Source organism: Suncus etruscus, chromosome 10, assembly GCF_024139225.1.
Source record: "Suncus etruscus isolate mSunEtr1 chromosome 10, mSunEtr1.pri.cur, whole genome shotgun sequence".
Lineage (NCBI taxonomy): Eukaryota > Metazoa > Chordata > Mammalia > Eulipotyphla > Soricidae > Suncus > Suncus etruscus.
Genome location: NC_064857.1, coordinates 34,539,446 through 34,600,393, shown reverse-complemented (window position 1 = coordinate 34,600,393; position 60,948 = coordinate 34,539,446). Strand labels below are relative to the sequence as shown.

The 60,948-nt window shown below is 50.1% G+C and overlaps 3 protein-coding genes across 4 annotated transcripts in view; all 3 read right to left on the bottom strand.

Moving 5' to 3' along the window:
* Positions 1-1,052: 1,052 nt before the first annotated feature.
* Positions 1,053-9,803, bottom strand: PIAS3 (protein inhibitor of activated STAT 3). The gene is made up of 14 exons (XM_049782433.1): positions 9,780-9,803; positions 7,554-7,968; positions 7,368-7,452; positions 7,173-7,223; positions 6,961-7,051; positions 6,061-6,195; positions 5,826-5,931; positions 5,227-5,300; positions 4,978-5,138; positions 3,650-3,783; positions 3,402-3,570; positions 3,135-3,268; positions 2,555-2,592; positions 1,053-2,132 (listed from the first exon to the last, which is right to left on the bottom strand). The coding sequence occupies exons 1-14, from the start codon at positions 9,801-9,803 to the stop codon at positions 1,866-1,868; spliced, it is 1,884 nt and encodes a 627-aa protein (XP_049638390.1). The 3' UTR covers positions 1,053-1,865.
* Positions 9,804-12,198: 2,395 nt separating this feature from the next.
* Positions 12,199-40,023, bottom strand: ANKRD35 (ankyrin repeat domain 35). The gene is made up of 14 exons (XM_049782437.1): positions 39,887-40,023; positions 31,479-31,609; positions 28,010-28,098; positions 27,247-27,311; positions 26,578-26,635; positions 26,370-26,440; positions 25,805-25,911; positions 24,315-24,502; positions 23,346-23,383; positions 20,660-22,594; positions 17,241-17,330; positions 16,970-17,035; positions 14,428-14,528; positions 12,199-13,919 (listed from the first exon to the last, which is right to left on the bottom strand). The coding sequence occupies exons 1-13, from the start codon at positions 39,923-39,925 to the stop codon at positions 14,466-14,468; spliced, it is 2,940 nt and encodes a 979-aa protein (XP_049638394.1). The 5' UTR covers positions 39,926-40,023; the 3' UTR covers positions 12,199-13,919; positions 14,428-14,465.
* Positions 40,024-46,923: 6,900 nt separating this feature from the next.
* The window catches only part of ITGA10 (integrin subunit alpha 10), a 19,893-nt gene continuing 5,868 nt past the window's right edge, over positions 46,924-60,948 (bottom strand). For both annotated transcript variants that reach the window (XM_049782181.1, XM_049782183.1), the window contains 24 exons: positions 60,073-60,221; positions 59,087-59,237; positions 58,789-58,954; positions 58,629-58,702; positions 58,293-58,437; positions 58,043-58,191; positions 57,237-57,380; positions 56,905-57,108; positions 56,365-56,495; positions 55,040-55,206; positions 54,807-54,949; positions 53,760-53,873; positions 53,424-53,509; positions 53,174-53,315; positions 52,987-53,085; positions 52,805-52,881; positions 52,572-52,661; positions 51,850-51,934; positions 51,589-51,702; positions 51,230-51,310; positions 50,964-51,077; positions 47,970-48,065; positions 47,271-47,384; positions 46,924-46,980 (listed from right to left, as the gene is read on the bottom strand). In XM_049782181.1, the coding sequence (XP_049638138.1) occupies positions 46,924-46,980; positions 47,271-47,384; positions 47,970-48,065; positions 50,964-51,077; positions 51,230-51,310; positions 51,589-51,702; positions 51,850-51,934; positions 52,572-52,661; positions 52,805-52,881; positions 52,987-53,085; positions 53,174-53,315; positions 53,424-53,509; positions 53,760-53,873; positions 54,807-54,949; positions 55,040-55,206; positions 56,365-56,495; positions 56,905-57,108; positions 57,237-57,380; positions 58,043-58,191; positions 58,293-58,437; positions 58,629-58,702; positions 58,789-58,954; positions 59,087-59,237; positions 60,073-60,221 (2,892 nt within the window). The remainder of the gene's footprint in view (positions 46,981-47,270; positions 47,385-47,969; positions 48,066-50,963; positions 51,078-51,229; positions 51,311-51,588; positions 51,703-51,849; positions 51,935-52,571; positions 52,662-52,804; positions 52,882-52,986; positions 53,086-53,173; positions 53,316-53,423; positions 53,510-53,759; positions 53,874-54,806; positions 54,950-55,039; positions 55,207-56,364; positions 56,496-56,904; positions 57,109-57,236; positions 57,381-58,042; positions 58,192-58,292; positions 58,438-58,628; positions 58,703-58,788; positions 58,955-59,086; positions 59,238-60,072; positions 60,222-60,948) is intronic.

The window sequence follows — 60,948 nt, the reverse complement described above, 5'->3', positions numbered from 1 at the left end:
ACTAATAGGAGAGCAGCACAGCAGGTAGGCCTGGCAGTGGGGAGAGGAGTTTCAGGGGGCCTGAGCAATAACTAAGATGGGTAGAGGGGCTGGAAAAAGGCAGATAAAGCATTTGCCTTGCACGTGGCTTACCTGAGTTCAATTTCTGGCAGCCCATATGGCCCCTTCAGCACCACCAGGAATAATTCCAAAGTACCAAACCAGGTGTAACCCTTGAGCATTGCCGGTGTGACCCAAAATCAAAGAAAAAATAATTGATTTTTCAACAAACAAAAAATTAAGATGGGTCGAGATAGTCAAGAAATCAGTCTCATCCCCACTCCCACTCCTGCGTGGATCTTGTCATTCAACCAGCTGGTAGATCCAGGTGGTGTGAAAACCACAGAAATCAAAAAACAAAGACCAGACTCCCTCAAGGGGCCAGAACTCAGAAATCAATCAGATCATCCAGCTCCAGACCCAGATTCAGGTCACAAGGGAGCAGATTATGGCACCTTTACATAGCACCAGATGCAGCAGCTGCCATGATGGCCAGAGGAAGACAACAGGACTTTTCCCCACGACCTACCAGTCCTGTCATGTGAAAACTTCTCCCTGTCCCTCCACACCAACCATTGCTTCCCTGGAGGAAGAGTCCTTTTTCTGGGATAGATCTAAGAAGTTGGCTACCACTGCCCCTCACCCACAGAGTTTCATCCCACAGGCAAGTTGATAACCTCTTGTAAATGTCTCCTTTGACTGCCAGCTTGATGGTTCTGTACACAGGGGAGTGAACTGAGCCCAGTGGAATGCGGAGATAGTTATCATTCAAGAGAGGGATGCGGCAAGGATGAAGAGCATCACCTGTCCCTGCCCACAGCCACAACTGAAGGCAAGAACAGAGACCAGGTATGCCCCAGGTTCCAGCTCAGCAACTAGGCAGGTGCAGATATATGCAGGGGCTCTAGAGTACTTTTCGAAAGGCTCAGATGAACGAGCTGAGGGACGGGGAAACTGAGAACATAGGATATGGACCAGTCCCACCCCCATGCCTGCAAGCAAGACTCCTCGCCTTTCTATGACACGCACAACATTCACAACTTTTATTGTGGGTGAAGACTGCTACAACTTGAGGAATGAAAAGTAAAAATTACAACATAGATCTGAACTTGAAAACATAGAGGGGGATGGGGATGGGAGTAGGAGGCTGGGATCCTTGCTCCAGTCCCAGAAAGGTGCAGATCGAGCCTGGCCACTGCGGGGCCCCATGCTCCGGAAGCTGGCTGATGTGAAAGTGTCGTGAACTTAAATATATAAATAGAGACCCAGGGAGCGGCCATGCCCTGTTAACTCTCTCCTCAGTCACACTGCGAAGGCAGAGGCGGGGGGGGGGGGGTGGGGGTCATCTTTGGAGTATTTGGTTTCTCTTGTTTATGTACAAAAATTGCAGCCCAAAATAGAGTTCTCTGTCCACGTGCATCCCTGTTCTCACCTCAGGGCCAAGGGAAGGGATGGACACGAAGAGTCCGTGGCACCAAGGCAGTGGGGAAGGGCAGCACCTTGGGTGAGGTCGGGGAGAAGAGCCCTTCCACTGCTCCACACAAGGCTGGGGTTCAGACCTCCTCCCCTCCTGGCTCCACACATGGGCAAGCACTCCTGCCCCCAGGAAAGGGCCACCAGCCAGGAAGTTCCCAAAATTCAGCCCAGTGTTCTTTAGGAAGGTTAAATATTAACCCTTTGTTGCCGGCCTTATTGAGCAAAGACTAGACCCACCCAGGAGCCTGGGAGGGTCCCCCTGGCCCAAGCCAAGACCCTGGGAGGAAGACTGGCCTAGGCCATGCTTGCTCCCTGCCCAGAGGTGGTCTGGGCACCTCGTCTCTGGCCTCTCAGTCCAGGGAGATGATGTCTGGCCTTCGGCCTGTCAGAGAGGGGCCTGAGGGCAGCGGTCCCCCGTGGGTCTCCCTCAGGGCCCCTCCAGGAGCCACAATACTGCTGACTCGTCCAGCAGGGGGTGCTGGCGTAGCTCCACGGTGCGAGCTCCCCAGTGCAGGAGCCAGTGGGCCCAGGAAGTGGGATGGGGTTCCTCGGAACTGGAAGAAGTGTCCAAGGGCATCTTGCTCATCGATGGAGGTGATGACGGAGGGGCCATAGTGCTGGGGATCAAGGCCAGAGCTTAGAATTCTACCCTCACCCCACCCCAGTCACTGAGCCCTCAGATAGGCCCTCTACTCCCTGGCTAGACCCCAGGAGCAGGAGCGCCTCCATCCTGCCCCACACCACCAGGATCTGGGCCTCATGAGCAGCAGAGATGTGGGGAGAATCTGGCGAGCAAGCATGGCCGGTTCAAGAGCTCACAGGGTGAGGAGGGGAAAGGCAGTAAGAAGGGCACTAAAATTCTGCACAAAGAACAGTGACAGCGCCAGAAACATGTACCAGAGAGGCCTTAGAGAGGGAAATCAATGAGCTTCTAGCACCAGAGAAGCAGATGTAGGTGTGGGGAAATGAGGAGCAGGGCCGTGAGTGCTTGGAAAAGCATCTTCAAGAGCTAGGGGCTCCCTGGAGAAGGGGCACTTACCTGACTCTCAGTCTGAAGGAAAGAAAATAAATCTAAGCCTGGTGGGAAAAGAAAACAATCATCAGCCTTTTCCCTGACCCCTTCACCACCCAAATCACCAAGACTTTCCATGCAAGGAAGCCAGAAAGCTTTAAAAGGAGGTAGGGAGGGGGGCCAGAGTGACAGGTCAGGGGTTAAAGCATTTGCCTTGCACACAGCTGATCCTGAGTGAATCTCTGTACTGCAGAGGATCTCCAGGGCATCACCAGGAGTGATCTCTGAGCACAGAGGCAAGAGTAAGCCCTAACCACAGGTGTATCCCCAAAACCAAAATATTTAAGAAATTCAAAGGGGGGCCCAGAGTGATAGCACAGTGGTAGGGTGTTTGCCTTTCACACAGCAGACCCAGGAGACAGACATGAGTTCAATTCTGGCATCCCATATGGTCGGTCCCGAGCCTGCCAGGAGTGATTTCTGGGCACAGAGCCAGAAGTAACCCCCCGAGTGCCACTGGGTGTGGCCCAACCCCCAAAAGGAAGAAAGAAATTAAAAGGGGAAAAAGGCAAGACAGGGCAGCGGGACCCCGTGACTGATTGCCTACCTTGGATCTCAGCCCCCAAAGGGAAGGCCGGCGGGTAATCCTGCAGCGGGAGAGCAGACAGGAAGTCCCCACCCAGCGTGCCCATGGAGGGACTCCGCAGCACAGATGATGGCTGCTGAGCAGAGGTGAGGACTCTGTGGAAAGAAGGACATGCCAGGAACTGTCACTCAGCCAGCCATCAGCCATCTCCCCACCAGGTGACATAAAAGGAATGGAACTCCTCTCCTGGCACTTCTGCTCCTGAGCTGGCCCCACATCTCCTCGTACCCTTTGGTCCCGGAGAGGGCCGGGATGGTGGCTGAGGTGGCAGTACAGTGCTTCTTGGCAGGGGGCAGGTCCTCATCATCCGATGAGCTTTCCACTGTCAGGTCAATTACCTCGATCTTTTTCTTACTCTCTGAGGGGCTGGCTTCTTGCACTGGGCTGTACTGGAGGCCTGTGGGCGGTAGGAAGCACTGGCTCAGAGAAGAGGTCAAGTGAGACAGGGCTCAATTGAGGGCCAGGGTGGCACTCACCATCCAGCCCATACCCTGATGGGGGGCAAACCTCAGACGCCTCTTTCTTGGGTTTCATTGGGCACCAAGATCCATCTTCCATAAATTGAATCTCATCACAGTCGGAGCAAGAGTTAAGAATCTCCATGAATAAACTAGTGGAGGGAAGAAACAGGAATTCAGGGAGTTGAGAGGCTGGAAATATGAATTGAGTTCAGAGCTGACACTGGCTACATCTATAGAGCAGAGGCAGCACCCACCCTGGGTCCTCTGCAGCCAGGTGGCTGGTATCAAGAGGAAAGCCTTGGCAACTTTAGATGCTATCTTTCCAATAAAGAAGCCATTGTAAGCATGGGTTTCATGGAGAGTGGACATAGGACAGGGTGCAGAGGCATAGGACTTGGTAAACTGTCTCAAATGAGATGGAACCACAGCCTGAGCTCTGCAGGTCGGCCTGGCTAAATCAGGGTGTCGAGGCCCCCACAGCTACCTGACTGCTTTGTTAATGCTGCATGATGATGGGGCGATGCATAAATAGCACTCTGCCACTTAGTAATAGCACAATGATGGGTAACAAACTCAGTGTCCGGGGCGCTAGAGGTAAGGTGTCTGCCTTGCAAGCGTTAGCCAAGGAAGGACCGCGGTTCGATCCCCCGGCATCCCATATGGTCCCCCCAAGCCAAGGGCAATTTCTGAGCGCTTAGCCAGGAGTAACCCCTGAATTCAAATGGGTGTGGTCCGAAAACCAACAAACTCAGTGTCCCTACTCACAAGTGTTCTTGCCCATGTCGTGAGAACATAAGAAAGAGCTGAGCAGAGTCAGAGCAATAATACTGCGAGGAGAACATTTGCGGGTAGGGCATTTGCCTCACATGCGGCCTATCCAGGTTTGGTCCCCAGCATCCCGTATGGTCCCTAACCTGCCATGAGTGCTTCCTGAGTGAAGAGCCAGGAGTAACCACTGAGCACAGCCAGGTATGGCCAAAAACAAAACCAAAAAAAAAAAAAGAGCTGGAGAGATAGCATGGAGGTAGGGCATTTGCCTTGCATGCAGAGGGACGGTGGTTCAAATCCCAGCATCCCATATGGCCCCCGAACCTGCCAGGAGTGATTTCTGAATGCATAGCCAGGAGTAACCCCTGAGCGCTGCTGGGTGTGACCCAACTCCCCCCCCCCCCAAAAAAAAAAAAAAAAAAAAAAAACAAAGAAGAGGAAGAGAAAGAAAGCTGAGCAAAAGGCAGAGCAAGGCTTGATGCAGAGCTGGAGGATGTGTCCACCGACAGAGCCAGAGGGAGTGAGGACCGAACCAATGAGCCAGTTAGGAGGAAGAGTGATGCTGGTGGCCCTACCCATCGATGATCAGAGACTCGTAGGGGGCCTTCTTGTCGCACACAGGACATGTCCACGTGGGCTTTTTCTCATTCATCTGAAGGTAGAGGGCAGCATCAAAGCTCTGCAGGTGGGCGCAGGTGAGGGCCCGGCAGGGCACGGTCAGGCGCATCTTCCCCAGCTGAGGAGAGAAGGCCACGTTGGTCACAGTCCCGATGGCAGTCAGCCCAGCCCAGCCCTGCCCTGCCCTGCCCACCCCCGACACCCACCGGGCACATAAGTGACACACGGAGGCTGGTGGTGGCCACCTCACTGTCGGGGTCAGCAGTCAGCTTCTCTTTGACTGAAACAAGAAGGGTGATCAGGGGGTGAGCAAGGCTGTGAGAGAGCATGGCTGGGCCAAGTCTCCGGGAAGGATGGGCTTGTCACCTGGGGCCTAGATGCCCCAAGGAGATAGATATGCCACTGGGTGACAGGCAGAGAAAACGTAGAGCGACTGAAGGGTTTTAGTGCGAGAGCTTAAGAGCATCTTTAGACCATCAGGATCGGAGTCAAAGAGAAGGGACGGGGGCAGGAGTTTGCCTTGCACACGGCTAACACAAATTCAATTCCTATCACTACAAAGTGCCACTCCTGCACCTCTCCAGGAGTGATCCCTGAGCGCAGAGCTAGGAGCCAGCTCTGAGTACAGCTGGGTGTGGTCCAATTCCTTCACCACCACCCCAGAGACAGAGATCACTAAGAAAGATGTCCCATCAAAACGGGACAGGAAGATAAGGGGGAAACTCCACTCATGTAAGGCGAGTCAACTTTCCCATGGTGGCATCACAAACCCGTTCAGTCATGTCAATGGTCGGAGGAGACTCACTCAGTGCCCGGGAGTGGTCCGGGTTCCGAATGCCCTTTGCTCTCAGTTTCTGGAGAAGCGTCCCTGCGGTCAACTGTCTCACCAGGTACACGGACAAGGAGTAACTCTGCATGGATGTAGAGGGCAACCATCAGCTTCTGCTTCCCCTGGCTTCAGGGCCAGCCACAGGCTGAAAAGGGGACAAGGTGACCTCCCTCATCCCACTCCTGTTCAGGCCCCGCCCTGGCCCACTCACTCGTCCAAACTCAGATGACCAGTTGACCACGATGCTGTTGGGGACGGTGGCTGAGAGGCGGGCCAGGGGCGTGAGGTTGATGGGGCGACTAGGCCTCTTAGGTTCGGCCCCATTCTTTGTTGGGGGGAGGTAGCCCTGGGAAGAAGAGAGATCAGTGGTCTGACTTTGGGACGAAGTAGCTCTCAGATCTTGCTTTTGGCTTTCCAAAACAGAGAATTACTCTTTGACCAAGGATTGGAACCATTCACAGTTCCCAGAGGAAGTATGGGGGTGCCCACACTCCCTTCCCTCAGCTCTGGCCTCATCACTTGTGCAGTGTCTTCCCTGAAACTCAGGCAGTATCTTCCTCTGGCCCTAATAGACCTCTCCTGCCCTTCCCTGCAGTCCCCACCTCCTGCTTCCTCCCACCCTCCCATGCTCTCCCAGCCTTCTCTTGCCTTTTCTGCTGTTCTCTCCTTCCTCTCCTGCTCTCTTGCCTTCTACCCTCTCCCACCCTCCTCTGGTCTTCAACTACCTTCTCTTGTGCCCTCCCCTGGCCCCTAGATCCTCTAGACCAGTGGTTCTCGAACTTTTTAAACAGGGGGCCAGTTCACTGTCCCTCAGATGGTTGGAGGGCCGGACTATAGTAAAAAACAAAAATGATGAACTAAATCCTATGCACAGTGCATATCTTATTTTGAAGTGAAGAAACAAAACGGGAACAAATACAATGTGTGGCCTGCAGGCCATAATTTGAGGACTGCTCTAGACCATGGTGATGTGAGGACCAAACGGAGCAGCGCCAGTTCACCCTGTCCCAGAGGTGTCCCTTCCACACGGTAACTGGTGACAGGACATGGTGGTGCCCCTGGACAGTATGTGTGTGGAAGGGGGGGGGTCACCAAGAAATGATGCACTTACCGGTAGAGGGCACAGCTTCCCATTGACCTTGACGAAGAGGTTGGGAGGAAAATAGTCCTCCTGGGGGCAGCTGGTCTCACAGAGACAGAACCTATGGACAAGAGAGGCATTTGAAAGGGGGGTGACACCAGAGGAGCCTGTGGCTCTCAGGACCCAGCAAGCATCCCCTGAGGGGTATAGAGCAGGGGCCCCTAAGATGCATGCCGGCTCACCTCAGCTGCACCTGGATGGTATAGTCACACTTGGCACCCGGCAAAACCTCTCTGTGGCAGGGAGAGAGGGATAGGAGTAAGGGCAGTGGCCCAGCAGGACTCAGCATAGAGGGTGAGGAAAAGAATGGGTCATGGATGGGGGTGTGGGGGAATGTTACCAGTGGGCGAAAGCAGAGGGGGGGAAGAAGGGAGTACCTGGACGTGAGAATCTGTTGCACCTGCTGAGGAGTGAGTGCAAACGTAAAATGTGCCTCCTCAAAGCGCTGGCCGGAGGTGGACGCTGTGGACAAGAGAAAGTTATTCCCCACCTACATCCTGCATGCACCCAAGCCCCACTGCCCTGGGGAAGGGCATATTATTAGGGGACTCCAGGAGCCCTACCGAGTGTGGTAGGCCGGATGAGCTCCCCGTAGACCTCGTAGAAGGGCAGGGGCTTCATGGTGACATCGGGGTGCACAGGTTGCTGTAGTGGGGGGTGCAGATCTGCCTCCCGCTTGAGGCCCAGCAGGGGGCTGGGGGTCAGGAGGGAGGGGGCCAGGGGAGCCAGAGGCCCTGGGGAGCCGCTGGGCGCCCCGGGGGGCAGAGCTAGCAGGGAGAGGTCAGTGGGCCCCAGGCTCTTGCGGGGGAAGCGGCGGCGGTAGAGCTCCTTGATCTTCATCTGGACACCGGGCACGGCACTGGGCCTGAGCAGGTGCAGGGCCTTGGCCAGCAGCTCGTGCTTCCGCCCACTCTTGTTGCGGCCTGCGAAGCCCAGGAGCACTTGCAGCTCAGACACCCGGAAGCTCATCACCATGTGCTGCGGAGAGACACCTGCAGTCACCAGGGCGCAGCTACCCAGAACGCTGGTCACGCCAGCCACAGGCTGCCCTCGGTGCTCACTCACACTGAGCAGCTCTTCCGTGGGGGCTCACACCAGGCAGGGACCATTCCCCTGCAGAGGGGCCTCGAGGGCCGTCCCAGCGCTCTCCACAGCTGGCCACCTGCTCTGTCCACAGGCCTGGAGTCCACCAGCACACCATCTTCAGATGGCCATTGGCCATCAAGGACACACTCGTTCCACTGTCCATCTCTCACCCCACCCCATCCTTGCCACACCCTAGTGTCATCCCTGACTCACCTGACCTAGCCCCACTCCTTTCCTTATCCACACCCTCTCCCCTGCCTAGAACCCGGGTTTTTTATTTTTGGTTTTTGGGTAACATTCAGAGGCGCTCAGGGGTTACTCCTGGCTCTGTGCTCAGAAATGGCTCCTGGCAGGCACAGGGGACCATATGGGATGCAGGGACTTGAACCACCATGTGTCCTGGATCGGCTGCTTGCAAGGCAAACTCCCTACCACTGTGCTATCTCTCCAGCCCCTTGAACTCTTCTTTAAGCCATTCCCCCCTCTCCGGTTTTATAGCTGGGAGACCCACCCCAGTCTCTAGGGAAGCAGGCTGGAGATCAGTAGGAAGGTTCAGGTGGGATGGCTGAGTATGCCTCTCCATCCTCCATGCACCTCCTCAGTTTTTGTTTTTTTCTGGTTTTTGGTTTTTGGGACACACCTGGCAGCGCTCAGGGTTACTCCTTGCTCCATGCTCAGAAGTCGCCCCATGGGGCTGGCACAGGGGACCATATGGGATGCTGAGATTCGAACCACTATCCTTCTGCATGCAAGGTAAACACCTTACCTCCATGCTATCTCTCAGGCCCTTTGGATTTTTTTTTTTAAGTGGGTTTATTTGGGGTCATACCACCTGTGCTCAGGGCTTACTCCTGGATCTGCACTCAGGGACCACTCCTGACTGGAGGGCTATATAGAATGCTAGGAACCAAAGTTGGATCAGGCATGTATAAGAAAAACACTCCACCTTTACTGTACTATTCCTCAAATAGGGCCCCCTGCACCTCACTTCTTAGACCAAACACTGCAGCCTGTGGTGGGTAGGGAGTCCGGAAGAAGGGTTGACATCTCTCCAGAAATGCTGCTGGGGGTGGCCTGCACAGCCTTCTCTCTGCCTGCAAGGTTTCTAGGAAACACACCCTAGCTAGATACCTGCTCACCTATCTGCCCAAGAGCCCCCATCTTTGCCTGTCCCCCCCCCCTCTGCCTTGGAAGCACTTGACAGAACAGAGCACCCAGGATGGGGGTGCCAAGTCCAGAGGGAAGCACCCAGCGGGGATGCAAGGTTTAAGGGTCCAGGCAGGCCTCAAGCCAGCCAGCAGCACAGCTGAGGTGCGAGGAGGAGGGGGGCTTGCTCGCTTTCGGGGTCCATGCACCTGGACTTAGGAGGATGGCCTAGCCCGCGGGTACGGGCGCCCCGAGCTCCAGGACCCCGGAAGAGCCTCCTTAGAGGAGATCCAATCAAGTCTGCACAGCCCTCATTAGCCGCCCCCCACCAGACGCGGAAGCAAGCGCGCTTCCCTCGCGGCCCCGCCCCGCCCGCGACCCCCGGCCACGCCCCGCCTCGCCTCCCGCCTCCCGCCTCCCGCCGGCGCGCGCCGCCACGTCCGCACGCACAGCCCCCGCCCGGCCTACAACCGGCCCGGCCCGGCCCGAACCGGCCCAGAGCGGCCCGGGCGGCGCTGAGGCGGCTGAGTCCGCGACGGTCGGGGAAGCGCCGCTACCTTCAGCTCGCCCAGCTCCGCCATCTTGAGACATCGCCGGGCCCGCGCCCGAGCCCGAGCCCGAGCCCGGCCCGGCCGTGCCCAGCGCGGCGCGGCTGAGGGAGCGAGTCCGTCAGGCCCCGCCCTCAGCCGCCCTGGGCGCGGCGCGGCGGGCGAGGCTGGCCGGCCCGCTCGGAGCGGCCTGAGGCACCGGCGGCGGCGGCGGGCGCGGCGGGGCGGGGCCTCGTCAGCTCAGGCGGCTGCGGGGCCGCGGAGGGAGGAGAGGCGGCGGCGAGCGGGGAGGAGCCGCGCCCGCACCCCGACTTCCTCCCACTCCCTCGCGGCGGCGCCCCCCGAGCCGAGCCAAGCCGCCGCTTCGCCCTGCCCGGCTGTTGGGCCGGAGTTGCGCGCGCGGCCGACTCACCGGGCGGGAGCGCGGGGCTCCACGGCGGCGGCCGCTCGCGGCCCAGGCCCAGGCTCCCCGGCTCCCCGTCCGTCCGTCCGTCCGCCCGTCCGTCCGCGAGCCGAGCCGAGCCGAGCCTTGCCGGGGCCGGCCGGGGCGGAGCTGGAGGCGGGCCGGGCCGCGGGGAGTGGCTCGGGCCTGGCCGGCCGGGCAGCCCGCTCCCGCGGCGGGTGGGCAGAGGAAGCTGGCGAGCGTCGGCTTCTGTCACCCCAAAAGCGGACACGGCGGAGGACGCGGCTTGGGGGTGCGCCCAAGCCGAACCCTTGCACTTCCTGCCCAGCTCGAGCTCGCGGACTCTTAACTGTCTCTTAACTGTTGCCAAAACTCCTGCAACGACCTACCGTCCCCGGCTGTGTGACTTGACTTCTCCCGGGGTGCGCGCTCTCTCTGCGACGCACACAGCTTCCCCCTAGCACTCACTCCGAGGAGCTGCAAATAGGGCGCCCACCAGGGCTCGCCAAGGTTCAGCTCCATGAGCAATGTTTTTTTTTTTTTTGGGGGGGGGGTAATCACACCCAGCAGCGCTCAGGGGTTCCTCCTGGCTTTCCGCTCAGAAATCGCTCCTGGCAGGCTCTGGGAGGACCATATGGGATGCCGGGATTCGAACCACCGTTCTTGTGCATGCCACGCAAATGCACTACCTCTCTGCTATCTCTCCAGCCCCTTCCATGAGCAATGTTTAGCAGACCCTCTGGGAGCCCCAGAACTGTCATACAGGCCTGGTACCAAGTGTCAACCTGCCCTGTACAGATTGGTGGTGCATTGGGGCCCTAGGAAAGCTGTGGGCCCACCTGATGCACCCCTTCTCGAGGCCCTGCTGGGGGATTTCTTGAGCATAGGCATTTGGAAGTAATTTTCAGTCTTCATGGAGGCCTGAGCTCTTATTTTTTGTTTTGTTCAATCTTGCAGATCAAAAGTTAAACTGTTGCACCAGGGATATGGCTCAGCGGGAGCTTGTTTGTTTGCCTTGCCTGTCTGTTCCTTTTGCAGCAGGGACTTTCAACAGACTACTTAGAAGCTCCCAATAGCTTCAGTATTTGGAGTGGAAGGATGAGGAAAAAAAATGGGGCGAGGAGTCATAGCTGACTAGGTTTCAATCCCCAGCCCCCATTAACTCCCCTGAACTGATCAGGAGTGAACCCTGAGCACAGAGCCAGGAGTAAGATCTGATCACCTCTAGGTGTGACAAAAAACAAAGAGGTGGGGCCAGAGAGAGCACAGCGGTAGGATATTTGCCTTGCACGCAGCCGATCCAGGACTAACGGTGATTGGAATCCTGGCATCCCATATAGTCCCATGTACCTGCCGAGAGCGATTTCTGAGCACAGAGCCAGGAGTAACCCCGGAGCGCCGCCAAGTGACCCCAAAATCAAAAAAATTGGGGTGACTCAGTGTCTGTAGTGGGCATGTTTAAGAGCTGTGATAGCTGTATGGATTTGATTGAGCGCATCAGAGTATCAAACTTAAGACAGAGTTTATTGTATATCATTTGTAGCTCAATGAAGCTGCAAATTGTAAAGGAAAAAGTTGACATCACCTTTATTCCAATTATTTCATAAAGAAGTGAACTCTTGTAAGAGTTAATTGAAGTGCCAAAGATATAGTACAGCATATAGGGCGTTTGCCTTGCACACCACCACTCCCGGCATCCCATATGGTCCCCTGAGCACTGTCAGCAGTGATTCCTGAATGCAGAGACAGAAGTAACCCCTGAGCGTTGCTATGGTTGAACCAAAAATATAAGAAGTTGAGATGCTGAATTTTTGTATCAGCATTAACAGAACCAGGACGCGTGAAACTGCTCTCGTATGAGTTCCCTGAGGTCAGCACACTTTTCTGTCTCCAGTCACAATACATAGCCATTTCCCCGAATAGAATATCCATTTAATAATCTATGTTCTTGAGAAAGGAGGGGAATTACACACAGGAGTGAGTTTCTGAGAACATTTGTGGGGGAGGAGTATTGGGGGCTACCTTTCCCAATGTTGTGCTTGAAGACCCTATTCACCACTAGGCATCAAAATTGTATGGAGTGCATCAAGGCCAGTTCTTTACCCCCATTGTAGTTCTCCAGTCCTCATGAGGGCATTTAGTGATGTAGTCTGAACTCTTCCTGGACCACTAATCTTCATACTCTCCTCTTTCATTGCCAGGATCTGAAGCCTGGAAGCTGGGTAGCCATAGGCTCCATCAGATAACCAGAAAGAGCCCGAGTTACTTCAGAAAAGATGCATTTACGAGACAAGGGACCATTTCAGGACTTAGTGCTGTTGGGCTAAAAGTTCACAGGTTTGTGGAGAGAGGAAATGGTTCACAGAACCCAAGTTAAGTTGGCCTGTGTTAACACTAGCTTCCGCCTCCACCCCTAACCCCCTTCGTGGCAGGAATGATTTAGGATCAGCTTCCAGAATTCCCTAACCAGGCCCCAAGGCCTTTTCCTGGTTCCTGTTTGAGCTTTGCCAAACTATCTCTTCTGATCCTGTTCTGGACAGCTTCTTTCTTCTCACACCACACAGCTAAAATATGTGAATGGTGCAACATTTATATTCGTGACTCCAAAAACAGGAAGGAAAAAGTTCTCTTCCCCCTTAGCAGAAACCATTTGGAGATTACTGCTCTTCCTCTGCTCCTTCTCACTTTCCTCTGTCCCTCCTCTTTCCTCTACCCAGCCTTCAAGCAGAACCTCTTTCAGCTACGCAGGCCTTCAGGAAGACCCTCCCCTTGGCTGGGACCCTGTGTCTGTAGCTGCTTTCCTGGCCAGGCTCTGCTGCCCTGGTGCAGCAAGGCTTCCAAGGCAACTCCTCCCTGCGGATCCTCCCAGTCCAACTCTTTCCTGCCTTCCTCTTGCCAAACTCAGCTGCTGGAGTGAGGTGGTGGGAGGAGCCTTGTGGGGCCAGACTCTGGGGATTCAGCCTCTCTCACCTCACTGTAGTGATGGTGATGGTGGTGGGATTGGCAAGAAGGGGAGGGGCTCCAGTGAAGTGACCAAAAGGGACTTTTTTTTTAAACAATCTGAGAACTGAGTGGTTGAGAAGAATCCAGCTCTGAGTATTCCCTCTTTCCTCCCCAGAAATCAAATTTCTTTCCAATCTAGTTACCTGATTTAGCCTTGATCTTTAAAAATATCATGGATTCCACATGAAAAGGAGAGCTATGTAGACCCTTCAGAAAAGGTTTGAGAAAAAGAAAGGAAAAATGTTACACCCATTTTCAAGGAGGGCCGTTTTCAGATTGTGGGTCTTGTGATGTAAAGCATTTTCCCTTCTGCCCCCCCCCCCTTAGCTTCTTCAATTTTCTATAAAATAGTTTTCTTTGTGATCAGTATTTTTTTAGTGTTGTGTAATAGCAGAAAATAGAGTAAAGGTTACTAATACTTCAGATATGCATATCCGTATTAAAATATATGCAATGGATCATAATAAAGGATTGTAAACCTCTGAATTCAGGGGCCATTTGTATTATTAAAAAAATAGATTTCTTGTCTGGCTCCCCTCTGACTTTAGACAGATACCATCCTGTCTCTGGCTTTATTTCCCATAGAGCTGGCTTTCGCGAACACATCCTGGGCCTCATCCATGTTGATTTCAGGGCTCAGGTCCTCAGGTCAGCAGTCCTGGTCAGTTGACACCACCCCATGATGACCCTTGTAGCCAAAACCCCAGCACCAGGGTCTTGGTAATCAGGAAAGGTCTTACATTCTGAAAGAAGAATATTTGAGGATGAAGTATTTACACTTAACAGATTTCCATCTCCTCCCACACAGGCCCAGATGTCCACAGGGTCCTCATCCATCTGGACTGGGAGAAGGTAGTCACTTTCATAGGGGTGAGAGATGGGCCAAAGATAGCTAGTTACTTTCTGATGCAGGAATGCAAGCAAGATCTTGACCTTTGCAAAGAACAGGCTAGAAAACAATTTTACACCATGGTCCCATCTCTCATACTCAGCCAGCCAAATACAATGCTTTCTAGGAATTGAACCCAGGTCAGCCACAGGCAAATCAAGTGCCTTGCCTTAACCCCTGTAATATCTCTCCTCCCACCCCTACTCTGGTCTTCTCAACTGTCTTCACTCCAGCACCCAATCCCCTGCCAGACTTCTAGGTGCCTGCCACCACCAGTAGCAGCCAAGGGAGCATTGAATGCCCATTCTCTGGCCTCCTTTCATAGGTCCTTTCTCCCTTATTACCCTCAATCCACTACTCACGATAGAGAAACCCCATCTCCCTCGAGTTACAGGCTGCCTCAGTCCTCCTGTTTGCTGAGAATACGCAGTAGAATATTGTACACCTCCTTATCCATGTAGCCCTAGAGGTTGCAGGAAAGAAAGAAAAAGATGAAAAGTAAAAAATGGGGAGACAGAGAAGGGGGACAGCTCCTGAGGCATCATGGAATGGAATCTACAATGTGCCCTTAGTCATGAAGTTTGACCTCTCCATAACCATACACTAATCTTCACAAGGAAGGCCATCTGTCTACTCTCCTTACTGCTGTGGGGGACAACTATGAATATGAGCTCAGATACCTATGACACAATAGGTGATTCTTGGTAGTTATTGTTAATGAAGGAGCAAACCACCTACCTCTTCCTTGGGAATAATGGGGGGGTGACACACCTGGTAGTGCTGAGGGCTTATTTCTGATTCACTACTGGTGAGACTCGGAGGACCCTCTATAGAACTGTGCACACAACTAAATCCAAGTCAGTACTCTTTCTCCTGTCCAGTAGGAGTAATCTGGCTCAGAAGGAAACTGAGTAAGGTCATTAAAAGGCCTTAGAGTGAGGCCGAAGAGATAGCACAGAGGTAAGGCATTTGCTTTGAATGCAGCTTACCCGGGAGAAACCCAGTTCGATTACCAGTATCCCATATGGTCCCCCAACTTGCCAAGGGCGATTTCTGAGTGCAGAGCCATGAGTAACATCTGAGCACCACTGGGTGTGGCCCAAAAACCAATCAATAAATATAAATAAAATTTTAAAAAAATTGGGGGGGGCGCAAAAAAAAAAAAAAAGGGCCGGGCGGTGGCGCTAGAGGTAAGGTGCCTGCCTTGCCTGCACTAGCCTCGGATGGACCGCGGTTCGATCCCCCGGCGTCCCATATGGTCCCCCAAGCCAGGAGCAACTTCTGAGCGCATAGCCAGGAGTAACCCCTGAGCGTCACTGGGTGTGGCCCAAAAACCAAAAAAAAAAAAAAAAAATTGGGGGGGGGGGCGGAGAAATAGCATGGAGGTGGGCGTTTGCCTTGAATGCAGAAGGACGGTGGTTTGAATCCCGGCATCCCATATGTCCCCCGAGCCTGCCAGGGGAGGTTTCTGAGCATAGAGCCAGGAGTAACCCCTGAGCACCGCTGGGTGTGATCCAAAAACAAACAAACAACAACAAAAAAAAAAAAACACAATTTTTTTGGGAAAAAAGAAGGCCTTAGAGCAGGGGTCTCAAACTCAATTTACCTGGGGGCCGCAGGAGGCAAAGTCAGGGTGAGGTAGAGCCGCATAAGGGATTTCGCTTACTGAATATTCGCAATAAAAAATCGCATTAGTAAGAAAAAAAATCGCATTAAACATTTGCATACCCCGAACGGGTATGCAAATGTTTAATGCGATATTTTTCTTTTTTTTTAATTTTTTATTTTTAATTATGAGAACAAAGATGCAAAGAAAGAGGACAAGGTAAAGTTACAGTGGAAGGACAATCACCCATAACATAATTCTCAGAAGTCCCCTTGCTGATAACTTTGAACTTTCAGCCAAAGAACATTAAGATAAAACAGAATCCATGTACAATTACTTTGTCCCTCAAGTCCCCAGATTGTAACACATTATAATATTTCTTAACAGCACACAGGCAAACTAAAGCCATAAAACTTACGTAACTCCTTAAACATTAGAGGCATAGTATTTTTTACATTTCCATGTACATGGATTTTTTTCTTACTAATGTGATTCTTTTTTTTTTTTTGCGATTATTCGGTAAGCAAATAATCGCGAATACTGTGATATTTGGGGCCAGCCAGGGACCACAAAATGTTGAACGAGGGCCACAAACGGCCGGCCAGCCGCCAGTTTGAGACCCCTACCTTAGAGTATACCAGGGAGTTGTAAAGGCCAAAAAGGAAGCTAGCACCTCTGCTATTTACACAACTTTTTCAACTATGTGGTTAGAAGAATTCTTTTTTTTGTTTGTTTTTTTTTTTTTTTGTTTTTTTTTTTTTTTGTTTTTAGGCCACACCCGGCGGTGCTCAGGGGTTACTCCTGGCTGTCTGCTCAGAAATAGCTCCTGGCAGGCATGGGGGACCATATAGGACACCGGGATTCGAACCAACCACCTTTGGTCCTTGATCGTCTGCTTGCAAGGCAAGTGCCACTGTGCTATCTCTCTGGGCCCAGAAGAATTGTTGTTGTTGGGGGTTTATTTGGTTTGTTTATTTTGTTTTTTTGTTGTTGTTGTTGTTTTGGTTTTTGGGCCACACCCGGCAGTGCTTAGGGGTTTATTTCTGGCTCTGCACTCAGAAATCACTCCTGGCAGACTCGGGGGACCAAATGGGATGCTGGGTCCATCCCAGGTCAGCAGCGTGCAAGGCAAACGCCTTATCTCTGTGCTATATAGCTCTGGCCTCTCTACTATGTAGTTAGATCCAAAGCCTTCACCCATTCAAAATCCAGGTCTCTGAGAAATGACAGCTCTGGGGAGGTGAGAGACGGGGCCCAGTTCTGTGTCTCTCCCTTGTCCAAATCTCTGCCACACTCACCTGAGCTGCATTCAGCAAATGGTTTCTGTAGGTGGAGATGATCTCTTGATGATTCTTCTGGGAATCCTGGGAGCAAGCATCAAAGAGAGATTTTGTGCCCACCCTCCCACACTCACCCTGGCCCATCTAAGTGTAAGAAGCTGTGAAATAAGGTGGTCAACTCTGTTCACAGCCTCACCCACCCACCAGGATCTCCCACACACCTGTCATGCCATCCCACAGCCTTCTACCTAGGAGTGTCCACTTCCCTGGGGTAAAGCATAAAGCATACCTGTAGCTGCACAGCCAGATGGGCATTCTCACTTCTAACTGCAAGTACTTCCTCAGAGAGCTTTTCCAGCTTCTTCAATAGCTCCTTGATCTGACCCCAAAGAGAAAGAAAGAAAGAGGCTCATCAAGTCCTAGTCATTTCCCACCACATTGACACCCAGGGATGGGGTTCCCTTCCTGTACTGGTTTTTTTTTTTTTTTTTTTTTTCCTTTACTGAGTTTTTGACCTGCCAGGCACTTCAGTGTACAGAGTCATTTGCTGCTCAATACAGTGAGCTTCTGAGAAGAGCAGTACTTTTCCCAGGAAAAGATTCATTCATGTGACAATGGGTGACTTGCCAAAAATCATACTTCTAACAGGTGCTGATTTGAGCTGAATCTTCTTAGACACCTGGACTGTACTCTTAGCTCTGTACTGGACCCTCTCCCACTTCTGTGATCAGCCTGTGTAGGTTTCGTAAGGCTGGGACATAAATTCAGTTAATGATAACCAGCAGTCATGTAGTAGTGGTAGTGGAGAAGGAGGAAGAGGAGAAAGAAGAAGAAATAATAACAGTAGTAGTAGAAATAACACTAACATTTTGTTTGATTTTGGGTCAAGTGTGCTCAGGGCTTACTCTTTACTTGGGGTGGAAAGGGTGATTAAGAGAACCATCTGGGGTGCTGGGGAATCAACCCCAGGTGAGTTATATGTATGGCAAGCATCCTACCCACAACCGATAACTTTTCCTGGTACTTCTATGCCAATAATTGTCTGTGTATGTTAAATATGACTGCTTATTCAAAGTGATCTCGATAATGTATATCAACCCTACCCTTTTTATACCAGAGAAAACTGAGGATTAAATAACTAACCCAAGACCAGAAAGCAAGTTTTGTTTGTCTGTTTTATTTTAGGGTCACACTTGACTGTGCTCGGGAATTACTCCTGGCAGAGCTCAGGGGCCATATGTGGTTCCTGATTAAACCTGGATTAGCTGCATGCAAGGCATTCACCACACCCCTATCATATTTCTCTGGCACCTATCTGTCTACTTATGTCTCTTCTTCAAATTCAATCTTTTTTTTTTTTTTTTGGTTTTTGGGTCACACCAGGCAGCACTCAGGGGTTACTCCTGGATCTATGCTCAGAAATTATTCCTCGAAGGCTCGGAGGACCATATGAGATGCCAGGATTTGAACCACCGTCCTTCTGCATGCAAGGCAAATGCCCTACCTCCATGCTATCTTTCCAGCCCCAACACCAATCTTTAATTAACCCCACCTTATAGATTCCCATTCTGCATTACTTTCCTTATATTTCTCTGCATTCTGAATATGTAAAGTACATACTCCTTTTTTTTGTTTGTTTGTTTGTTTTTTTTGGGGGGGGGTCACACCTGGCAGCCCTCAGGGATTACTCCTGGCTCTGCACTCAGAAATTGCTCCTGGCAGGCTCGGGGGACCATATGGAATACCGGGATTTGAACCACTGTCCTTCTGTATGCAAGGCAAATGCTATCTCTCTGGCCCCCTGTTTTGTTTTGTTTTGTTTTAATACTTATTTTTTAAATATATTTGTATTGTTGCAGTGCTTAGTAGCTACTCCCAGCTTCAGGGGTCACTCCCCTTAGTGCATGAGGAACCATGGGGTACCAGGAATCTAACCAGCTCTCACATGCAAGGCATGAACCCTCTGGCCCATCTCCCAGGCCTATTGCTTGTATTTATAAACATTATAAATTTAATCTTATACAAATGTTTTAATTAAAAATTTGAGCTCACTGTTGCATAGGTAGGTCAAGAAATATTAAATTCAAGTACTTATGCTCCCTGGGCCCATGAACATGGTCCCCACATGTACAAGTAACCCACACCCTACCTCTTGAGCTATGGATTTTCCTATTTTTGGGGAGGCGTCACACCCAGCAGCGCTCAGGGATTACTCCTGGCTCTATGCTCAGAAATCGCCCCTGGCAGGCACAGGGGACTATATGGGAAGCCGGGATTCGAACCACAGTCCTTCTGCATGCAAGGCAAACGCCTTACTTCCATGCTGTCTCTCCATACTATCTCTCTGGCCCCGGATTTTCCTACTTTTACGCTAGGTTGTGTCCAGAGGCTCTCTCCACCTTTGGAGAAGCCTGTGTTCTCTTGAGTGTATTGCTTTCTCCCTTTCTTATCTTCTTACTCTCCTTCCTCAGTGCCTTCCAATAAAGCCTGGTTTTACTTTTTGGAAATAAAAAGTAAAGAAATACTAAATTCAGTGATAAACAGGTCATTAGAATTCATTAACCTTGTCTCTTAGACAGCTGTAAACTTAGAAATCATTGGGAAGTCCTGGTATCTAATACTTGGGTGCTCACCTCTTTTCTTCTGCAGTGATACTCAGCAGAAGAGCTGAAACTTGGAAACCCTACCCTAATGTTAAGTGTGAGCGAGGAAAGAGGTACTACAGGCTGTAGCCCAGTTTTCTTTCCTTTCTTTCCTTCTTTTATTTATTTATTTATTTTTGGGTCACACCCGGCGGCACTCAGGGATTATTCCTGGCTCTGTACTCAGAAATCGCTCCTGGCAGGCTCGGGGGACCATATGGGATGCCGGGATTCGAACTACTGTCTGTCCGTCCTGGGTTGGCTGTGCAAGGCAAACACCCTACCACTCAGCTCCTTCCTTCCTTCCTTCCTTCCCTCCCGCCCTCTTTCCTTCCTTCCTTTCTTCCTTCTTCCTCCTTCCTCCCTCCCTCCCTCCCTTTCTTCCTCCCTCCCTTCCTTCCTTCCTCCCTCCCTCCCTCCCTTCCTTCCTTCCTGCCTGCCTTCTTTCCTTCCTTTCTTCCTTCCTTCCTCCCTCCCTCCCTCCCTCCCTCCCTCCCTCCCTCCCTCCCTCCCTCCCTCCCTTCCTTCCTTCCTTCCTTCCTTCCTTCCTTCCTTCCTTCCTTCCTTCCTTCCTTCCTTCCTTCCACCTGGTGATGCTCAGGGGTATTACTTCCCAGTTCCAAGTTAATGCATTTCTAGAGGTGCTGCTGTTCCATAGGGTGCTGAAGACAGAATCCCAAATCCCAGCCCTTAGAACTAGTTCCTGACCCTACTTTTTTTTCCCTCTCTTTTATTGATCACAAGCAGACAGAGCTCAGGGGGCCATTGCCTGCCGTCCAGTGGAGCCAAACCATGGCAGCCTCCACCTTCCAGCCCTCTTTCCAGCCCCCTTCCTCGCAACAGCCAGTTTGCACCGCTTCCCTCTGCCCTGGGAATCCAACCGGGGATCCCCCCTGTGCTAGAGAATCACATGTCCTGGGCCATCCCAGGGCTCCTGCAACTGGCTGCACTTTCAGGCCCCTTCTGCCTTCTTTCTGCTCGCGCCTTTCCTCTTCTCTTCTCGGACCCAGCCCCGTGCAACTTACTAACCAGGTCCGGGCTCCCGAGATCCTCGCGTGGCGCTCACCTTGGCCTCCTTGTCCCGGCAGGCCCCGAGCAGGTGCTCCACCTTGTCCCGCAGCGCCCCGGCCGTCTTCTCGAACTGCTCGGAGCGCGCTCGCAGCTCCTCGGCTCGACGCTCCTGCTCGGCGGCCCCGCGGCGCTCGTCGGCGGCCTCGTTGCGCAGGCGGCTGAGCTCGCGGCAAGCGGCGTTGTACTTCTCCAGCAGCGCCTTCAGCTCCTGGCCCCACGCCTGGGCCTGGGCCACCAGCGAGCCGCGGGTCTTCTCGTGCTGCCGCAGGCTGGCCGCCTCCCGGGCCCGCAGCTCCGTCACCTCCTCCGTGGCCTGGTAGAGCAGCTGCTTGAGCTTGGCGATCTCCTGGCTCTTGCCGCGCATCGTGGCCTGCACGGCGTGCAGCTCTTCCTCCAGCTTGCCCAGGTCTTGCTCCAGGGCCGCCACCTGGGGCACGGCTGCGACCTCGGGGGAGACGACGCTGGGGTCCCCCGACCACGAGGCCGAGCCCCGAAGCTGCTGATTTTCCTCCCGCAGCCTTGCCAGCACCTGTTGGGCCTCGCAGTGCCCTTGCACCAAGGCTCGCACGCAGGCCTGCAACTGATGCAAGGGGTCGGCGGGCGCCCCGGGCCCCGTGCCCACCAGATCGGGGGGCAGGCAGTCCCAGAGCCCCCGCAGCTCGCTGTTCTGCGAAGCCAGGCGTGCCCGTAACTTCTCTGTGGCTTCCTTCTCCGTGGCCAGCTCGTCGGTCAGCAGCCCCACGCTCTGCCGCAGTTGCTGGAGCTGGACCTGAGCCTCGGGCTTCGGCACGAACTCGCGCTGCAGCCGCTGGCTCAGGGCCCGCAGCTCCCCTTGCAGCCGCTGTCGCTCTCGACCCAGCTCGCCCAGCTCCTCCAGCAAGTTGCTGTTGCTCTGCCTCAGCGCCGACACCTCCTTCTCCAGCTGCACCTTGCCCGCGCCACCTCCAGCCACCTGCTCCCCTCCAGGGCCCCCCAAAGGTTCTCCTCGGACCCCTGGGGCTTTTGGCACCCCCACTTCCGTCTCTTCCGTCTCAGCCACAGCTCCAGGGGTTCCCTGCCCCTCAGCATTTGCTTGCAGCCCCATCTTAGCCCGGTCCAGCCTCACCAACACTTTCTCCAGCCTGGCTTCCATCTTCTCCCAGGCAGCAGCCGCAGCCTCCGCCTTGGGGACACTCACAACTCCCTCCTGGCTCGACCTGGACAGTGCTCCCCGGGCAGCCTCCTTTTCTCGCCACACGGCCGCTAGCTCATCCCTGAGCTGTAGCAGAAGCTGGTTCAGAGCTGCAGAGCCCCCGGGCTCCACCGCTGGTTCCACCCCTGAGGCCTGCTCTCTCCCCTTCTGGCCTGTCTGCAACTGATGGGCAAGCTTAGGGCTCAGGGCCTGTGCCTCCCAGGGCGTCACTACCTGTCCTGTGACTTCCCTGACGGTCTCAGACTTTGGACTCTGCAGGGGTCCCTGTACTTCTGGCTGGATCCCTCCATGACCGCTATGTGGCTTCTCTGCAGCGCAGGGAGCTAAGGGAGAATTTGGCCCTGTGGCCTGCTGCTGTCTCTTCAGCTCCTGTATGCGCTCAGCCAACAGGTCCAGCGGACCGCCCTCTTCCATACCGTCCCCTCCGGGCCTGTCGCTGCAGCCTTGGCCACCCCCTGTGCCTGGCTCCCGGGATAAGAGGCTCCCCAGCTCTTGCACTCGTTCTCTGATCTGGTTCTCCAGGTCCATATAGGCTTCTGCCTGAGCCCTGCACATTTCCGTCTTCAGCTCCAGCTCCTGCTCCAACTGAGACACTTTCCTCTGCTCCTCTTCATATTTGCTCCTCCACTTCTCTGGGCAAGGGTCTTCGCCCTCCTCCTCTCCTTGCTCCTCCGCCTCCAGCTCCGCTCTCCATGGACTCCTAGAGCTGCAGCTAGCCTGAGATTCATTGGCAGAGACCTAGGTTAAATACAGAATGGTGAAGCTTCCCTCGTCCTCAGTTACTCTTTCCTTATCCAGGACTGTAAAGTGTGATCCCAAAACACTCCTGGCAGTGCTCTTTCAGGAGCTACTAGAGGCTGTGCTTGGGAACCATGCAGTGCCCAGAATCAAACGCAGACAGGCTTTCCAAACCTTTGAGCTATCTCCCTGACTCATCTCTTGCATTTTTTTTTTTAACTTTTGCTTCGTTTTGATTTTAGGTCACATCTACTGATGGTGTTTGCTTCTGGCTATGCTCAGGAGTCTATGTGGTACTAAGAATAAGACGTGGGCCTCCCACATTCGAAGTCTATGCTCAGCCCTTTCGGCTCTCTCCTCTGTTCCTAAAATGTATTTTGTGTGTAGGAAGGGTACACCTGGCAGTATTCAGAGGACCCTGTGTGATAATAGGGATCAAGGCCAGGCCAACTGCCAGTGAGACAAGCTCCTTAGCTGCTGTATTATCATTCCAGGCCCTGATCATATATTTTTGGAGAGACTACTCTCAGTTTTGCTTGGGACTCACAGGTTTGCAACTAACAGTGCTGGGATGGGGGACATATAATTACTGGGATCAAACACGAGGCTCCACTTAGCAAATGCTCTACCACTTGAGCTATCTTTTTACCAGCAGGGTGAAATTCTCTCAGCCACAATATCATCTTTGGGAGATATCTCAATAAGCTCGATTTTGGGCAGAAGAGAAAATGGGAGGTACTTGGGGCCTTACCTTGGACACAGCATCTGGATGTTGAACTAGCCCCTGACCTGTAGGAAAAGATAGGGGGGGAAGCATGAGCCTCAGAGAGGCTACTTTGGGTGGAGTACGGGGAGAGGATTGGGCTCAGAGACTACTTTTGGTGGCGCTCTAAGGACCGTTTATAGTGCTAAGGATCAAACCTGGATTGACTGTGTGCAAGGCAACTGACTACCTTCCCCTGTGCTCTCTCTGGCCCCACTGGTTCATTCATCAGTTTACTCACTCGCCACTGTGCCAGGCACACACTGGTATGGGCACCAGGGTTTTATTGGCAAGTACAGTGGACATGGCCAGCCATCTAAGAGCTTGACATTGTGGGAGGGCAAGACAGACTGATCAGCAATGACGATGGTCTTATAATGACAACTGTGCTATGCTGGTGACAGGACCAGAGTTGCTGTCAGCAGAGACAATCGTCTGACCATGTTTTGAAGAATTTGTGGTCTTCTCATAACATACTATATCTTGAAAATTTAGTAACTTGAAAATAATCAGATGGTCTATTAACGATTAAGCGAACTAGTTTTGGTTTTATTTTGGGGGGGAGTGGAGCCTACCCTGTGGTACTCAAGGGTAATTCCTGGCTCTCTACTCAGGAATCATTACTGGCAGTGCTTGGGGTCCATATGGGATGCAGGGAACCATATGGGATACTGGAGATAAAACTCAGATTGATCAGATGAAAGGCAAATACCCAAAGTGCTGTGTTATCACTCAGGCCTGAGTTTTGTTCTAATCATTTTCCCCTCTCAGTTTTTCACACCCAGAGGTACTGAAGGACTACTCTTAGCTCTGTTCTCTGCACTCAGATCAAAGGACCAAGCAGTTCCAGAAACTGAAGATTGGTCTGCAGCATGCAGAGGTCAAACACAGTACATCCAGCCAGCTCTGAGCTTGTTGAGGAGAGTCTTGAAGCCAGTACAGATAAATAGACACTACCTCCCCGTCGCCGCCGTCTGTCTAGGGCCTGCCGCAGCAGCTCCCACAGTGCCTGATCCTGAGTTCGCAGGGCGTAATGCAGAGCATCATGGCCGGTGCTGTCCAGGGCCCCTGCATCAGCTCCATGGCTCAGAAGCAGTTCTGCCACCTCTGCACTGCCTCTCTCACAGGCAAGGATCAGCGCCGATCTGTAGGGGGACAGATGGAAACTGTGGAACCCAGGAGTGTCACATCCAAACAGTCCACTCATAGGCTTTGTGTTGGACAGATACAACTGCTACAGACAACAACTGCCGAGGAAAAGTATGGGATCAGACTTTTCCACAGAAAACCCAGGGGTCAGGGCCAAAGTGATACAACAGGTATCACACCTGAGCACCGCCGCCACGTGTGGCACCCTCCCCCCCCCCAATAAGAGCAACATACCAAATAAAGTAATAAAGAATTAGTTTTGGGGCCGGGAAGGTAAGGTGCCTGCCTTGCAAGCGCTAGCATAGGATGGACCACGGTTCGATCCCCCGGCGTCCCATATGGTCCCGCCAAGCCAGGGGCGATTTCTGAGCGCATAGCCAGGAGTAACTCCTGAGCGTCAAAAGGGTGTGGCCCAAAAACCAAAAAAAAAAAAAAGAATTAGTTTTGTTTTTGTTTTGGGGCCATACCAGTGCCACTCAGGGGTTACTCCTGGCTCTGTGCTCAAAAATCTCTCCAGGCAGGCTCAGGGGACCTTATTGGATGCTGGGGATCGAACCCAGGCCTGCTACGGGTCAGCCACATACTAGGCAAACACCCTACTGCTCGGCCCCAGTAATAAAGAATTAGAAGTAAATTCTTTTTTTTATTATTTTATTTTTTGGTTTTTGGGTCACACCCGGCAGTGCTCAGGGGTTACTCCAGACTCTACATTCAGAAATCGCTCCTGGCAGCCTCGGGGGACCATATGGGATGCCGGGATTCGAACCATTGTCCTTTAGTGTCTAAGGCAAATGCCCTACTGCTATGCTATCTCTCCAGCCCCCAGAAATAAATTCTTTTTTTTTGTTTTTGTTTTTGGGCCACACCCGGAGGTGCTCAGGGGTTACTCCTGGCTGTCTGCTCAGAAGTAGCTCCTGGCAGGCACGGGGGACCATATGGGACACCGGGATTCGAACCAACCACCTTTGGTCCTGGATCGGCTGCTTGCAAGGCAAACGCCACTGTGCTATCTCTCCGGGCCCCCAGAAGTAAATTCTTAATTAGAAGAGTTGTGTGCACTACACAGACAAGGGCTCAACAGGAAAGTATAAGAAAAATTGGCTCAGCTCAGCTCACAAACAGGAAACGTGCCAGGGGTTGTTCTGACCCACCAGGCAGAGGAAGTTCCCAAACTCACAGACCCACTTTTCCACTGCGCACACATACATGCACATGTGTGCTCACATACAGACACACATGTGAGCATGCACACGCACTCTTTGCCCAGTAGCTCCTCAGGGCCTGGGCCTGGGGCTCACTTGTCATCCTTGTCCGTGACGTTGACACGGGCGCCTCTCTGCAGCAGCTGTGAGCAGATGGCAGCATGGCCACCCAAGGATGCAATCATCAGCGGGGTACGTCCATCCTGCACAGATTGTGAGAAGGTGTTTATTAGGAGTCAGAGGCCTCACATAGTCTTACCAGATCCCAAAGGAGAAGTTATCCAGAGCATGGGGTACATGTTCCAAATAGAGGTTCAAATGGATGTTCCAGTGTTTTCCAAATTGGAGCTGTTGGAATGACTCAGATCCAGATGGGCAGTAGTAAGTCTTAGATGCAGTTGGGGAAAGTGTTCTCTTTCTATTTAAAAAGGGGTGATTTTCTGTGGGGCTCACTGAGGGTTTTTTCTAAAAAAGGTCCAAATAAATTTGAGAACCTGGGTCAGAGCCAAGACTTTCTCTCTCCTCTCTGGGAGGAAGAGTTGCAGATGAGAAGGCTGCAGAGCCAGTCAGTCCTGGGCATGAAACTTGGCCAGCGAGCCTGAAAGCAGGCAGCAGCCTCCCGCCTCCATGTGGGTCCTGCCCAGCTATCTGTGGCACTCACGTTATCTAGGACATCCAAGAAGGCTTCATGGTCACACAGCAGGAGCACACTGGAAGCACAGCCAGAGGAGGCTAGGATGGTGAAGGCAGAATTGTTGAGAAGCAGTGAGGTGCCTCCTCAGATCTGCTCAGCAGTCAGCACTGGCCCATGCCTCCTATACCCCTCCCAAGGTCCCTGCAGTCTGTCTCCCATCCATAGCAGCACACACCTGCCCAGTGCAGCGGACTTCGGTTCTCCGCATCCACAGCATCTTCATTGGCTCCATGCTGGGAACAGCCAGAAAGGAAAGCAGCATGGAAGGATGGAAACATCCCTAGGATGCAGTGACTTCCTAGACTATGAACTGAATCCTCCACAATGAACAGCATTGCTTTTTTGGAACCTGCTACCACCTTCTACCTGCTCATCACCCCAGGACTTAGTCTCTGTGAGTGAATCCTTTCTGTCCACATGAAAATACCCTTACTGTCGCTTGTAATGCTGCTTTGTGACTAGCCTTTAAGAGCAACAATAAGAGCTAGTGTTTGGACTCTCCTTGAGATAGGAGCAATAATACAGCACTTGCTAGCACAAGGGAGGCCAGAGTTTGATCCCCAGCACCCTATATGGTCCCCTGGCCCTGCCATGAGTGAACCCTGTCCTCAGGGCTGAGAGTAAACCCTGAGCACCATCTGATGTGCTCTCCCTAAGAAAGCTGGTGCTAATACCCAAGACATGTCACGAAGATATGTGTGAGCCCTTGAATACATAATTCCTATGATATTTATTGGAAATGAGAGAAATGCACTTGGCTGAACATTTTCTGCAGTTATAAGACAAAGCTGGGAGAGTCTGGGTTCGTGTCTTCTTTTCAAAACAACACTAGGAAGGCTCTTACCTGCAGTAGGACCTTAACGCACTGAGGTTGGCAGGAGATGGTGGCCAAGTGCAGGGCGGTGCTGCCTGGAAGGAGAGAGGGAGGAAGGGATGCTCCGTGCTTGTCAGTGACTCACCAGGGACTGGGACGGACGCAAGATAATCAGAGGGAGATTAGAAAGAGAAGCTACAGCCACAAATTCTTGTTACCCCAGAAATTCCTGTTCCCCCAGTGCCTGGTCTCTGGGTGGAGGAGGGAGTGAGGATGAGGTGAACGCAGACTGTGCAGAAGACCCTGGCAAGTGATTAGTCAGAGTTTAGTGGAGAGGGGCCAAAGTGATAGTACAGTGGGTAGAGCATTTTCCTTGCACACAGCCATTCCAGGTTTCAGTTTTATCTCTGGCATCCTGTATGGTTCCCTGAGCACTTCCAGGAGTGATCCCTGAGTGCAGAGCCAGTAGCATTGCTGGATGTGGCCCCAATCAAACAAACAAACAAATAGAATTTAGGAGAGGGGCCAGACTGATAGCATAGCAATAAGGCATTTGCCTTGCACATGGCCAACCCAGGACCGACCCAGATTCAATTTTTGTAATTCCATATGATTTATGAGCATTCCAGAAGCAATTTCTGAGTGCAAAGCCAGGAGTAATTCCTGAACATCACTAGTTGTGGCCCAAAAACAAACAAACAATATAGAAAATAGAACCTGGGGCATTGGTTGGAGAAGACCCAGAACTGGACCTCACTCTGCTGGACAGAGTGGAGCAAGTGGTTGGACTCACCATCCTCATTCTTGCTGTTGATATCAGCCCCATTGGCCAGCAGCAGCGTCAGACATTCTGTCAAGCCTTTGGAGGCTGCAAGATGGAACCTGCCAGAGCCAAGGTGGAGAGTCAGAAGGATAAAGGGATCAGGAGTGGGAGAATCTTCCTGTTGTTGTTGTTATTGTCCTTTTGGGTCCACTCTTAAGCCTGCTCAGGGAACCATGTGGCACTGGAGAATTAACAGGCGAAGGCATGTAGAGAGCCTCAGATGTCCGAGCCCTGTGAGTTACTTCCCTGGTCAGTGGGACAATATTTTTGGTTTGTTTGAGGGCTGTACCTGAAGTGCTCAGGGCTTATTCCTGCTGGTTCTGCACTCAGTGGTCACTTCTAGAAGGGTTTGGTGGTTCATATGTGGTGCCAGGCATCAAATCTGGGGCTGGCTGCATATAAGGCTAGTGATTTCCCTATCCTACCTCACCAGAACCAGTGGAAGGGTCATACAAGCACTGCCCTGTCCTGCTGTGCTTCTTCACCCCAATCAAACCCAGAAGCAAGGAGGGCAGTTCCCACTGTCCTGTGTGATATGCAGAGTTTCATAAAGTCAGAGGCAGAAGGCTGGAGTGATAGTACAGTAAGAAAAGCACTTGCCTTGCACACAATTGAGTTGGGTTATTGGGCCCAGAGTGATAACACAGTGGTAGGGTACTTGCCTTGCATGCTGCCAACCAGGGACGGACCCAGGTTTGATACTCGGCATCCCATATAGTCCCCCAAGCCTGCCAGGAGCAATTTCTTTCTTTTTTTTTTTTTTTTTTTTTTGGTTTTCGGGCCATACCCTGTGACGCTCAGGGGTTACTCCTGGCTATGCGCTCAGAAGTTGCTCCTGGCTTCTTAGGGGACCATATGGGACACCGGGGGATCGAACCGCGGTCCGTCCTAGGCTAGCGCAGGCAAGGCAGGCACCTTACCTCCAGCGCCACCGCCCGGCCCCGCCAGGAGCAATTTCTTTTTTTTTTTTTTTTTTTGGTTTTTGGGCCACACCCATTTGACGCTCAGGGGTTACTCCTGGCTATGTGCTCAGAAATCGCCCCTGGCTTGGGGGGACCATATGGGACGCTGGGGGATCGAACTGTGGTCCATTCCTTGGTAGAGCTTACAAGGCAGACACCTTATCTCTAGCGCCACCTTCCCGGCCCCTTTGGGTTTTGTTTTTTTTTTTTTTGGTTTTTGGGCCACACCCATTTGATGCTCAGGGGTTACTCCTGGCTGCCAGGAGCAATTTCTAAGCACAGAGCCAGGAAGAGTAACCCCTGAGCACCACTGGGTGTGGCCCAAAAAACCCAAAAACAAAACAAAACAAAACGAAATCAATTGAGTTAGAATCTACATTCAGCATTCTATATGGTCACCCGGTCTAAGTAGAGTTGGGCTTCCTTAGCCCAGAGAAACCCCTGAGTATTTCTGGATTTGGTCCAAAAACAAAACAAACAAACCAACAACAACAACAAACTAAACAAAAAGTCAAGCAGCAGGAAGTACCAGAAGAAATAAGAGTTATAAGTCCTGAGAAATCTTAGATGATGATAGGTGCCCAGAGTTTATAGTTCCTGTGCTCTGATACAGGCACCTTATCTGTATGGTTGTGTCATTAAAAGAGTTAGCCCATGGGAGCAGAGGGTTGGGGGTATGAAAGCTTGATGGGCAGAGACAAGAGTAATATTTCCTAGTCCTCTAACTCTCAGGCTGTCGCTCTATTCCTGATACCCAAGCACAGTCTCCCTGTTACCTGGGCAATGAGAAAAGTCGCCGGCATGGCTGGGGATATAAATGTCAAATTCCTGCCCTGCATGTGTGATTTCCACCCAGATTCACCCTGAGCATAGTTGATATTATTGGGTTACTGATCCTACCCTAATCAATAATTGTACTCCACCCTAGGGTATGACCTGATGATACTATATTGGATTATTCCTTACTTGGTATTCAGTTCCCATCCTAGAGTGGTACCTGATTCTTGTCAAAAGCAAGGGTCTGAGGAAGGCTGGGGCTTCAGTCTTCTTCCATCTTAGGAGCAGAAAGCTTTTGTGGTTTGAATTCCTTGCTTGAGCACTGGATTTCCTGAACCCATTCTTGTACCTTTTCACTGTGTATATTTTTTGCAGATCTCTACAAATGGAACTCTTCCCCCTGACCTAATCAGACAGGGGAATGGGAACTGCCTTTCCTGTCTGGGAGCTTGGTGGGAAGCAAACCTTAACCAATCTCCTAGAGAATGTGACACTTCAGGATATCATCAAAAACACACACACAAAAATCCCCAAACTTTTTTGTCTTATCACCCTTTTCAGAAAAAAAATATTACTCAGGGCCAGACATAGTACAGGGGTGAGGTGTTTGCCTTAAAGTGGTCAACCCAGCACTGCACAGGGTCCCCCAATCCTTGCCAGGAGTGATGCCTGAGTACAAAACCAGGAGTAAGCCCTGAGCACCACCAGGTTACTCAGTACCTCCTGGAACTTTCCCTTCTTTTTTTTTTTTTTTTTTTGGTGGTTTTTGGGTCATACCCGGCAGTGCTCAGGGGTTACTCCTGGCTCCATGCTCAGACATTGCTCCTGGCAGGCACGGGGGACCATATGGAACGCCGGGATTTGAACTGATGTCCTTCTGCATGAAAGGCAAATGCCTTACCTCCATGCTCTCTGGCCCCAAACTTTCTCTTCTTAAAGTGAAAAACAGAAAGTGCCACTTTCCAGCTGCCCTTTGCACCAGTGAATGGTCCAGCACTCCCAGGGGTCAGTCACTGAAAGAAACTGCTATGCTGGGTGAACTGGTTTTCTGTTTCTTTCCAAATTAGGTGCTCTGTGCAGTTTTTGTTTGTTTTGTGGGGAGGGTTGACCCACATAAGGCAGTGCTCAGGAATCTCGTCTGGTGGGCCACAGGGGACCTTGGTAGTGCCAGGATTGAACAGGGTAGCAGAATGCAAGGCAAGTGCCTTACTCTGTTCTGCCTCTCTGGCCTGTTGTATTCTGGTTTTTGTTTGTTTGTTTGTTTATTATTGTGGGATGTTTTATTGGTTTTGTTTTGGAGCCAGTCTTGGTGGTGCTCAGGGTTATTTCTGGCTATGCACTCAGGAAATACTCCTCACAGGCTTGGGTACCATATGAATGCCAGAGATCAAGCCTGAATCAGCCATATGCAAGGCAATGCCCTACCCACTGTATTATCACTCTGGTCCATTGTGTCCTATTTGTTTGTTTGTTTGTTTGTTTCTCCTAACATTGTTGTTCTAAGCTACGGGACAGGAATTGGAATCCAGAGGCATTAACTCTATCCTTCATTCAGTGTGTCCACAGAAGGAGACCCTGGGGTGTTTGCTGGTTCAGACAAAGAGCTCTGATGCCAAGGCTGTCCCTGCCTCCATCATTATCAGGACAGTAGTCTTTCAGGAGGAACCACAGTGAGGGTTGGTGCAAATGGGCTAACTTACGGTGACTGGCCACTGGGGTCCAGCTTGGTGGGTCGGGCTGACTTTCTGGAGGCCAGGGCAGCCACGCGTCCCACATCCCCCCGCTGCACGGCATCCAGCAGCTTCTGGTCACGGCGGTTCCATTTCTCCACCTGGTCCACAGCCACACACAGAGGGAACAGAGAGAAATAGGTGGTTAGGTAGGTGAGCAGGGGAAAGGCTATCCTGGAGCCTTTCAGAGCCTCCAAAGTCTCTCATTCTCCTTGAGTTGGTCAAATACTCTCCAGTTGGTATTTCACCACAAATGGTTGCCAGTGTTTACAGACCTGAAGCCAAAGGTTCTTTAGATACTGAGTGAGAAACCCCTAAGGGATACTGTGGGCACAGGATTCTACATGTCTGCTTCATGACCTCTATGACTGTGGTTGGGTGAATGACCATGAATCCTCCCTCTTCATTTTTCTTCTTACAATGACATAGGCCTCTCCTCTGGGCTCACCTAACTTCTTCTGTCCCTGTCACTGAGCCTCAATGTCACACAAACCAAAGTGCTCTAGGTCATAGCTGAGTTTGCATGTCGGCCCTCTGTCTCTGCCCTTTGCTGTGGACCCCACCTTGAAGAGGAGAAGTGGAGTTTCTGTTTTTTCTTTTGTGTTTGTGCCCTGTGGCTTGCTGCTCTTCCTCCATTGGTTGCAGCAGCTAAAGGACAGATGGGTCTCTGCCACACTGGAGGACACTGCCTCCCCGCCTCCCGCCTCCACTCCCTCTTGTGTTCTTGGCAGGGAGCAGCTGTCCCAGACAACAACCACACCCGGGGAAGCTTTGTTCCATCACTCCAGTTTGAGTGTTTTTTTTTTTTTTGGGTGGTGGAATAATTACAATAATTGAAGTATCACAGAGCGTGAAATAGAGAACCTTGAAAAACACCCAGGTATGAAAGCATAAAAAAGAGCCTGGTTTGATCCAAAAGGGGAAAGGAAAGGAGGAGGAATATAAAAATATAAAATTCTATGGCATGTATGGCAATGATAGAGAGAGGAGAGGGTATGGCCTGGCCTGACTCACAGCCTACCCTTGTTTCATCCCCAGCACCACATAAGATCCCCTGAGCACAGAGGCAAGAATAATTCCTGAGCACTACTGGGTGGGTATGGAATTTTTCTTTTGAGACTAGGGAAATAGTACAGTGGGGAATACACTTGTGTACCGTATGTGCAGCACACCAGGGTTCAATCTTCAGTACCCCCAAGTCCCTCAGTAGTGATTCCTGAATTCAGAACCAGGAGTAATATCTGAGCACTACCCCAAAACCAATAGCTATTATTGGCCCCAAACCAATCATAGCAACAATAATCACAAAACCCTACATTATAGTAAAAAGGGTCAGAGGTGAAGATTTTGTCACTAGGCCTGCCATCATGGCGTGGTTCAACAACTTTCTCATCTATGTGACCTAGAGTCAGCTCCATTAAACACCTCTAACCTGTGTCCTCATCTATAAAGTATGAGCAGTAATGACTACCTCATCGTGCTGTGAGTGTTAAATGAGCCAATGTAGGTAGAAGCCCTCTATAAACCGTCAAGAGTCATGCCAGTGTATGCCATCCTTGGGCCAAAACAGGAAGTGGTGGAGGTTGCTTTTATTAGGTGTCATCTCAATAAGAGGCTTGGGAGGAGGTAGGGAAAATGAAGCTGAATAAGTCAAATAAAACTGTTCATCAGGGCCTGGAGAGATAGCACAGTGGTGTTTGCCTTGCAAGCAGCCGATCCAGGACCAAAGGTGGTTGGTTCGAATCCCGGTGTCCCATATGGTCCCCCGTGCCTGCCAGGAGCTATTTCTGAGCAGACAGCCAGAGCACTGCCAGGTGTGACCCCAAAAAAAAACAAACCAAAACAAAACAAAACAAAACTGTTCATCAAAAATAAGAAAGATTTGAGACCACAGATAATACAGCGAGTAGGGCATTTGCCTTTCATGCAGCTGACCCAGGTTTAATCTTCGGCATCCTCTATGGTTTTCTAAACTGCAGGAGCAATTCCTGTGCAGGAATAAGACCTGAGCACTGCCAGTATGTACCCTCCCCCCAAAAAAAATAGGAAAGAGTTTCAATGACCAAACCATAAATGTATCTGGGGTTAGTGAATTCTAAGATGCTCCTGGAAAGCCCCTATAATTCTTTCTGTTGTTAATGCTATTACAGTGGGCCTCTGGGATACCCTGGCAAAAACAGGGAGGATATACTTTTATCTACCTGACAGGAGAAGAACCTGAAACCCACTGAGGTAAGATCACACCCTGTGTTCAGGGTTACAGCACTAAATAGAGAATAAAAATGAGAGTAGTGTTTTGATTCCCAGTCCTAGTTTTTTCTACTAGAAACCACTGTGATGGAGTCATGGGCATACTTCCTGGCTTCTAAATTGACTAAGATTGCCTCTAAGGCAAAGCATTCTGCCCTGGGTCTACATGTGTGATGTGTGATGTCTCCAAACATGTTGATTCTCAAGGGACAAAATAAACACGATTTTTTCACATCTAAACAGACGTCAAGATGTTATGAAGACATTAAGCTATGTCTCTTGGGTACCTGGAAGTCCTCAGGAAAAGGAGAGAACTGGAATTACAACTCTACCTCAAGACAACTACTTTAGCCAAACTTAAATGAAAATATTCTAGGTAAAATCCTGATTCTGTGGTGAGAGAAATAGTATAGAGGTTAAGACTCTTGCCTTGCAGGCAGTTGATCCTCACTTGATCCCCGACTCCACAATGGTCCCCCAACCCCTATCATAAGTGATTCTTGATTACAGAGCTAAGAATAAGTCCTGAGCTCCACTAGGTGTGTCCCCAAACCTAAATAAATGAATTAATTAAATAATTATCCCAAAGGACTGGAGCAGTGTCGAGTAGCGGTAAGGCATCTGTTTTGCTGGTGCTAGCCTCGGATGGACCGTGGTTCAATCCCCCAGTGTCCCATTTGGTTCCCCAAGCTAGGAGAGATTTCTGAGCAAATAGCCAGGAGTCCCTGAGCATCACCTGGTGTGGCCCAAAAATCCAAAAAAAAAATTATCCCAGGGCTGAAAGATAGTACATAAATGTTAGGCATTTGTCTTGCAGGTGAATGACCTGCAGCATATGATCCCCAGCATAACATATAGTTATGAGCACTGCCAGAAGGCATCCCTGAACACAGAGCCAGGAATAGCTCCCAAGTATTATTTGGAGTACTTTCTCCTTGGCTAATCTCTTGACCCTATTTTCCCCAAAAGTCAAAACTTATAAATAAACAAATGAGTGCAGTGGATGTGGCTAGGGGTAGTGCTCAAGCGAGGTCCTAGGATCAAACCTCAGAACAGGCTAGGAAATAGCATAGCAGTTAAAACCCAGTACTACATAGTTCCCAACACCACCATCTGTGGCCCTAAAATGAAACTAATTAATTTAAGAAGTATAAAGAGGAATTAGAGCAATATTACAAAGAGCTCTATTGCATAGAGCCAACCCATTTTTGTAGATGTTTTTATGCCTATCAGGAGTGATTCCTAAGTACAGAGCCAGGATTAAGTCCTGAACACTGCCAGGTGTGGCCCAAAAACCAAATATAATCATAACAGTAAAGATGATAATAAAGAACTGGGGTGTGGATCAGTGATACAGAACCTATCTTACATTTCTGATATCTTGTGTTTGGTTAATACACACACAAACAAAATTAATAAAGAACCTAGCATATGGATCCAGAAAGACAGTATAACAGGTAGGACCTCTGCCTTGCACACAGTCAGCCAGGGTTCAATCCCCAGCACCTTGTACAGTTCCCTGAGCACAACCAGGAATGATCCCTGAGTTCATACCTAGAAATAAACCCTGAGCAACACTGGGGGTGGCCCCAAAACTAAAACATTAATTTATAATAAATTTTAAAAATGTTTAAAAAGAGGGGCCAGAGAGATAGTACAGTGGTAAGGCATTTGGCCAGTGTAGGACGCACAGTGGTTCAATTCCCGGCATCCCATCTGGTCCCCTGAGCTGGCCAGGTGCGACTTCTGAGCGAGGAACTGGGAGTAACCACTGAGTGCCGTAGGGTGTGACCCAAAAACCAAATAAATAAATAAAAATAACCTAGTATAGTTTATGTCACAGACTAGGTATAAAATAAATGTTAGTTCAAATCCCCACCCTTCCTGGCCTTGCTAGGTAGTTTGAATGTTTCTGCATCCAGAACTTTTCAACCAAGGAAGTGTGAAGAAGACATCACTCATGTATCAGCCAAGACATTTCAATGGAAAAGATACTTTTTAGAATACTTCTTTTCTAGCTAAACAGTCTATGCTTTCTATGATCTTATAGTTTTATATTTTATAAATATCTTTATTTAATACTATCATTGCAAACATGTTTGTAGTTGGGTTTCAGTCATCAAAAGTACACTCCCCCTTCACCAGTGCAAGCTTCTGACCACCAATGTTCCCCATATCCCTCCTCCCCAACCCCCTGCCTGTCTTTGAGACAAGCATTCTATTTCTCTCACTCCCTACCATTGTCACGATAATTGTTAGTTTATTTCAGTTGTTAGTTATTTCTCTAACTGCACTCACCAATCTTTATGGTAAGCTACATATCATAGGCCAGTCCTTCCAGCCCTCATCTCTATTGTTTCTGGATATTATTACAATACTGTATTTATTTATTTATTTGGATTTTGGGTCACACTTGGTGGCGCTCAGGGGTTACTCCTAGCTCTGTGCTCAGAAATTGCTCCTGGCAGGCATGGGGGATCATATGGGATGCCAGGATTTGAACCACAGTCCATCCTGAATTAGCTGCATGCAAGGCAAATGCCCTACAGCTATACTTTCTCTTTAGCCCCTCTTTATTTTTTCTTATATCCTACAGATGAGTGAGACTATTCTGTTTCTATCTCTCTTCCTCTGACTTATTTCACTCAGCATAGTAGTTTCCATATCCAGAAAAATGTCATGACTTAATTTTCCTGATGGTTGTATAGTATTCCATTGTGCATATGTACCACAGTTTCTTTAGTCACTCATCTGTTGTTGGGCATCTGGGTTGTTTTTAAATTCTCAATATTGTAAATGGGCTGCATTGAACATTGGCATGCAAAGGGCATTTTTCTATTGTGTTTTTGTGTTCCTAGGTATATCCCTTAAAGGGGTACTGCTGGATCATATGGGAGCTCAATTTCCAATTATTTTAGGAATCTCCATATTGTTTTCCAGAAAGACTGGACTAGATGATCTTATATATAATATTATTATTATATAATCTATTATATAATATAATAATGTAGTATAATCTATATATATTATAATCTGATAATTTTAGAATTTAGAGTGAATAGAAATCTTTTCTCGGGCCCGGAGAGATAGCACAGCAGCGTTTGCCTTGCAAGCAGCCGATCCAGGACCAAAGGTGGTTGGTTCGAATCCCGGTGTCCCATATAGTCCCCCATGCCTGCCAGGAGCTATTTCTGAGCAGACAGCCAGGAGTAACCCCTGAGCACCCCCGGGTGTGGCCCAAAAACCAAAAAAAAAAAAAAAAAAAAAGAAATCTTCTCTCAAGTAGTGTTCAAGAAACCTAGGAAACCCTGTTGTTGGACAACTGGGTTTGCAGTTCAATGTCAAGACCCAAACTGCAATGCTACTAAGGTGGCTTGAGGACCTCCAGAACCAAACTCATTAGTACTCAGAGAGCCTCCAGGGCTACATTCTGTAATACTTCAGTACCATCTAGGGTTGGGAAATCAACCAGAGTTGGCTGTATGCAAAGCAGGAGCCTCAAACCCTGTATTATCTCTCTGACCCATAGGTAGAAATTCCTCATGGCCAGAACTTGAGAGAGTTGGGTTCCAAATTCCAAGATGTGATCCATTGTTCACTCCAGCACCTTGGGACAGAGCCACTGAGCTCCTCCATTCAGAGCTTCCAAGGAGTAATCAGCAAATTAATCAGTAGACTCATAAATAAGAATAATTTGTATTTCTGTAAATCAAGATTAGGGGGCAATTGAAGAAGTAATTGTAGCCTCTCCTTGTCTCTGGCTGTGTGCCTGAGCATTTCAGCAAGGTAGAACAAACTGAGAGAGAAAAAGTAGCTACTGCTGGAGGGCAGGAGATAGAACAGAAAACCTGCCCTCAGGATCCACGAGCTGACTCCCAATGTGTGCAACCAACACTTCCCTGAACTCATATGGTGCCAACTGTCCAAAACTATGTTCTGTGTACTCCCTACCCTGATAAGGCAGAACAGACTGATAGATAGTGCTCTGAAGTCATTCTCCTTGACTGAGATAAAACAAGTTGATAGGAGCTAGACTTTTGCTTGTTTGCCGATCATTCTGATTCTGGATACTTTAAGATTATTTTGAAAGTAATCACTGAGTTTACCATCTGCATCTCAATCTGAGGGTGCAGGGCACTCAGATTAGTGTGACTGGCATTCAGACTGGTGCAGGGTTCCAGACTCAGGGATGTGAGTGGGGCTGGGCAGAGAAAATTTTGCAGCATGATCTGGAAGTCATGCTGTGGGAGTGGCAAGGAAGGCAATCAGATGTTTTTCTGTCAAATGGGCCCACGGAGGTGAAGACTCTCTCATGAGAAGTTCCATAAGGAAACAATGAACAGTTGGGGCTGGCCTTATATTCAAGATTTCTGCTATCACAACCTGACTTTCTTTCATTTAGATATCTCTAAGTCTCCCCCACCTCCCCAGCTCACTATCTTCAATCTTGTTACATTAAGAACAGTCCAGAACGGGTGGTAATTCTTCATGGTCAAACCTGGAGGTGGGGTAAACACAGCATTTGCTTTCAAATTCTCATATTCCACCCAGTAACCACCCCAGTACTTTAGAAAGGAGACACCCACAAGGATTGGAGAAGCAATAAGAAATATCTCCCTATTCTAAGAAGGAGGCAGACTCCACCAACCCCAGGGGAAGGGCAAAGTGGAGGACATTCAAAAACTAGGGAAGAGTTCATGGGAATTTAAAAAAAATCATAGTGAAGTAAGGCAACTTAGTTTCTGGTACCTGGGGTAGTCACTCCATAAACGCCCTTTGATTGGCTGGTGGGGGTGTGGAAACTCAGATGAGAAGCAGATGTAAGTGGGACAAGGACAAGCTTCAACGAGTCTCTGCTCTTGCCTCATATCTCTCTTGCGGTGCCAATGACCTGCCCTTGCAGAGTGAGCTGAGCATTCTCCAGTTGGCTTATAAGCAATGCCACTAAGGACAAGTTAGTCCAAGCAGGATTGCTGCAGGAAGGACCATGTCACTTCTCCATGAGCATGAATGACCCAATCTCCACAGAAAGCTCCATTCCTAGATAGGGGATATGTCTCTTTGCAAGAGATCTTCAGAGGAGAGACTATAGACTCCCTGAGTCACCGCTTTCTGTAATCACCTTCCTGGTGTTTCCTTCCAGAAGAACAGAGTGAGATGGATGATGCTGATGGGAAACCATGCCCTTGGGTTCCCTACTTGATTCCACCATCACCTTCCCTTTCTCAAATGAAGCAGAGAGCAGAAGCTTTGGATGAATGAGTGAGGGTTTAGGGACCAAGAAGGTTCTGGGGAGTAAGTGGTTAGAAGGCCTTGGCTCCGAGAACCAGTCTGATGAGCAGAAACTGCGGAGAACTGGCTGGGGTGGATTCTGCAGGAACTCACCCAGCTCTCTGGGGAGCGGCCAGGCTGTGCCTTCTCTGTCTGTGCCTTGTCAGGCTGGCCCAGCTGCAAGATTAACCCACAGAAAATAGGTAGATGGAGGTCCGGGCATAGGGAGAGAGGGAAAGGACAGCTTTAAACAGGGAGGGAAGACGTTGAAGGGGAGAATGAGGATGAACTGCTACTGGGGACCACTTGAATGGGAGATGTGTAGTGATTCGTGAGATTTTGAGGGTCCAGTTGATGGAGAGGGAATTGAAGTGGAGGTGCATGGAGAAGGCATCAGTCTCTTCATAGAGACTGGGAGAGGTAAATGGTCGGACCACGAGGGAGGGCAGGGCTGTGAGGATAAATCTGACCTGGAAAACGGGGTCACAGGAAACAGAATGCAGTTTTGGGGAATGATCAGATTTGGGGATTTAGCCCAGGTACATGAGAACAGCTTTGCACTGAGGCAGAACAGAAAGTGTACAGAATCTTTAGCATGGGGCAGGAACTGCAGGAAAAGGTCAGAAGTTGGGGCTACTGGTGTTGAGGACCAAAAAAAAAAAAAAAGGGCACAGGGAAAGGAGGGCAGAGAATGGAGAGACTAGTTGAAGTCTGGAAACAGGGCCTAGAGGAACAGAAGAGCTAGGAAGACTGTTAAGAGAAAAGGCTGCAGCGCATGATAGGACTCAAGATTTCTGTCACCTGCTTGACCCTTGGCCCATCATCATCATCACCCATCCTCCCAGTTTGGCACCTACCGCCACCTGCGAGCTGGAGCAAGAGAAGATGCGCTTCATGGCCGGGGCTGGGGCCACGCCACGGGGGGACGGGGACGCGTGGAAGAGAGGGGCCACGGACTCTCCGACCCACGGGACTCAGGCTGCGGCCGTGCCAAGGAGGAGCTGTCAAAAAGCAAAGCAAGACCCGCCCCTGAACACGCCCACCGTCAGAACCGTCCAATCAGAGGAGAGAATCCGAAGGAAAGCCACGCCCCGAGTCACTCCCACCTGGCCTTCCCCGCCTCGGCCCCGCCCCTCGCGCCGCCACCGCTGGAGACAGCCAGTGGAGATGAATTACTACGATTTCTCCCCGCTGTCGTATCAATTATTAATTATTGTTGCGAATGCTGTCGTTAGTGGCGACGCTTTATTTATATCCAGAGATTCTTAGCTCCTTAATGAACCCCCTCTTCCTCCCCACTGTCTCCCCGAATGAACCCCAATGTGGAACAGGAGCAGCAGGAAACAGGAGGTTTGATATAGAGCAGAGGACACCGACACTACAGGAGGAACAAATTCTAAGGGAAAGGGAACGAGACTTAAAAAATAAACTTAAGATTTTTGGGGCCGGAGAGAGAGCACAGCGGGGAGGGTGCTTGCCTTGCACGCGGCTGACCCGGGTTCGATTCTCTGCATCCCTTATGGTCACCCTGAGCTTGCCAGGAGGGATTTCTGGCCGCAGAGCCAGGAGTAACCCCCCTGAGCACCACCGGGTGTGACCCAAAAACAAACAAACAAACAAACAAACAAACAAAAAACTTTAAGACCCCATATAGCCAAGTTCTTAACACTGCTTCCAAGGTCCTTTAGGAGCTGCTCCAGGCCTTTCCCCATCTGACTTTGCAATACTTTGGCAAAAAAAAAAAAAAAAAAAAAGTTGAAGGCTGGGGCCGGAGAGATAGCACAGCAGCGTTTGCCTTGCAAGCAGCTGATCCAGGACCAAAGGTGGTTGGTTTGAATCCCGGTGTCCCATATGGTCCCCGTGCCTTCCAGGAGCTATTTCTGAGCAGACAGCCAGGAGTAACCCCTGAGCACCGCCATGTGTGAACCAAAAACCAAAAAAAAAAAAAAAGTTGAAGGCTCAGGTTTTTCTGTGTGTGGGGGGGGGAGGGGAGGCGGGACACCCAGCGATGTTCAGCATTTACTCCTTAATATGCACTCAGGAATCACTTCTGGTGGTATTCGAGGGTCCACATGTGATGCGAGGAATCAAACCCAAATCAGGTGCATGCAAGGTAAGTAAGTGCCTTTCCTACTATATTATCTCTCCAGCCCCTCTCTATTATGCTTTTTTTTGGAGGGGGGCACACCCGGTGATGCTCAGGGGTTACTCCTAGCTATGCTCTCAGAAATTGCTCTTGGCTTTGAGGGACCATATGGGACTCTGGGGATCGAACCGAGGTCTGTCCTGGGTCAGCCGTGTGCAAGGCAAACGCCCTACCACTGCGCTATCACTCCAGCTCCTCTATTATGCTTTTCTTTCTTTGTTTTTGTTTTGTTTTGTTTTGTTTTGTTTTTGGGTCACACTCGGCAGGCGCTCAGGAGTTAATCCTGGTTCTACACTCAGAAATTGCTCCTGGCAGGCTCAGGGGACCATATGGGATGCCGGGATTCGAACCACCATCCTTTTGCATGCAAGGCAAACACCCTACCTCCATGCTATCACTCCGGCCCCTACTCTGGCTATTTTGATGGAAACATTTGTATATGGTATTATTTCTTTTGTCTTGAACATATTAAGTGCCTGCTATGATCTGAAACATGAGTAAAGGTAGAAAGGAGCAACAATGCCTCCCCAAAAGGAACACTAAAATGCCTGTGGTTTCTACAATTACTTCTCCAGATAGTTACTGTTCCAAAGCAGTTACGGAAAGTCCCTGTCTATAGCTAAGGAATACAGAAGAGTGGGATTTCTGTTTTGTTTTGTTTTTGTTCATTTGGGGGAGGCACACCCAGTAGCACTCAGGGGTTACTCCAGGCTCTGTGCTCAGAAATCATTCCTGGCAGGTTCAGGGGACCATATGGGATGCCGGAGATCAAACCTTGGTCCATCCTGGGTTGGCCACATCCAAGGCAAACTCCCTACCCACTGTACTATTGCTCTGCTCCTAGGAGTGGGATTTCTAAACAGAGAACAATACTAAAAAGCGCTTTGGCCCAGCAAGATTGCTCAGTGAGAAGAGCAATGGGCTTTTCACGTGGCAGGTTCAGCACCTGGCACTGCACAGTAATCCCAGCACAGAGATAGGAGTAGGCCCTGAGCTTTATAGGTGTGACCCCCAAAAGTAATCTCTTAATCCTATGGATAAAGAACTGGATGAACTAACGAACTAACCCTTATTTTGTTTGCCTGTTTATTTGGTTTCTTTGGGCCATACTCGGTAGTACTCAGGGGTTAGCCTTGGTTCTGCATTCAGGAATCACTCCTAACAGGCTTGAGGGACATTATGGAATACCATGGGGGTTGAATCTGGGTCGACTATGTGTAATACAAGCACCTCACCCGCTGTACTATTGCTCCTGCCCCTCTATATGTTTTTTTGGGCTATACTCAGTGGTGCTCAAGGCTTACTCCTGGCTCTGTTTTTAGGGATCCTTCCTCATGGAACTTGGGACACCATATTGGGACTGAATAGGACTCAGCTATGTGCAAAGCAAGTAACTGATTTACTATCTCCCTGGCCATGCTATACCCTGTATGAAACATACTGAGCCTACCATAAATTCTTCCTGCTACAAAGTAGTTCAAGAACTTGTCACACAATGAGTTTCCTGATTTATGGACCAGCCAGGCTGCTATGATCTGGGTTTGACAGTAGAGGTAGAGACATGGTTTCACATACATGATCCCTGAGGATTCAGATGAACCCTGGGCCACTAAAAACATTAAAAAGTTTGATTCCTACCATTAGAACCACAGCTAGCCAGTACTGTTCTCAGTGAAGTAGAGTTTATTCAAGGAGGATAAGCCACAGGGTAAGATTTAATGGGAGGGAAAAAAAAAAAAGGTTTAATGGGAGGAAATTACAGCACAGCGAAGAGACAGATCAGAATCTGGGAAGGGGAAGTGGGTCACCATATCAAGCCAAATTGCAATGTATTGTCTCTCCGTCTTCACAATGAACAGTAGGGTAGTTAATACCAAGATACTTATATAAAAATAGTTTCCATTTGTTGAGAACTTATTACATACTTTCTGTGGCAAGTCAGCCTCTGAAGAGGTTGACTGATGGAGGGATGGAGGACGAGGTCTTTCCCCTCCAGCTTGGAGCACGAGTCTGCCACCCTGTCTAGCCGACGGTTCTGAGGTGAAAGGACGGGTAAACAGCTCGCAGACAGTCAGGCTTGTGGAAATATTAGCTTTATTCGGTGGACAAGACTGAAGTCCAAAGACTCAGCATAAGTTCCAGCCAAAAGCCCCTCGCCTTCCACAGACCCTTGTTTTTATCCCCCAGAATCAGGTACCACCTAATGGTGGGATCAGATACCACCCAATGGTGGAAGCAGAATTAGGTACCACCCTAGGGTGGGGGCAGAATGCCAGGTCACACCCTAGGGTAGGGCACAATCTCTGATCAGGATAGGGTCAGTAACATAATAATCCCATAAAATGTTTACATACACAATACTTTCTTTACTTGAATTATCTAATTTAGTTGTCATAAGCCTACTAAAGTCTCAGGATAAGAAAACCAAGACTGAGCCATAGAGATAGTAAAGACATTAGGCATGCAGCTGCTGTAGTTCAATCCTCAGTACCACATTTGGAGCCAGGAGAAGGTCCCTGAATTCTGCTTAATGTGACCCAAACATCTCTAAAAGAAAAAAAAAGACCAAAAACCCCAAGATTTAGAGAAGTCAGATTTGTCCAAGGACAATTAGATTTTTGCTTTGTTTTGCTTTGGTTCACACTTACTGGTGCTCAGGGACCATATGGGATGCCGAGGATGGAACCTTGTTTGGCTGCATGCTAGGCAAATGCATAACCCACTGTACTATCTTTCTGGCTTCAGTCAAGCATATATATTTTTTGTTTTGGGGCCACACCTGGAGGCGCTCAGGGTTACGCTTGGCTCTGTGTTTGGAAACTGCTCCTGGCAGACTCAGAGGACCATATAGGATGCCAGGGATAAAACCCAGGTTCAGCCTAGGTTGGCTTTGTATAAGGCAAACACTCTACCACGGTACATATTTAAAGCCATAGCTTACAACAGCATTTTTCTTTTTTCTTTTTCTTTTTTTTTTGGGGGGGGTTTTAGGGTCACACCCGGCGGTGCTCAGGGGTCACTCCTGGCTGTCTGCTCAGAAATAGCTCCTGGCAGGCACGGGGGACCATATGGGACACCGGGATTCGAACCAACCACCTTTGGTCCTGGATCGGCTGCTTGCAAGGCAAACGCCGCTGAGCTATCTCTCCGGGCCCTGGAATTTTTTTTTTTTTTACAACAGCATTTTTCAACCATTTTCTAACCCTGTCCCTGCTTCTGACCATGTTTCTTTCCTGTGCCTCCCACCCCATTCCATTAGATGGCCCCCAATTGATGTGATTTTTATCTGTGGCCTCTTTGGACTGTCTTGGGAACTCAAAAGGAAATCATATGACCCATGATTGAGAAATCCTGAGTTAATGTCAGGTCTACCTTTTGTGTTATTTTAATTGGTGGGCCACACCCTGTGGCACTCAGAGCTACTGCTAGCTCTTTGTGTGGGTGTTACTCCTGGAAGTGCTTAGGGGGCCATATAGTGCCAGGATTAAACCAGGCATCCCACATGCAAAAACTGCCCTGTAACCATTGAGTTCCTTCTCTGACCCTCTGCCTTCATTCCTAATTACCGGACAACAGAGCTTTTTTGATTTTTTTTATGTGTGTTTTTTTTTAGTGTGTGTGTGTGTGTGTGTGTGTGTGTGTGTGTGTGTTTGAGATATACTCGTGTTCAGGGTTTACTCCTGGCTCTGTGCCTAAGGATCACTACTTGCAGGACTCAGAGGCTCAGGGAACAAATCTGGTTAGCCACATGTAAGGCCTTACCAATTATGCTCTCTCCTGCTAACAACACAGCTTTTGCTATCAGAGTGTCGAGTGTCTGTTTTTGTTTGTTTGGTTGTTTTTTTAAATTTGTTTCTGGGCCACACCCAGTGGTGTTCAGAGATTGCTCCTGACTCTGCGTTCAGAAATCACTCCTGGGAGACTCAGTGGACCATATGGAACGCCGGGAATTGAACCCGGGTCAGATGCATGCAAGGCAAATGCCCTACTCACTGTGCTATTGCTCTGGCCCCCCTGTCGGGTATTTGGGATTGGCTCCAGGCCACAGAGCTAATAAAGAAAAGACCTGGGGTTTTCATCTAGGCCCATGTGCTTTTACAATCCTACTTTACATTCTGGGGACACTTAGATAGGTGAGGACTGCAGGAGGCACATCTTCTGTGAGTAACAGAAATTGTTTCAAATTCCTCATAACTCTGCCTTTCAGGAACTCAGCCACGTAGGGGGACAAGTGAGCCACCAGCCCATCTCTCTTGGGCAGTTCGCATCCTAGGGAACTCAAACAGAGCCAGGTCATCAGACACAACTTTATTTGTTCTGTTCATCCATCAGACACCCAGCCCATCCTGCTGGGAATGAGAAACTGAGCCCTCTGTGAAGGATCAGAGCAGTGCCAACACTAACAACATGGCTAGGCCTCCCCACAAATTAGAGAATGTGGCTGCCATTGACTGTCCAGGCCAACCTCCTATTTCTTTTCTCTAAAATGCATGGTGGTCCTTCATAAAAAAAAGCTAGTTGACCTTCACCCAGAGACCAGAACATGACCTGAGTATCCAAAGTCTTGCTTTCAAAGACATCTGTTACTGGCTATAACCAAAAAAATATGGTAAGGGTCAAGGGTGATGGTGAGCCAGTGACACAAAATCGACCGGGAATTCCTGGTACACCCTAGATGATGGCTGATGAGCTGACTTTATGGAGAAACCCAGCCACAGATGGTCAGGGTTGCCCCCAGAAACATTCTCCTGAGCCTGCTGCGCTGTACAACCACAGCTGAATCAGGAGAACTTGCTTTCCAGTCCTTCCAGAATTTCCTGCCACTCACTTTGGCTGCTTCTCTGAGGTACTCCATCCCCTGGTGCTGCTCAAGGCAGGCCAGGAGAGTTTCCGAGCAGTCTTCCCTCTTGTTTCTAGAAGGATTCTGGAAGGATACAGTCTGACAGGAGGTGCAACAGCACTGACAAGGCAGAATTTGCTAGCTGCTGTTCCACCGAGTGCCGCCTGAGGGCCTCGGGCACCAGAGCACCAGCACCCAGTGGCTTGGCTCTGGGAAGGCCGCTGCGGGGAACCCAGGGCCAGCAGCAGGTCTAGAGTAGCTCTGTTCCAGCACCTGAGGGCGGGCCGGGCACACCACCAGCTCTCGGGTTTCAGGGATGGTAGTGGCCTGTCTAAAGGCTTCTCTGTTCCTTGGAATTGTACAGAATGTCTCCTGCGGCTTTGCCCCCTCCCTCCTTTTTCCTGTTGACGCCCCATCCGCTCTGAATCACCCACTCCACAGGAAGGCCGCACTTGTTGACTTTACTTCTCTCAGGCCAGCGTCAGTGCCTCCTGTGGAGCGGGCAGCAGGCAGGGAGGTGAGAGACAGAGGCAGGAATGGAGGGAGATGACCCGCGGCCTTTCCAAATTGTGAGGGAAGATAGAGGAGGAACTGAGGGGACTTGGGGACAAAGGCACAGACTTCCTGATACCTGGGAATAAGATAAAACAGGGTCTCTGTGCTGCTGGGACACCAGGACCATGAGGAGGGGAGAGGCAAGGAGCAGGACTCCTAGGTCAGGTGCAAATCTGTGCAGTTGGGTTTCATCTCAGTCTGCAACTTCCCCCCACAACTCAGATATCAAGTAATAAAAGCAAGGGCTGATGGAAGAGACTGGGGTTCCTCAGTCTTCCTTCTGAGCCCCCAACCTCCCTGAGCCCGTCTTTTGGAGAAACTGCCAGAGAGCACTCTTGGGATTTATTCAACATTCATTGCTCCACTTTCTCTTCTTCTTCGGGAATTTTCTTACGGGCAAAGAAGCCAAGCTGTAGAGGAAGAGATAAGCGTCATCACCAAATGCCCAGTCTAGGGCTGTCGCCAAGAGCCCTCCGATGCTTCTGAAGTCTTCGTGTTTGTTCTGCTTCCAAAGTGAGATTCAAATTTATTTTCTTTGGCTTAGCTTCATCCAGTTCTCATTTGTGGCATGCAGTGGGGGGAGTTCTGGGCATGATCCCCTCTGCTTAGCTGCCCAGTACAGGCAAGTCTCTCTGCTCTGATCTCTGAGTCCCCCATCCATGGGCACCATAGCTCACACTCACAGGAAAGCAATCCTTACCCTCCAAAGGCAGAAGACAAGGAGAGCGAGTAGCAGAAGTCCACCCAAGGCACTGCCAAGGAGGATCCACAGTGAGATGAAGACAGGATGGGTCTGGAGCACCTCCAAGAGGTTCTGTGTGGGGATAACAGTGGTTTATTTATTTTTTATTTTGGGTTTTTGTGACACACCCTGGTCCATTCTCCAGGGACCTTATGGGGCACCAGGGACCTATTCAGGGTCAACTACAGGCAAGACAAGCCTCTTCCCCCTATTAGATGTTCCCAGCCAAGCAGAGTTGGTTTTAAGTTGAACCTATTGGCCCAGCTTGCCCCATCCCACCTTATAGCAAAGTTAGCCTCAAAATTGAAGAATAAAACGAGACAGCAATGGGAGCTGTAGTAGAAACCCAGCGTCCTGATTTCTCCTTTCTTTTCTCTTTGTTCATTTCTTTTTTTTTCTCCTCATCCTCCTTTACCTCCTTGTTCTCTTCCTCTTCCCCCTTTTGATGATCCTAGGGATCATCAAACCCTGAGCTTCACACCTGAAAGACATGAATCTACTTGAAGTCAGCCCCTGCTTTACCATGTCTTAACTGCCTGCTGCTGTCTAATGGAGATGCTTCTGTTCTGATAAAACCTCCAGATGTAAGGGAATAAACCTCCTTATTCCCTCTAAGTCTCGCTCTCTCCTCTGCTCTCAATCAGCCTCCAGTCCCACCTCACTCCAACGTGCAGTTTCAGCCATCTGCAGGACACTGCCTTCCTTGGCTCCCAGCTCAAAGGTACTGACCACCGTCAGAGACTTGAATTTGGCCTGTGAAATATGTGAGTGGAAAGACATTCAAAGTCAGTCATCATCAGAGGTGTGATTCATGGAATCTTGAGAGCAAATGAAGCCAAGGGGCTTCCAGGTGTACCCCAAGGAGAGGAGGGAATGGATGAAGACCTTTGGCCCTCCATGCTTGCTGTGTGCCTGAGCTGAAATGCATACTGCTTCCTTTCTATTTTTGGCTACCCAAAACTAAAAATAAAAGAGATACATAGAAAAGGTCTCTGGAAAGCTCAGTTTCCCCAAAATATATTCTGATGTCCTGGAAGTGGGTGTCATATGTTATTCAAAGATAATGGTATGGGGATAAGAAGAATGTTGATTCCTACAACTGGATCAATATGATAATGGCATCCTTTACCTCGTTTTGATTACTCACTGTCATCCTATTAAGTTCCATTTCCCCTCCCTCTTTTGGAAAACTTTCATATTTAGCTTCCTCCTAACAATGATATGGCCTTTTTTTTAGGGGGTGGGCACACCCGGCAGCGCTCAGGGTTTACTCCTGGCTCTCTGCTCAGAAACCGCTCCTGGCAGGCATGGGGGACCATATGAGATGTCAGTATTTGAACCACCATTGGTCCTGGGTTGGCCACTTGCAAGGAAAACGCCCTACCACTCTTCTATCTTTCTGATCCTAATATGGCCTTTTTAAAAATCATTGTTTGTTTTTTGGGTCACACCCAGAGGTGCTCCGGGGTTACTCCTGGCTCTGTGCTCAGAAATCACTCCTGGCAGGCTTGGGGAACCATATGGGACGCCGGAGATCTAACCTGGATCTGTCCTGGGTCAGTTGCATGCAAAGCAAATGTCTTACCACTGTGCTATCACTCCAACCCCAGTAGTGATGTTCAGGGATCACTTCTGACTCCGCACTCAGACTCTGCAGTGCTTACAGGACCATATAGGATGCCAGGAATTGAACCCACATGCAAGGTAAATGTCTTACCCACTGTACTTTCATTTTTTGTTTTGTTTTGTTTTTGTTTTTGTTTTTCAGCCAGACCCAGTGACACTCAGGGGTTACTCCTGGCTATGCGCTCAGAAATTGCTCCTGGCTTGGGGGACCATATGGAACGCTGGGGGATCAAACTGCAGTCCGTCCTAGGCTAGCGCACGCAAGGCAGGCATCTTAAGCCCTGTGCCACTGTACTTTGGCCCCTGTACTTTCATTCTGATCCTAATACAATCATTTTAAAAATTAAAATTTGGAGCCAGAGCACAGTGGGTAGGGTATTTGCCTTGCACATGGCCAACTGGGACTGAACTGAGTTTCATCCTTGATATCACATATGGTCCCCCAAACCTGCCAGGAGTGATTTCTGAACACAGAGCCAGGAGTAATCCCTGTGCACAACCAGGAGTGATCCAAAACCAAAAATAAAATATCAATTTTACTGTCATTGAGGTGACATGACTATAATCACGTCAGTGTTCTTAACCATCCTATCTTCCTTCTCACTGCTCTTATGTATCTAACCTACATATAATATTAACTATTCGTCCACTCAAAAGAAGTTAATCATACAACATTGGGGAGAGTGCTCAAGTGAGGGGCATGTTCCCTGCATGAGTAAGGACCATGGTTTGATCTCCAGCACTTTGGGGCTCCCGGAGCCATAGCAGGACACTCTCTACCACAGAGTGGATTTGATGTTCTGAGCACTCAGCCATCCATACTGGGGCAGACCAGGTCCTGAGTGAAAAAACTTCAGCCTTCAGAAAAAAACAGGAAGTTGTTATCTATTGGTGTGATCTTAGCTATCCAAGCTAGGATCCTGCAGTGCTGAGGCTCAAACTTGAGCCTCACACACAGTTATGTGCTTGACCACTGAGTCTGTCTCCAACTCATAGGGCATTGTACAGAGAGCCATTCTAGACAAAGCATGACAGATTATTGGTTTATTGACTTTATGCAATCTGTAAATGTTAATTGGCCATGGATATAGGACATGAATGACAGAGAAAAATACAAGGATAAGAACCAACTACTGGGGCCGAAATGATCGCACAGCAGTAAGGCATTTGCCTTGCATGCAGCTGACCTGGGAAAGACCCAGGTTAGATCTCCAGGATCCCATATGGTCCTCCAACCCTGCCAGGAGTGATTTCTGAGCAGAGAGCCAGGAGTAACCCCTGAGCACCTCTGGGTATGGTCCAAAAACTAAAAAAATTAAAAAAGAAAGAAAAGAACCAACTACTATTAAAGAGACTATTTCATATCTGATTCTTTTAGTCTTTCTGGTCACACCCTGTGATGTTCAGGGCTTACTCCTGGCTCTGAGCCCAGGGATCCTCCTGGAAGGGCTCTGGAGATTCTATGTGGTGCCAGGGATCAAACTAGTGTCACTTGTATTCAAGCCAAGTGCTTCCCTACTATATTCTCTCTCCAATTCTCCTCACTGATTTCTTTGCAACAACTTAGTGGTGTTCAGGGGCTCCCCTGTGTTTGGGAATCACTCCCCAACAGTGCTCAGAGGACCATGTAGTGTAAAGGATTAGGCCTGAGCCTCTTGCATACAGACAAAGTCTGTGCTTAGTGAGTTAAGCCATCCTGTAGTTACAGTTACTACTATAGGGAAAAAACCATTTACAGAGATGAAATAATTTGAATGAGGTCCACCAGTGAGTAAGATACAGCACAGGTCTTAAACCTAGTAGCTCTCAGGGGCTATTTCAACCTCTGTGCTTGGGGGTTGCTCCCAGCAGAACTCAGAGACCATGTGATGCTAGGGATCAAACTTGGGGACCTAGGGCACACAAAGCATAAGCCATCTCTTTAGTCCCAGAGGTCCATCTAATCTGAAACCTATGCTAGAAGGTCTGATGAGAGCAAATGGAGTCGAAGTAGTACAATCAAAAGAGTAGAAAAGAAATGCTTACCCTCCGGAAAAACTCATTGTGAACCAATCTCAGCAGTCCCACAGAGATGTTGGTCCCCTTTGCCAAAGGTCCGAGCTGGCAGCGCACGACCTGACACTGAGTATTGCTCTCATTCTGCCACAAAGGAGGAGATATTAGGCCCTGGAGTGAAGGGTCCCTCTCCCCATCACACCAGATTTACCTTCTTTCCCCCCAGGTTTCCAACTCTCTCTCTGTTCTATTCCGACCTCCCAACACTTTTATTATCCCCATCCTGTGACTCATACCAATCTGTTTGTGTGCTGAAGCTCCTCTGGATGAATGGGGGGTCTAACGGGGCTGGTCAAGTTGTGCACTGTGCAGCTGGCCTAGAGGAAGATATAAGTTATGGGGCCCTTTTAGTGGTCAGAAGCTAGCTGTCCCAGGCTGAGCAGGAACACTCCACGAATGTTCTCAGGGTTCTTCCCTAGGCAATCCCTTCCTTCCCTTCTGTTCAAAGAAGCCAGAGATGCCCAAAAAGTCCCTGATGGAGGAACCTGAGGGCAGTGTTCTGGCAGAGAGGAGAGGGAGGACAGAGCTTTGATGAATACACCCAATCCCATTGACTGGGGCCCATGTCCCCACACCCTTCTACACCAGGACTCACATTTTGAGCAATGACTTGAGAGAGTGAGAGGAAATAATTGCCCCCATGGGCCACAGCAGGAAGAAGAGCGGAGACAACAAGGCCATGGACAGCATAACAGCCCAGATTCTGAACCTGAGGGTCGAAGATGGAAGAAGTGGGAGTAGGCTATCCCCTCTCCACACTCCCTCTCAGGCTCAAGACCACCAAAATCCAAGAGGGATTCTTCCCTGGCCTGTCCGTGTCACAATCCCGTCATATCCACCTCAACCCCCTTCTCACCCTGAGCACAGTGTTGAACTCAGGGCCAGGACCAACCAGGAGGCTCCCATAGGGCTGAACTTCATAGCGGTGCAGTGTGGACTCACTGTGTGGCGAGGCACAGCGTGGACACACAGGCCAAGGGAGGTTATGCCAGCAGGAGGGTGACAAGAAAAAAGGAAGAACATGGTGTTGTCGTGGGACAAGTGCTATGTCACATCCCACTTCCCCTCCCCCTTCTCCCATCCCCAAGGTCCCACAAAGCCCTGGGGTGGGGAGTGAAAAAGGAAGATGGTAGAAAGAGAAGGTTGAGCAGAAGTTGGACTGAAGTGAAAGAAAATTAAAGTGGGTGGAGGGACAGGTATGTAGGTGGTGGGATTGGTGCTGGAAAATTGAATGCCTGAAATAATTGCATTGTGAACAACTTGGTAAATCACTGTTAAAATTAAAAAGAAAAAGAAGGCCCAAGGTGATACAACAGTAAGGCATTTATGCCTTGCATGCTGCTGACTCAGGACAGATCTGGGTTCGATTCCCAGCATCCCATATGGTCCCCCAAGCCTGTCAGGAGTGATTTCTGAGCGCAGATTCAGGAGTCCCTGAGCGCCACTGAGTGTGGCCCAAAAATAAATAAATAAATGAGCCCCAAGAGCTGGGGGGTTGGGGAGAGCACAGGGAAGAGAAGAAAGAAGCAGAGACTGAGAGTGAGTGAGTGAGTGAGTGGGATCCCTACAAGGGCCGACCTGGAGAACAAGAGGTGAGGCTCATACAGGATGTAGGCCGAGGTCTGAGCCGTGTTGTCCCACAGGCTCCCGTTCTTCTCCGAGCTGTTGCTGTGAGGTAGAGGAGATGTACAACCTTCCACCTTGGCACCTCTCTCTCAAGTAGAGTCTCTGCTTCCCCCAATAGCCCACCACCTCCACCCCAAAACCAGACCCGGCAAGAGAAGTCTGGGGGAAGGTCCCTCTGTCCACACCTGGTGGCACTCAGCCTCACCAGGACCTGGCGCAAGATAGACGAGCAGCTGAACTCAAACTCCAGCAGGAAGGTCACCTGGGGATGGGGACAGGGTCCTAGAGGCAACTCCAGAGGCATGGGAGACTTGGGGGTTATGGCCCATGAGCTCCCTGCCTATTCCCTCATCCTGAGCCCATATACCTTGGCTCCAGTCTGGAAGACAGGTTGCCCCACACTGCAGAGCCGGGCATGTGGGTTTGGGGCCATGCATTCCACCTTCACTGTACCACCAGCGTCTCTCTGAGAGGAAGAGTGGGGGAAGCTGGGCAAGGCAGCTCTTCCACACTACCAACAGTCCCCACTTCTCTCCTCCTCCCATTCCCTGCACCTGAAGGCTGAGACTAGTCAGATGGAGGTTTTTGGAGAAGCTGACACTCAGGCTGGTGTTGTAGGCATTTTCTTGCCTGTTCTCCAGCGTTGCTGTCACTAGTACCTTCTGCCGCCCAGCACGGACCACAAAGGGGGCCTTTCTAGGAGTGGTACATGGAGAGAGGTGGTCCAGGAGTTGGGGGTTGCCCATGCTTCAAATCTGGTTGCAGCTTCCTTCCCCTGCTCCATCCAGCCCTCATCCATCCTACCTGGAGCCTTTGATGTCCATAGAAGCATGCAGAACCAGATCTGTGATACACTCATTGTCGGGGCCACAGTCCTTGGAAAAGGGGACCTGGAGGAGAGAGAAAGGGCTGAGGATTGATAGGAGGTTAAGAGGAAAGGAATGGATTGGGGAAGGCAGATAAAGAAGTGTGGGTACCCCATCAAACTGCTGTGATCTCAGAAATGGCCTCCCTATGCTCCTCCTACCTCCCTCTCCATGCCCAGATGGAACCTCAGCATTCAGAAAAGTGTTCACCATGGAGCCCATCAAGCCTGACCCTCCCTTTCTCCTGGAGGTGTCAGGACGGGGCCCTGCTGACCAGCTTCCTGATGAACATTGGGGAGTCCTGATTCAGCACAGGCCCTGGTTTGGTGGTATTATCCAGAGCAAAGGTCACAGTCAAGGCTACTGGCCGGAGGTAGTCGGATGTATCCTGAGAGAAAACGATAATAAGGGGGAAAGGGTGGGGGAAACACCCAGGGCATATGCCCCCTCACCCCAGAACATGACCCTAACAGTGATCACATACCAAATGATTCTTGTGTGCCAGGCACTGTCCTCAGACTTTATTAATCCCACTAAATTCCACTCTGATACAGTTCCTATCATAGAATCAATTTATCACTCGCCCCTTGTGGGCAAGGAAACTAATGTCTTCAGATTGTTATGACTGTAGTCTTCATATGTTCATACGCTATATACATATAATTAGATATTATGTGTTAGGTACATGTATAGTTATATATATAGTTATATATTATACATATATGGGCTAAATGTTATATATAATATTTTATATAATATATATCTATATATTCACATATATATATACTCTATATCTTTTTTGGGGAGCCACACCTGGTGTCACTCAGGGGTTACTCCTGGCTATGTGCTCAGAAATAGCCCCTGGCTTGGGGGACCATATGGGACGCTGGGGGATCAAACCACAGTCTGTCTTAGGCTCCTTGCTAGCGTGCACAAGGCAGATGCCTTACACCTTGCACCACTGCTCCAGTCCTATACTCTATATCTTATATCTGTATTTTATAATATACTATATACATATTATATACATATAGGACAGGTACATTATATTTTATATACATGATAATATACATCATAATTTCACACACATGTCATATATTGCATATATAGAACCTATATAAACCCTGTATTTATGATCTATGTTTGTGCCAGAGCTCATGGATGGTGTTGGCAGGGTTAAAGTTCAAGCCCACAGCAGCCTAACTTCCGAGGTCACTTGTTCTCTAGCTTTGGTTTTCTTGCCATCCATCCCAGAGCTCCTTGACTGAGCTGCCCACACCCCCAATTTCCAGGGCGCCAAACTATCTCTCATCCTGCTCACCAACACGTGGAAGTTCAGTTGCTCGCAGGTAACATTTCCCACACTGAGCCGGAGCCTCCGTGGAGACAACCTCTGGCCAGAGCCATCAAAAGCTGCACGTGCCCCGGCTGTCCATTCATCCAGCGATGCTGTGAACCACACATCTGGGCAGGTAGGGGAGAGACAAAGAGAAAGAGAAGGTGGAGGGGCCTGGGGACACACAGGCCCCAGCTAGACATTTTCAGGCCACTCACAGAAACGCCGGTCCCAGCGGCCTGGGGTGTTGGATGTCGTCTGGAAGCAAAGCTCTGCAGAAAGACAGACTGCTTCCTGGCCCCGCATCTTGCAGTCTCGCTGGACCACGCTGATAGTTGAGGGGTTCACACGCAGCAGAGGGGCCAGGTGGACAATAGGCCGGGAGCTGGACACAGGAAGGGAACACCCAACAGGAGGTCAGTGAGAGGTTTAAGGCCAGCCCCCAGTGCTTGGCCCCTGAAGTTGAAGACCATCAGGGGAGATGTGTCCTTGCATCCCCCTTCCCTGAACTTTGTTTCTGTTTTTGTTTGTTTGTTTGTTTTGTTTTTGGGTCACACCTGGCAGCGCTCAGGGGTTACTCCTTGCTCTATGCTCAGAAATCGTTCCTGGCAGGATCAGGGAACCATATCGGATGCCGGGATTCGAACTACCGTCCTTCCTCATGCAAAGCAAACACCCTACCTCCATGCTATCTCTTCGGCCTCTTCCCCTGAACTTTGTTATAAAGAGCCTCTAGAAGGATTCCATCCATTTTTGGGGTATTAGACTCTTACCCCAGTCTATTTATCTTCTTTTTTTTTTTTTTTTTTTTTTTTTTTTTTTGGTTTTTGGGCCACACCCGGCAGTGCTCAGGGGTCACTCCTGGCTGTCTGCTCAGAAATAGCTCCTGGCAGGCACGGGGGACCATATGGGACACCAGGATTCGAACCAACCACCTTTGGTCCTGGATCGGCTGCTTGCAAGGCAAACGCCGCTGTGCTATCTCTCCGGGCCCCTTATCTTCTTTTATTCAGGCAAAACCACGCAACTTGAACTAGCTAGTCCTGCCTCCAGTTAGAGGGGGAGATAAGGGAGGCATCAAGACCAAACTGGTGCAAGACTACTAAGTAGTGGGTCGGATACAGAGGGGACCACATATTCTAGCCGCCCTGGGAGTGAGGGAAGAGGAAATGGGAGGTAGGACAAAAACGGAGGTGTAGGGAGCACAATCTGGTGATGGGAATCCCCCCTGATTTTATGTAAATATGTACCTAAAATGTTATTGTTAACAATATGTAAGCCACTATGATCAAAATAAAAATCATATTTAAAAAAAAAAAAAAGGACAGCTACTGTCTGTAGGTGCTCAACCTTACTAGGCACCTTGTTATTATGACCTTTGCATGCTTTTGGTGCTTAACTGACTCTATTCAAAGCCTATAGTGAGGCTCATTTCACACAGCAGGAATCAGCAGCAGGAAGCTTTTTCAGAAACAAAGGTCCACTGCCCTGGCATTTACCTGCTCTATGTGCTGCTCAGGGCTCTCCAGATTCAAACCCTCACCTAAGCAGGACGGCTGCCCCATGTGCACCTACAGCCACATCAACCAGATCATCTCCATCCAGGTCCAGCCGGCCATCCACGCTGCGGCCGAAGTAGCTGAGGGTCTGTGGCATGGACACAGCTGCGATCCGCTGAGGGGAGGAGTGGAGACACTGAGAAGGGTGCAGAAACCCACCTTCCCTGTTTCTGGCTCTTTTTTTTTTTTTCTTCTTTATTGGCCACACCTGGTGGTGGTCAGGGTTTACTCCTGGCTCTGTGCTCAGGGATTACTCGGGGTGGGAGGGCTTTCTAAAGCTCCTACCAGGCACTGGAAGGAGCAAAAGAAACTTGTCCATGCTTAGGATTGCCTCCCTGCCACCTCAACTCACCTCAACTTTTTGGCTACAGGTCAAAAATAAAATTCACACACACACACACACACACACACACACACACACACACACACACACACACACACACACACACTTGTTCCTTCCATGCCCCAAACTCAAGGAAACAGCCTCCATCTCCTCCTGGCATTCATTCCTGGATCCTGCTGACCTGGGCAGGTTGAGCCCCCACTCCTCTCTGGGTGCCATGATAGAGATACAGAGCTCCATGGTGCCCATCTTCCAGGGGCGCCCCCACAGCTACATCCGCAAAGCCGTCCTGGTTGAGGTCTGGAAGGGCGGCCATGGCAAAACCAAAGCGAGCGTCCTGGGGTGGCTCTGGTTGAAGTATGCCCTGAAGGGTCAGCAGGGGCTGCTGCAGGCAGGAAAGAGAGGCCAGAGAGCACGTCGAGAGCCTGCCTCTCAGCTACCCTCAGCAGACCAGCACACAGAGTGCATCCCTCTCCCAAATGCATTCATTCTCCAGCTCCCAGCAAGTCTCACCTGGCCCACTAGATACACATAAACACGGCCTGTCTCCTTGCTCTGGGGTCCCAGGAACATGGGAGCAGCTACCAGCAAGACATCCGTGACTTCATCTCCATCTGTGTCCAGGGGACAGAGTTCACTGCCAAAGTAGGAGCCGATCTGGAGAGTCAGGAGGAGTCATGGGAAGATAAGGCAAGCCAATGTGAGCAGAGGGAAGGTGTTGCACAGATGGAGTTTGTTTGGATGGAGTGAAGTGTTATGGACAGATAGAAGATCCATGGATGAATGGAAGGTGAAGTGGCTGGGTGGAAGATGTGTCAGACAGATGGAAGGTGGTGTGGACAGATGCAAGTTGGTGTGGACAGAGAGAAGGTGAATTGGATGAACTGAAGGTATGTTGGATGGATGGAAGGTCTGTGGATGAATGAAAGGTGAAGTGGATTGGTGGAGGTGTGTCGGATAGATGAAAGTTGATATGAATAGATGACAGATAGAAGGTATATTGAATGAAAGGAAAGTATGTTGGGTGGATGGAAAGTGTATTGGATGTACTTGGTGGAAAGAGTGTCGAACAGATGGAAGGTGGTATGGATGGATGAAAGTTAGTGTGGACAGATGGATAAATGGAAGGTATGTTGGATGGATGGAAGGTATGTTGGACAGATGAATGGTGGTGTGAATAGATGTATGTGATGCTCATCCCCAATAGTCTCTGCACAAGAATCTGGCACAAACTGTTCTGATTCCTCTTTTAACCTCTCAGTCTCTGTAGCCCCATAGTAACACCTCTGAGCCCATATTTCCCCTTATCAGTGCCCTACCTGCTCCCCTTCAAGGCTCTGGGCCACCCGTACAGCTCCATCTTTCTTTAGCTGGAAGGCGATGACCTTTCCTCGGTGTCCAAAACGAGGAGCCCCAGCAAGGAAGAGGCGGCGTCCCCCTCGCAAGATCATGGAGGAAACTGAGTAACCTGGCATGATCAGGAATGGGGGGGGACATCAAGGAAGGTCATGGGGGCGGCAGAAAATCAGACTGAGCCCTGCTAGTACCTCACCTCACTCTGCTACTCACCCAGGTAGGCTGCATGGTTCTGCAGAGCAGCAGGAAATTCCTCTTCCAGAGCTGTCGGTGGTGGGGACAGGCGATGCTCTCCTTCGAGCCATAGCACTGAGCCCCCCCAGTCATAGGCCCCTACCATGCCAAAGAGAATCCCATCCTGTGCGGTAACAATAAAAGGGGTCCCTGAGAGGGCAGCAAGGATGCCAGGACAAACACTGTGGAATGGGGCTAGTGTGGGAGGTCAGCATGGACTTTGATCAGGGATGGATTTGAGAAAGCCCCAGTCAAATGGGTTGGGCTGGAAGGAATTAGGGATGTCAAAGGCCATGGAGGATCCGTCTGTCTGACCTTGAGCCGATGAGTGGAGAAACCAATCTGAGACATCTCCAGGCCAAAGGAGCTTTCATTTTCTTCATGGGATCCTGGAAAGCACAGGGGCAACATCAGGAGCACCATCCCCTTCTGCCCCTGAACTTCCTCCAGCCCCTTCTCCAGAGTTTATTATCACCCTCCAGGCCAAAAATCCGGTCTCCCAGGGCATCCACAATGTCTGTCAGAGCTGCTTCATCGGTGACATTGAAGAAGAACCGCTCATCGGGGTCACTGGCAATTGTTCGGATTTCACGGAGGAAAGAGCTGGGGTCTCGCTGCCGACGGAGGTAGTGACCCAAGACCTAGTATAGGAATGAGGGAGGTGTGGGTATGGTGGGGTGGACAGCCAGTTAGCATGGAGGCAGGGAACAGGGTTGATGTTCCTCCTTTCCTCCTATTTCCCAGCCAGGGTCATATCCAAAGAAGGTGCTCACGGCAATCCCAAAGCGTGTCACTCTTCCCGCCTCACAGGCTCTCAGTGCTGCAGGCAGCTCTTCTCCATCATGTGATTCTCCATCAGTAACGACCACCAGTAGCCTTGCAGCCTCTGGTCGGCCCCCGCGGGACTCACTGAACCCTTCTGTGCTGAAAGGAGAAGGAGTGGGGGTGCTCAGAGCTTGCAGATAGGAGCACCAGCATTCAACACAATCTGCATCCCCATGGTGTGCTCTCACCTCGCCCCTCTCCTGGCACAGTGTGGCCTGGAGAAAGGCACAGTGAGAACTTAGCTGGGAGAACAGACGCAAAGGCAACATAGTCTTAATGACAACTCATGCAAAATCTATCCATTTACAGACCATCCAACAAGGATTACCTTTGAGAGGACAAACATTTAAAAAGAATACAAAATAAAGGAGAATGACCAGGTCAAAAGATTTTGCTCTGAGATAAATTTTGGTTCATATTTGTGAAGTGAAATGAGAATTGAGATCGAAGGAGAAGATGGGAGAAGAGAGACAAAGACAGACAGAGAGAGAGAGAGAGAGAGAGAGAGAGAGAGAGAGAGAGAGAGAGAGAGAGAGAGAGAGATCAGAACAATAGTACAGAGAGTAAAGTGTTTGCTTTGCATACATCCAACCTGGGTTTGATCCCAGGCATCATACATGAGACCTGCCAGGAGTGGTTCCTGAGCACAGAGGAATAAGCCTTGAGCACCACCTGGTGTGCCCTTCCCCCCAAAAGAGACAGACACAGAGAGAGACAGATCACACACACACACACACACACACACACACACACACACACACACACATGATAGTGTTTCTCTACAAATAAACAAGGCAGAAGCATAGGGAGTCACAGATGTAGACGCTTGGTCTCACCCTATATGAGGGCCAACAATGACAGGTATCAGCACGCAGGTGGCAACAAGCATGCCCCCCACCCCCCACCACCCCCGCACCACCCCCTATGCCCTCACCAAGCCTCCAGCACTGCCTGTGCTGTCTTGGTTTCTCGTCCCTCACGCCGACTCAGGTTCCTCGCTGCCCTGACCACCTCGTCCTTGGTCCGGAAATCTCCCAGGGACCACTCGTGCACGGGTCTTTCCCCATATTGAACCAGCCCCACCTGTGAGTATGAATCCACAGGAATGGAGTGTGTAAGGCAGAAAGGGAAGAAGCACTGGCTGGATCAATTCTGTTTTCATCTCCTCTTTTCCACTGCTCCCACTCTGTTGCCATCCCTCTTTTTGTTTGTTTGTTTGTTTGTCTGTTTGTTGTTTTGGGGTCACACCTGGTGGCACTCCGGAGTTACTCCTGGCTCTTCACTTAGAAGCCACTCCTGGCATGCTCAAGGGACCATATGGAATGCCAGGATTCGAACTGGAGTCTGACCTGTGTTGACCGTGTGCAAGGCAAATGCCTTACCGCTGTGCTATTGCTTTGGCCTGCCATCCCTCTTCCCCTCCGCCCCCGAGTATTTTAGGGGGCTCCACTGTGCCTGGAGCTCTGCACATGTAGCCATGCATACAAGCATTGATTTTTTGTTTTTGTGAAGGCTTCCCAAGTGGTGTTCAGGAGGTCCAGGGCCCACCAACCAATTCTCAGCCAACTGAGCTGAGAATCCAAGAACTAAACAATGTGGTAGGGGCCGGAGTGCTAACACAGTGGTAGAGCATTTGCCTTGTACGTGGCAGACCCAGGCTGGACCTGGGTTTGATCCCTGGCATCCCATATGGCCCCCTGAGCCTGCCAGGAGCGATTTCTAGCGGAGAACCAGGAGTAACCCTTGAGTGCCACCAGGTGAGGCCCCAACCCTCTTCCCTCCCCCCCAAAAAAAACCCACCTCACACAAC

Bases quoted from the DNA above. Each gene is read 5' to 3' on its own strand.
- PIAS3 (XM_049782433.1), bottom strand. From the start codon at position 9,803: ATGGCGGAGCTGGGCGAGCTGAAG. The intron at 5,139-5,226 runs GTGGGTGTCGGG...TTCTCTCCTCAG, and splicing joins GTGTGTCACTTATGTGCCCG to CTGGGGAAGATGCGCCTGAC. The intron at 3,571-3,649 runs GTGAGTGCCACC...TACCGCCCACAG, and splicing joins ATCAGGGTATGGGCTGGATG to GCCTCCAGTACAGCCCAGTG.
- ANKRD35 (XM_049782437.1), bottom strand. From the start codon at position 39,925: ATGAAGCGCATCTTCTCTTGCTCCAGCTCGCAGGTGGCG. The intron at 26,441-26,577 runs GTGTGTGCTGCT...TCACCATCCTAG, and splicing joins AAGTCCGCTGCACTGGGCAG to CCTCCTCTGGCTGTGCTTCC. The intron at 24,503-25,804 runs GTGAGCCCCAGG...GTCCCCCTACAG, and splicing joins GTCACGGACAAGGATGACAA to ATCGGCGCTGATCCTTGCCT.